Below are 72089 nucleotides of genomic sequence, written 5' to 3' on the forward strand. Positions count from 1 at the left end.
AATCATGAAAAAGCCCTGACCTAGACAGAACTAAGGACTAAATGCAAAACCCAGAAAACAAGAAAACGAATGCTCTGGCAAGATCTCTCTGCACCTAGCATCAGCTCTCCTCCCAAGTGAATACAGTGTAACAAGACACCAGCATGCAAGCACTGTAGTTAATGTCCTAAGCCCAGTCACACAAAACACTCCCGCCAGATAACTGCGCCTGGCTCCTCTTACAGAAGAGTATTCTTAAATTAGGTTGGTGTGAATGTGTTTGTATATTTATTATTAAAATACTTACTGTTCTGCCTTTTGAAGTCGATGGACAAATGATTTAGGAGTGGAAATAGACGAGAAACAAAATTAATGCAAATAATGTGTTGATTTTTTTTTTAGCTTGATTAGCCAAGCCAATGGAAAATTCTAGAAAACGTATACAATTATTTTAACTGTCACAGGCTGGCAATTGTAATTGACATGATTTGTACGAGATGCAGTGTAATAACTGAATATATTAAAAAAAAATCTCCTGCCTTGATTACCAGGAGAACATTACTAGTGGCACGATATTATTAACAGCACAATTATTGTGGCATCCTTAGGATACGCTCTTAGCACTTCAATGCATTAGTGAACCTTTGCTAACGAAGAAAAAATTAAAGTACAGCAAATTTCAAAGCACCAGTTGTACCCAATATCATTAAAAATTTATAAAACTTCCTCTGAACATGACAAGTGTTTGGTTTAAATGAAGATCAGCCACAAGGAGAAAGCAGAAATCCTGATACTCTTTGTCTCCGTCCTTACCCTCCCTCTCTCCCTCTCTTTCTCCCAGATCTCCCTTAGCCGGCACCACCTCAATCCAGCTGAAATATGTAACCATTACAGAGTGACAGCTTGACACACAATGACCCGTCAGAACATTCATCTCGCAATGTTTTATTTTAGTGAGGAGCCAAACTGCAGAAAAAATAAGCAAGTTGTTTCAAGGCTTGGAAGGAGATCAAACATTTCTGGCATGCCCACTTACCAGACCTTTGATTTACAATGGACTTGTCAGAGCCCGATTAGACAGTGTGTGCTTAAAAACCTACAGAGGCTCCTCAATTGCCCCCAGCACACCACCATTTTCCCCATGGAGAGCACCCCTTTGTTCCCAGGTCCCACAAATACAGGCAAGAGCACGGAAGCGTGCACCCTCGCAGGAGAGCCGGGAGTGTGTAAAATTGAACACCAGTACAGCAGCTGCAGTTACGTCTCTTTGGCCAAGGAAGTGGGGGTGGGGGTAGAGGAGAGAGGGGGCCCTAGCAAGATGGGCTCTACCACCAGTTTCTCTCTTTACCTCTCCCTTCCAAATCAAAAGTTAACGTTTTTCCCAGGAAAAAACATGCCCCATGATTGCTACCACTGGTGGGGTGAGCTTTATAACTTTATTCAAATGGAAACAGATTTATAAAAAAAAATATGAATCAGACCAAAAGTGCAGGTGTTTAAAATATGTTCACGGTATTACGATTTTTGCTAGTAATTACAACTAGGAAATCGCTGGAAATATATTGTTTCAATTTGTATGGAGAACAATTGCCGAGCGTGCGTCCTCGGCATGATCTGTGCCTGGCATCAGAATGTGTAATTCCTTAACCCTATATGGAGGCTCAGGGCTCGCTGGGGCGAATTATGAATCCATGTGCTTGGAAGGATGGAGTAGTAAATCCAGTTTCCTATGTATCCGTTACAATGCAATCCGGCATGTGTAATTTATGGAATATTAAGTTAATACAGTATTAGGAAATTAGCTTAATGCACTAAAGCTGTAATTTTAAAGTGAAAAACAATGCGACCAGACGTAAACAATATGGACATTAGCATTTCGTGAAAACTGAGACCAGTTCGCTCAAAATGTGTCTGGAGAGTCACAGATTTACCTCTCCTGCGGGGCCCAAGGCTCGGCAGGCTCTAAGACCTCAGGACCACATCTCCAGAGGCCAGGCTGCTCTCTCTCTCTAGCCAAAGTCGGCTAGGCCCGCTACGGGCATCAACCAGGGAAGCTGTCCCTCAGGAAAGCTGCCAGGAATTGTTCAGAGCTGGTCAGCACAGAGCGGTGGTGACTGCACAGGCTGAGGAGGAAGGGCCTCCTGCCCCTGCACACACACACACACACACACACACACACACACACACACACGGGGGCTGGCAGAGATACTCCCGAGCAGAGCTCAGGGAGACAGCTGGGGCACCAGATGCAACTCAGGATACTTGAAGTTCCCAGCCTGGAATGAATGGGACTCGGAGGTCAAGCAAATCTTGTTGATCCCAGACAAAAACAAAACTAGCCAAGTTGCCCTGGGATCCTCAGAGAGAAACCCTAACCAAAGGTGAGCAGAGACTTCTGATGTGACAGTGCACCAAAATGGTGGGTTCTGTGCGCTTCAGTTACACAAGCCCAATGTGACTGCCTGCAGACCAGCCCGAGACTTGTGAACGACCAAGTAGAGGGCTGTCAGTCAACGCCTGATGCTGGCAGAGGGCGTGCATGCGTGCTTGTGTGCGTGCCCTTGAGTTAGATGCAGGTTCCCTCTTTCCCTGACCTTGTCCACCGGCGCTTCCTAGCACGGAAGATTCTTTGGGACCAAGGAACAGTGAGTACAAACAAGACCTGTTGGTGCTGACCCCCAGTCCTAAGGCAAGGGCGAGAAAATACGCTGCTGTGTGTGGAGGAGCCGCAGGATACTGCCCGCTGCTCTTTGTTTCACCTGCAGTAGCCAGACTATCACAGAGCAAGTGAATGCAAATGCTTGTGACCCAAATGCAGCCCTTGGCTGCCCGTGTGCACCTCTGCCCTAAGGACGCTCCTACCTCTTGGTGACCACCGACACAGCAGCAAACCCATTTCCTCAGACCCTGAAGAATTGAGCCTTGAACCTGGGTGACTTTGGGCACAGAAGGGCATTTTCCCCTGCTTCCCAAGTCTGAAACTCCACACGGACACTGGGGAGATGAGAAGTAACCAGATAAGTGGGATCCTGGCTTCTCTGTTAGGACTGACCTTGTTCACGGGTCTGTGGTCTAAGCTCTGAGAGTCTGACCTTTATGTGCCCGGCAGATGTCCCTGCAAATAATAGACCCAGAACCCCACACTGCCGTGAGCATCATAGTGAGTGCCCAGCCCTTTGGAATGCTTAACAGCATGAAGTCAGCATTTGCTTTTGTACTGGATCTTCTTTTAAAGATTCCCTGAATGTGGCTCAACGTGGTGATGGAGATGATACCATTTATCTAAGGTGCCACAGTGTCTTCCCATTCCCCCACTAAAACCAAAGCACCCTATTTAAAATAAATCAAAAGTGTTTGTTGAAGTTAGAGACAAGATAATTCTGGGGACCGGGGGGGGGGGTGAGTCTATCCTTAAGACTTGCAGCAAGGCCCAGGCCCAGGTACCTTTTCCACCTGGCCGGCTGCCTGCCCTAGGCTTGCTGCCTTCTGTCCTGAGATGCGAGGTGTTTATTAAGGGAGCCAATACTAATGTTTTAATTCCATCAAGTATGTTTCAATTTCTATTCTGCATTTTGCGTTAGGAACCCAGACTCGGTCAATACTTTGAAGCCCTGATGCTGGCACAGGGGCTTCACGGGCCTCAACAAAAGGTTATGCTTCAGAACATGAGGATAAACGGGGACTCGCGCACTGCTCTCTCCGGGGCCAAAGACCGAACATGCTGCTGAGTCACAAAACATTTGTCTAGAGAGGCAGCTGTGAATTGGGGTCTTTATTGCATGTTTCTGCTGAAAAAAAAAAGCTTCCTTTAGCCTTCCAGAAATATTAATCTCCAGAAATAACACAATCCTCTCCTGAAGAACTAGGTGTGATAGGCAAGCCAATGACGATGGTGGCCGAGAAACTGCTACAGACACGGGTAACTTGTCCCCTCCTCAGCATCGGTCATTTTTCTCAGCCCTCAGTAGATAGAGACAATATGGTTGGCAGCCTCGTTGATGCTGAAAATTAAGTCCGGATGTGGTAAGAAGAAAATGGGCACGGGTCTGATCAAAATGAAATGGCTGCGTTTGCTCACCTCCTTGACTAACGAATGTCTATTAGCCTCATTAGCTATGTGTATGGTGCACGCATGTGTGAAAGTGTGTGTGCATGTGAGTGTGTGTGCGTGTGTGTATGCAAATGTGTGTGTGCATGTGTGTGCGTGTGTGCAAATATGTGTGTGTATGCAAATGTGTGTGCATGTGTGTGCGTGTGTGCATGTGTGCGCGTGTGTGTGCATGTGTGTGCATGTATGCAAGTGTGTGCATGTGTGTGTGTGTGCAAATGTGTGTGCATGTGTGTGTGTGCATGTGTGTGCGTGTGTGCAAGTGTGTGTGAGTATGTGTGTGTGTGTGACTCAGGTGTCTGCCCTTACCTCCTTTGGAGACAGAATCTCTTTGGTTCCTAGCTGTGTACATCAGGTTAGCTGCCTGTGAGTTTCTGATAACTCTTTTCTCTCCACCTCCTATCTTGCCACAAGAGCTGAATTACCGGCATGAACTCCAGAGCTAGCTCGCTCACCTTCACAGGCGTCTGGGGATCTGAACTCTAGCCCTTTACAAGCAACTGCTTTCTAATACAGCAACTCCCCAGCCCTGGCCTTATTCATAAATATGAAAATAAATCAACGTATGTTTATCCAGAACAAAAGGGAGTCGCTTCAAACCCTAACACAAAGGTCTGAATTTATTTTGTTCCTAAATTCAAAGTCACATAAAACACACACACACATACACACACACACACACACACACACACACAAAAGAGTACACATAACACATAACACCAATAGAAATGGCTGTGAAGCACATGGAACTCCCGGGTTTATAGGGCCTTGTGCACAGCAAGCACTCTACTGCTGAGGAGGCTGTCCTTGAACCCTTGGCCTCGACCTCCCAAATACAGGAAATACCACTTAAGCACCACTTTGACCTGCTAAAAATGGTTTTTAATGAACACCCTGCTTCGCTGTTTATCCCTCATTGCTTTGAAGGAGTTGACGGTTCAGCTCTGGAGTTCAATGTCTGCCATTCTATGTCCATAACTGGAGTGGATCGGCTCACCTAGGCTGGGAACAGTATGCAAGATCTGGGGTTCAGGAGATAGGCTAACACCTCACCCCTGAACACTCAAGGTTTTCCTGCTTGGTAGGTAAATGGTCCTATTCTCACTTAGCAAATTATGTATAAACAAATGACCTTCTGGGCTGGTTCCCTCTGAGTGCCTTCTCCGTTTCACCGTGGTTTTCCATCAGGATGAACCTTCTCCCGTGCCTTATGCACCAGCAAACATACTGATACAATTTAAAGGTCATGTTCTTTTCAAACTGACAGAGCCCTCCAAAGTTTTGACGAGAGCCCCTCTAAGCCTCGCACCCTACAGGCGGAAAGGAATTAAGAAAACCATCACTTTGAGAAAGCTCGATCATGTGAACTGATTAGAAAGAAAAAAATGCATCCGTGGAGAGGGGGCATTGTGAGCTGGCGAGCAGATCATCCCGAAAGGAGATGTCACCCAGAGACTCAGAGAGCCCCCACCTCGGAGGGTGGGAGGACCATGGGAGAGTCAATGAAGATATAATTACCTTCCCCAAGAAGCATCTTCCCCCAGATCCCCAATGTACGCCCCTTAATTAGCCTCACCTTTTGATTCGAAGATAGTCCAACTTCACCCAAGCCCCAGGACAGAGTGAGCAGTTGGTTCCTGCGGCTCACAGGAACACTTCTTGATAACCGAAGAATCACCCGGAGTATAGATTCTGCATAAATATGCATTCTGTGTAGACAGTGATATATTTATTTTCAGGTGCATTTGTATTATCCGGGGGATAAGCAGTTCATCAGGGTCTTTTTCACCCCAGTCTCTGAAATAAAAAAAAAGAAAGAAATGAACAATTGAGATGATGCCACACTGTTGATGGTGTGAATCTCTGCTGCAATGCTCCAGAAATCCAACTACAGCCAGGCATTCCCATGGCGACATATTATTATTATTATTATTATTATTATTATTATTATTATTATTATTATTTTGATATTATATTTGATGCTTTGGCTTCGGTTATTTTGTTCCCCAACTCTAATCTACAAAATGTCAACTGAAAATGTGATGCTGGTTGATACTCTCACGAGGCTCCAGATGTCCTGTACCCATGGTGACGTCATCTGTTACACAGAAGTAGACTCACAAATGCAGGGGGTGGCTTGCACCACAGTCAATCCAAGGCACGTTCCCTTGCTCTTTCCTTCCTTCTTCGCCCTCCACACGCAGCTCACGTCATACACCTTTGGGAACAAAACTGTCCTAATTCCAAGCACTTAGGTGTCAAAAGTAGATGCATGTAGCACCCTTCCCCCAAGGGGGATGCTACTCTATCCATTTGTTTGGTTGTAGGACCAATATCGCTTTCATCATCTAAGCTTACCAAATCTTTCCAGGAATAATCTGTCTTATGGTTCCCTTTGCCACATATTCGACTGACTAAAGCACAGAACTCCACAGCCATGGCTGTCCCTGTCACTGGAGGCTGGGGCTGAGACCCTGAAATACAGACATGACACAGATTTTCCCGTCATCGTTCTTCTTTACACTTGGCCTCCCTCTGTGTTGTGGCGCTGTTATTCCAAACTGAAGCGTCCCTCATGCCATGGACACCAGCTGCCCCAGCCTTGGACCATTTCCTCCTGCTGCCTCCACGTCCTCTTTCACATCCTGCTCCCCCAAGGTCCCAGAGTAAAGGCACACAGTGTTTCACACGGACCCTTCCTCCCAGTCTTCATCCTATGGCGGTCATGCCATAGGACTGTATGTCCTGCGATGATGTGCCCGGTATATGGCTTGAAGAGAGGGCTTCCTAAAGCTAGTGGTCATTAAATTAAAATTTTGAATTAAGGCATGTATCACTGTGCAATCAACATAAGAAACTGTCCCAGAGACCATAATAACAGACTGCTGGTATTCTACTGAAATCTCAACCATCAGAATGTCCCCTAGCCCACTAATGTATCATGGCAGTAGAAGGGAGGGGAGTCGCTTACATATGAACCCAAAAACCTATCAGTATCTCTTGAATATCTATTGTTGGCAAGCACCTGAGAGGCTGCCCTCCAAAGGAGAAGTTAGTTACCTGCGTGGTCATCCTGGACACACTTCAGGGCAACGGATGTCCGTAAAGAGCACAGAGGCTCTGCAAAGAGGATGAGGCATTTTCCTCGGGTTTTAATTGGTGTCTTTCCTAAATGGCAGACACACTAGTCACTTATTTTGAGGGGCATGGTGACACATGACAGGACCAACACACCTCTGACTCAGCTCTGTTTTCCGTTCAGGACCTGAAACTTCACCTCAGAGGAGGACTCAAGGGCATCCTAGGCAGGCTTTCTGTGAAGCCACTCAACCAGTCTCCCTCAGGTTCTGCAGGAACCATCTGCATAGCTGTTCATGAATGCTCAAGAGGAAAGGAATCCAAGACCTTGAAAGAGTCGTGGCTCTTACTCTTGCTTCAAGCAATAAGACATTTAGGATGTTTTAGAAATGTCTTCAGCTCATTCTTCCAAGGTTCTTCTCCTTCCTCCTCTGGGGCATCCACCCTTCCACTCTGTCTGTGGACACCAGACCAGAGCTGAGATCTTTGAGTGAAGAAGGCTAGTGAAAGCCTCTTGTCTCCACACCCACAAAGGGCTTTCTGTCACCTGGGGATTGGACATAGGGTTCACTTCATCCCAAAGAGACTTTAGAAGGCAAGAACAAGCGAGGAAAGTTCAGGCTATTTTTTTAAGGTTCCATTTATGTGTGTCTATATATGGGTATATGTGTGTGAATGTAGGCGATTTCAGAGACCCAAAGAAGGCATCGTGTCCCCGGAGCTGGATCTTGAGGCAGTTGTAATGGGAACCAAATTCAGGTCCTCTTCAAGACGAGTACACACTCTTCACGTGTACACACTCATCACTGCACCCCAGGGCAGAGGAGTTTTGTACGAGAAGCCTTTCACTACGCTCGCATTTCTTGTCAGCAACTGTCTTTTCAAACACATTTCGTGGAACTCTCATTTAGCCGTTTTTGTGACAGGCAAACCCACTGGGTTGCAGCTCAGCTCAAACCAAGCATTTGAAGGAGAATGATGACGACCTTGGTCATCTTAGCGCGGTCAGTTTGTCTGACCCACACGAATGGCCCCCGCTCTTTGAATGCCCGGCATGTAGAAAGTTAACTTGAGACAAGAGGAAGGAGCACAAAGGTATAGATTGCTTAAAAGTGACTTCTGTAGCTGAGTGGTGTGGTACACGCCTGTGCTCCCGGCACATGGGGGCCTGAAGCAAGATGATCGCTGAGAGTTCAAGGACAGCCTAGGCTATGTAGAGAATCCAGGGATAGCCTGTACTACCCAGACCCCCACCTCAGGAGAAAGAACAACAGATGGGGGCTTTCCGTGAATGGGATCACCCTGCGTGTGTGTCTATGCCCCCAAAGACTCTAAACTCTAAATCCTACAGCTGGCACATTCCCCTTGGCTGAGAAAAGGGCTGTGGGCTATTCAATGCACCTGCCACCCGAATGTCACCCCAAAGTCCAAGCTCGCTCCCTGGGGTCTACATCTGTAGGTCGTTGCCATGGGTCATCAGAAAGGCTTCTTCCTGGTGAATTTCTGTGTCTTCAAGATTACAACATCGTCAACCATTTGATATTTTCCTCTCCCATGCAGAGGCAATAAAAGCAGTTGGCCTGGGTTGTGTATCCTGCCTGCTCCACTAACAAGACACATTCCTTTTTGTTCACGGCAAGTTTCTGTGTTATGTCACAATTTCTGACAAGAGCACTAGCACAAAAACAGTGTCTTGGCACCAAGAAAATGACCATCACTTAAAAAGATGAAACTCCCAAGGACACGGAAAGGGTAAGATTTCGCGGAAGATATGCATTAGAAAGCCAGCCCCTCCCAGGCCGCAGACGCCGTCTCCACAAATCATGTCGTGATCATTCTGCATTCATCAAACTTCAAGGCAGGCCATGCCAAACTTCCCCGACTCAAACCAACCACTCGGGTCAGAGTTGACACTTAGTGTTCCTCTACATCTCACGAGCTGAGGCATGGTTCCCATCTCAGGAAAGAGGGATTTGTGTTTCGTTTTCCACTTTGGAAAATGATTTGAATCCCTGTGTCCCTTGCGGATCACTAAGGAGACAAAATTTTCTCCAGGACCTCTGTTCTCATGGTTTGCACCGTGAGGGCCTTAATTGAAAGCTGTTTAAAAGTTCTTCGGAGATAACACGGTAGATAAAGCACTTGTCAATAAATGTAAGGATCTGAGTTTGGATCCCCTGAACCCAAGTTAAAGCTTACCGGGTATGGTAGAGTGACTCTGCTGGATTCCTACAGCAGGTGCCTGCTCCCAACAGTCAGCAGAATGTGGGAATTTATGGAGCAAGATACTGCCAAATCCGAGACTTCCAGGTTTATAGAGCCATTGAGGAAGACACCCAATGCCAACCCCTGCCCCCTATGCAAGCACCCACAGCATGTGTACAACACACACGTACACATGCCATAAAAGAAAAGAGTAATAGAACTTTTAAAGAAATGTTTGAGCCAGACATAGTGGTCCTTACCTGAAATCCCAGCACTTGGAAGGCTGAGACAAATGAGTCACAAGTTCAAATCCAGCCTGGGCTAAACCTCATGAGACTCTGTCTCAAATAAATATGTTTAAGGAGACAGAAAAATTTAGTTACCCTACCCTGATCTGCTCAGGAAACGACATAGACATGAAATTAAATCATCAAGCCACACCTGTAATATGTGCAATGAAAGCAATAACGTACGGGGAAACAGCTGCTTAAAGAAGCTAATACCTCTGGAGCAAAGTGCAGTGCCAGCTTTGCCATAGGTAAAGGTAACGGCTTAGAATTTCAGAACTTTAGCAACATCCTTCCCAAAACACAGCGCAGAAGAGCATCTATAAGCAAGGGACGGTGACACATGCCTGCCATGCCAGCACTCCACGCTAGGAAATAAGGCTAGGAAATACAGGATAGTACATCTCTAAATAAATAATAAGACTGAAATTTATAGAGAGACATGCATCGTTTAGGACACTTAAGTGTTTTATTTTATAGAATCTATACAAATATGTGAATATGAACAAATTATATATTGCATCTATTTTCCTAAGTATCTTGCAAGGTGACACATGACAAGGCCACACTAACTGAACACTGTGGCTTAGTTATGCATTTGGACTCTTCGTTAAGAGAATGTCAGTTTGCGCTCCCTGGGGAAGGCCCTCCTCGCACTAGAGTTCCTTAGTTACCTGTAGCCCTTTGACTAGAGTTGAGGTCTCTTAGACTTTTCCCATTCCACACTAGCATGTCTGCTAGCTGTCCTCGTTCAAGTCATATAGATCGGTGACACTTCATGTGTGCAGCTTCTGACATTCCTAGGGGACACAATCTCACATCAAACCCCTGTTCTTATGGCTCTTAAAACCTTTCTGCCCCCTCTTCCACAATGATCCCTGAGCCCTTGTCAGCCCTGAAGACACACACAAGCAACGTTATTCAGACTGAACAAGCTGTTTTATGTATTTAGGTGTGTGTGTGTGTGTGTGTGTGTGTGTGTGTGTGAACAATTATAGAAAAAGAAGCCATGAATTTGAAAGATAGCAAGGGAGGACATGGAAGTGTATAGAGGGAGGAAAGGGAAGGGGAAATAACAATTATAATCTCAAAAAATAAAAAAGTATCTTAAAATCAGTGAATCTTGCTCCTCTTCGTTTGTCTAAAGTCTGTGACGATTCTCTCCTTATCACCATGAGAAAACAAGGAAAGCAAAGGCCGTAACTACAAAAAGTACAAACAAAATCCTGTCTCCGGTGCTTCGGCTGGAAGTCTTGAATTTGGGGGGTTGGATGAGCATGAATGGGCCCCCGAGTTTGCCTAAGACATCCTGGATTCTCTGCCGTATGTCAGTCGCTCTGACAGAGCCCAGCTGCCATGCCTTACACAGGAACAGCACTTTGTAAGTCAAGGTCTTGTCTCCAGAGCTGACATCTGAGATAAAGTTCCATGTTAGGTCCAGCTTGAAGTGAGGCTGCACCAGTAGGGTATGCTGTCTTTCATGACTCTGTTGTAGACAGTGCCCCCAAACCCTGAGATCCACACTGGAGATTGTTCTGCTCTGTCTGAGACTGATCCAAGTCAGAGGAAGTTCAAGGCTCCTCTTGAGAGAGTCGTGAAGGGCAGGTGGCATCCCAGGTAGGTAAACCATGCCACCTACAAAGCCCACGCAGTCACCTAGTTCATCCTGTACAATCCACTAACATCCACCTAACTGAACAGGTGGCCACTCAAGCACGCAAGAGCCGCAACTACATTCCCAGCCTCTCCTACCCAAAGTCAGGTGGGAGCAGGACACATGAAGCAGGCCCAGAACCCCACACTCAGAGGCCCTGAACCCTAAGCCAGGTATGTCCCTGTCCTCCTGCTCACAAGCCAGGACTTCTGCTAGTCTAAACACACACCTGAACTATGCCTGAGGGGCTCCAGAGATCCCTGCCTCCGTTCCTCACGGTTTCTGAAGGACTCTCGTATGAGCACCTGACTTCCAGCCCCACACGTACACCAGGCCTCTCATAAAGGGGATGCAAACTAACGAGGTTTCTATAGATAAGGGAATCCAGATGGAGCATTCCAACTGCCGCCACCACCACCCCTGCCTCCCCACTGATATCAGTCTCTGTGTACGCATTTCGTTTGTATCTCACAAGACAGAGAGGAGAGAGATCTGCCCGAACAGTTCTTCCCAGGGAACCTAGGGGGAAGAGAAGAGACACACTTGGAAAAAGAGCGTTCTTCAGGTATGATGAAGGGCAAGGAGACCAGAGACGGGTGTATGTATGTCTGTGTCTTTCAACTAGGCAGTTCAATCTCAGGTTATTTTATTTGACAAATAAAACTAAATTGCATATTTATGGGCTAATGATGTGAGATATTGCTCTTTTATTCGGATCCACCGCTGCTTAAAGACCAACTGTAAATATTCCCGGGACTTTTGCAAGTTGTTCTGACAGAAGTAGTGAGTTGAGAGTGTGGCCTCACAATTCCATTGACACCGGTGCTGCCTCGCTCAAGGTCAAGGGCAAAGTCAACGATGTGCCTGGGAGCCTCATCTGAAGGGCCACAGAGTTGAGATGTTGTTACTGTCTGCAGTCGTTCAGGGCAGGACTCTGTGTTGGGCCTGAGTCTCCTTAGCTGGCTGGAGCATACAATACCTGATATTGACAAGAAGCTATTTTGTTGCCAGGAACAAAGATGCAGAATGACCTGCCCATGGCTGGATCTGAGATGACTGTCCACACCTCCAGCCCTTAGCTGGTGAACATTCATCACACCAAAGGACCATGCTCTTGATGCTGGATGAAGTTGTGTTCTTTAAAATAACCATTCTTGTCACCAAAGATGGAGGAGGGGGAGTCTGGGTCACTTTGTCTTTCAAAAGAGAAGAGCTCTGGGAGAGAGGGAGACAGACAGACAGACAGACAGACAGACAGAGATGAAGCAGACAGAGACAGAGATAGAGTAGACAGACAAACAGAGACAGAGAGAGAGGAAGGAGGAGGAGAAGCAAGAGGAGGGAGGGAGGAAGGAGAGAGGGAGAGGAAGGCGGGAGGGAGGGAAGGAGGAAGGGAGGAGGGAGGAAAGGAATGAAGATCATTGGTCCATGCATCCTATCCAGAGGACATTGACACAATGGGCAGATGAGAAGACTGACCCTGGACCAGACATAAGAGTACTGGACCGATGCAGCATTCTGGGGCATCAAGAGTTGCTGTGCTTGTGCTCGTATTTCTTAACACAGGTGAGGGGTCAGAATAGGCATTATGTCTTGAATTTAGAACACCCTCACCAGCCTCACATTGTCAAGGCTCAGTCTCCAGAATCTGCTGCCATGGGGGCAGGGCGGGTCTATGGAGATTTAGGAATGGGAGCTTGGTTTCCAGAAGCAGGTCATTAAAGAGTAGGTCATAGTTAGGGTTTCTACTGCAGTAATAAAGCACCAAAGACCAAAGGCAACTTGGGGAGAAAAGAATTTATTTCAGTTTACCATTCCACATCACGGCCCATTCTTGAGGGAAGTCAGAGCAGAAACTTAGGCAAGAACCCGGAGGCAGGCATTAAAGCAGAGACCTTCGAGTCATTCAACTCTCTGACTTGTTTCCTGTGGCTTACTCAGTCTAGTCTCTTACAACACACAGACCACCTGCCCAGGGCTGGCGCTATCCAGGCCCATAGCAATATCAAGAAAACATCCGGCAGACTTTCCCACTGGCCAGGATGGTGGGTACATTTCCTCAGCTGGAGATCCCTCTTTGCAGAAGACTCTATCTAACCTCTACAAAAGGGCACAGTGCAGCAGTTGGCTCCAGCTGTGATTTCAACTTTGTGGCCACCACCATGGAGGGAACACTAGCAGGTGCTTTTATGACCATAAACTCCGCTATGCCCTCTCTGCGGTGATAGACTGAACTTCTGAACCCACGACCCAAAACAAAGCCTTCCCCCTACCTGCGTCAGGTGTTTTTTCACGGGGGCAAGAAGAGGGTGTGGTCAGATAATTCTGGTAAAATAAATACCGCATAATGAATCCACACTCTACCATTCTGTAGTCTGAAGCTGAGTGTGCCCACAGCAAGATAGGATTGAGGGTGGCGCACCAGTAAAGACCCAATACCTCATTTCCGTTGGGTCATCTGGTAAATAGTACTCCAGAGCAGTAGCTCCCAGCTTAGGGATGAGCCAGACCTGCAGTACTCAAATTTAAACAGAACTTCTATGATGCTGAAGTCAATCCCAGACCAAGAGTCCACCCAAGGAGTCAGGAGTGTGTTGATGGAGACCAAGATTTATGTAGCATGAACATGTAAGAAACTGAATTCACTGTAACTTGGCTTTGGGATCAACCCATTTTCGTTGCCCATGCAGTTGAAGACACATACAACCACGGTTCTTGTGTTGAGAGGGCTCTGATCATACAACGTTGCTGGGATGGTCACCAAAGCTGCTGTGTTGAGAAGATGGAGTGGTATGGTTTTTGCTTCTAACCTTTCTCCTGTGCTCATTATGTTGAACAATCCCTTACCTGGCTGCTCAGCCAAAGTTAGCAACTATTGGTTAGCAACTAACTTCCCACAGAGCCCCTAACCCAGGGCCATTTTTCAGCACTAGAAGGGTTCTGTAGGAATGTGGCTCTGCCCTCTACCTCTCTAGGGGCTTGTGAAAAATCTCAGAAATGAGGGTCTCAGGTCACCTGAAAACAACCAGAATAAAGATGATGGTCTCTGCAGATCACTAGTCCTTTCCTACTTGAGTACTGGAAGCTGCAACCGGGACCTCCAGATTCACCCAGGGGCCTCACCAGGAAGTCAATGAAGAGAAAGAAAGAAAGTTTGTTCTCTTTCCATCCCAAATAGCAAAATATTTTGCTCTAGTATCAAGGATGGAGTCTTGAGCCCAAGTCCAGAGACTTGAGACTATGCACTAGCTTTCCTTATGGGGCTATGGGGGGGGTTGAATGGGAAGTGTCCCCCATAATGTTAGGCATTTGAACACTCAGTCCCCAGTTGGTGGTGCTGCCTTGCCAGAGGCATTATGTTACCAGAAGACAGCTGGCTCTCTCTGCTTCATGCTTGTGTTTGAAGCTAGAAGCCCTCAGCTCCAGGTTCCTGCAGCCATGCCTGCTGATACTGTTGCCATGATTCCCTGCCATGATGGACTCCAGTCTCCCTCCAGAACTGTGAGTCTAAGTCAATCCTTTCTTCTAGAAGGTGCCTACGTCATGGTGTTTGGTGACAGCAACAGGAAAATACTAACCCAGGGGATCTGCCCATCTCAGCCAGGACTGGGGTATGACCTCATCACCATTCTCAACCTCGCTATGTGCGGGAATTCCTCATGGAGGATTACCCTCAGCATAGATCCTCATCAGACCGGGCAAGCTCCCCACTTCCCACATACAGACTTTCAGGAAGACTGGATGATCCAGGACCTTCGAAGAAGACGAGACAGAGTCAGAGGAGGGTCTAATAAAAGAAGCCACCTCCCCATGTAGGACACAGGTGGCCAATGAATGTCTCAAGTGTTGCAGGAGTGGGAAGCACCACTCTCCTGTGGAGAAGCTCACCAGAGCCCCTGTTGGGTCTCAAGTCTGTAAACTACCCTTCAGGTGCTCTCAGAAATGTTTAGCTTAAGATCTTTGCACTTGAACTCAGTCACCCCAGCCTTGGGCGGTAATGGCAAAAGATGTCCACTCTCGGGGACCTACATGTAATCTGCAAATGCCGAGCCAGTGGCTGTCTGCGTTTTTGCGTCACCAGGATGAATCAGGGTCTCTGTCCATCTATCTGTCACCAGCAGCCTTTCTCCTTGACACCCACTGCATTGCTCTGTAAACGCCTTGTCCAACAAAATTCAGTGAGCCTTCCTGTCAGATGCCTGTGGAACATGACTCCTGTGATGCGTCTCCTGTTCCAGCTGGTGATTATGGACTTCAGGGCCATCCATTGTACCCACCTCTGTCATCTGCCCATCACCTCACTTGCCTATCCCATGACCCTCCTCCCCTCTTCTGTCCCCATCGCTACCTGGGTGGGATTCTTTGCCTGTTCTTTCCTTCATCCAGAATGGTGGGTGTCAGTGTCTTACAAAATCTGAGTCATTAGAACATGGTTTTGTAGACCGTGGAGCATCAACTTGAGGTCACATAATGACACAGAACATTCCAGGACACCGGGATTCTTGAATTATTGAAAGAAATTCACAATAGGCAAAGAAAGCCATGGAGGAAAGAAAAATAAAAATGAAGTATCTGTGTTCTGTTTGAATTGATAATGATGTCAGCTTCAGTTATGGATTCATTACACAAACCTGGACATATTAATGACTCTTTAATTGAATTTGGAAACAAGAAGGAAGGCACTGGACAGTCTTATAAATAGTGGGAGCACGCAATGCCACAGCAACAGTCCCCAGCATTCAGGAGAGAGGTGACACAGTTTTCCCAAAGCTGGTTCCCTCTGGCCTTCCACCAGGCCCTCACATGCCCATTGCCAGGCAACTGTCATCATTTCTGAGCTCATGGGTCATAAGGAAAAAGTTTAAACCAAGAGGCATTCCCAGAGATTGGCCACTGGGCCTTGGAGATGCAACTTTTTGACTCATAGTCCGAATAACAAACACAGGAGGCATTGCCAAGGATCCATTCCCAAAGCAGAGGCCTCTCCTGTGAGCCTCCAGGGCCCTCAGGAGCTCTGCCAGGAGATGCAGGTCAGTGGCCAGACTCCCTGTTAGCTTTCAAGACAGAAAAGTGAGCTCCTGAGAGCCAGGAGCCCTGACCACATCCTTTGGGAACCCACCACGACCAGCCAGGGCACGAGACAGGAAATCTGGAACAATGTGCTGTAGCTCAGGCAAATGCACGAACTCCTCCCACCTAGGGGTTTCTTCCTCTGCCCCTGTGTGGTTCGATTTCCTCTCCTTCTGTTACGCAGTTTCATATCATTTCCAAGAAAAATCCTTGTTAATCATCTGAAGAGCCTTTAAATTCACTCCTGGCCTATACAACCGCAAATGCAGATATATGTATCACTCATGCATTTACACGTTCAGATACAACACACAGATCTCTGAGGAGAACATAGGGAGGTAAGACATTTTGTGAATAAAGTATAGGACATTCAGACAAATTTAGATATCAGGTTAAAAATGGTTTTAAAGGCGGGCTCTGAATAATTCGGGTTTGTTGTTGTTGTTTTTATCTGAAACCAAAATTCAGATTTCTTGAGTATTTTCTCTGGTGCCCCTGAGGGAGGGTGACTTTATTCTTATGTAACAAACTGACAACAGCATCCATAGATGTGTCGATAAGGCAACCGGTTTTTATTTTGTTTTGGTATGAGCATCTCCTTGTTTGTTTCTTAGATGGTCTCAATATTAGCTCAGGCTGTCCTGAAACTTACTGTGTCGCATAGACTGACCCAAACTCTCCATCCTCCTGCCTCAGCCCCCCAACAGCTGGTATTACAAAAGTGTGCCCCACCATGCTCGTCTGAGATTCCTTTTAATGGATACATAATATTCCAGGTCGGGAGTGTTCTTCCATTGGTCCATGATGACCTAAACATTTGAATAAGTGTCACTAACAGCATCACTTAAAAAATTCTCATCCTCAACAAAAGAAAAGAGAACACAGTAAGATTGACTTCCTCCTGCCTTTTTAAACTAGCTGTCATGGCATGAGCAGAAGTCCAGAGCAGGAGAACTCATCACTCAGAAAAGCAACCCCAGGAGACCAGGCTGTAGCCGGTGTCCCAAATAAAAAGTGAGAATAAAGAAAAGAATTGTGAACCCCCCCCCCATTCTAATGGCAACAGAACAGCACGGGAAGGACCCAAATGCCTTTAAGTTCGGAATACTTGCATACCTGAACATCCACATGGAGTCATGTGTCAAACCCCACACTGGTGAAATTATTTTTGCACACACGCACCCTGGCCCCCTTCTTTTTATCAGTTATATTTCTGACTTTATCCACGTCGAAAACACAAAAGTAAAAGCTCCGTAGCCCCTGACATTACAGAACGGCATCAGACTCGTTTTACCAACCATTTAACTCCCTCTAAGGACCACGCTCAGAGACACGGGCTCGTTGATGGGCGCTGTACAAAGGTCAGTGATTTGGAGGCTCTTTCCCACAATTTACCAGGATTTTGGCATTTGTAAGCATCCAGAGGACAGCTCTCCAGCAAGCTAACCTTGACAGTGAATGGGATAAATAAACCTTCAATTTACCCCCTCCAGCTCTCGGCAAGCCAAGCTGGTCCCCGCGGAGCCTTCACCTGTCCATATCGTTCAAGTGCCTGCAACTCGCAACTGACGAGCGTCCACAGCTCCGAGGCCCAGTGACAAACACCATCTAACAGATAAGGCTTCTGGAAAGTCAAAGCCAATACCACTTCCATTGAAAATTTAATGCCGGCCCCATCTCTGCCCATCATTCTTCTGACTGTTGCGCGCGTCCCAAGAGGCCCTTGAAGCTAAAGCATCGCTCTATAACAGGTAATGACGTGGCATTTAATGATACTGTCCAAAGTGATCCCGGCTTTGGGAAGTAATGTACACTCATGTACCAGATAAGCACTGCCAAACGTACTGAGCCGTTGTATCTTTCACAGCCCCTGTCACCAGACACAATGTGACACATCCCCGGCCATCCCTACCTGCTCCTCCTCCGACCCCTGCCATCAGACAGAAGGCTTTGAGTTTGCCGAGCAGAGCCCTGTCTCTGTAAGGGAACTGAAGCAAAGGTAGATGGTAGCAAATCTGTAATTAAGTATTCACAGCGTCTTTAATACTTCACTGCCCCTGATTCCCTACTAAAATCTATGAATTATACCTCATTGAAAAATGTCCTTAATCGACTCTGACATGTTTTATTGGAGGCAGAAAAAATGTTTCAGGATGATAGATAAGGTTAAAAATGTTAGCACTCCGATCATTTACTGTAGTGCCTTGGAAGAAAAAAAAAACTCCAAAGCCAAAACCCATTTACATCATTCATCTGACGCGATGGGGGAAAAGACGGTTTATCTGACATCCCCTTTCAGGCATCTGGACAGAACGCACATTTTCAATTTTCTAACAAAGTTATGCTGTTTATGTAGATAAAGGGGAAACGACCGTAGTGTTTCTGCAACATACTACAAGACCTAAAAGGTGGCTTTACTTCCGGTGTGGCCCAGAGTTTTCAAAAACCGTCCCAGAGCTCTGATGGACAGCCACCTAAGGCAGAGGTTTCAGATTCAATAATTTCCTCCCCTTGGGGTCAGTCCCCCAGAAAAGTCACCATGGGAAATAGGCCAATGAATGATATAGTCACAGGCTTCTGGAAGCTGGTGCTGTGGCTGTAGCTCCGATGCCAGAGATGGAAATTCAAGTGTCCGATGAGTGACAACCATGAGCTCTATTAACCCTCCACTTCCTCTGAACCTACATTTGCATGTTAACTTGGGCACACCCACCACAGCCTCCATCAATGGTCAGGAGACCCAACAACACAGCCTCGAAGCTGAAGCCTAACCTGGGTGGTTGGGAACAAATCTTGGGTTCCATGCTAGAGGACTGAAGGATCCTGACCAAGTAACTTATTCTCACCATGTCTCACTGTCTCGTATATGAAAGGGGATGAGAAGGGTTGATGTAGTCACGGAATTAGCATTTCTGTTTCAGGTCACACTGTGCGCGTAGACAGAGTCTTCATTCAACCCTTCCTTGTCTGAGCAGATGAAAGCTCACAGGCCTCCGCTCTGAGGCATGTCTCCAACTCTCACTGGTGATGTTTTTCTTATTTGAGAATCTCTCTTAGGCTAGTTAGAGACGAGATCACTTTCCAAACAGATACTGGACCTTTGTGATAGATGTCCATTATAAATCTGTCTGACACTCACCTGATCAGTGTGCATCTGGGGGTGGACATCTCTGAAGATTTTCCCTTCAAGGAAGTCAGGGTCAGAGGATGCCAGGGACTCGTGGGGAAATAAGTGGAGCAACAGCATTAAATAGTAACTATTAGGCAGGTCAGCTTCTCCAGCACCCAAGTACATTGGCTTGGGTGGCCAGTAAGTCCCCTTCATCCCTGAGCAGAACAAGTCAGGGTCACAGGACAAGGAGGAACTCGGAGCCATGTTGGCTCTGCTATGATCAGAGCATCTGACTTTAGAGGGTTTACTCTCTGGCCACTGCCCCAACTTTGGAGGGGAGCATCCTGGATACATGATATAAATGGCATCTCTCAGAGGCTGTGGAGATAGGCTGTCATGGTAGTTACAAGCCTGCATATTCTACAGGCTGGATAGCACTTACTGGGTGTTTGTAGCTATGAGTATATTCAAGTTGGAGGACAATTGCATTACATAATGAGATTTTTTTCCACCAATGGCTCCAAGTACCTGCAAAAGGCTACTTACAGGGCAAAGGATTTATTTACTTTGCCATAGATGTTTTGATGTTTCAACCAATGGTCAGTTGACTACATATCCTTGGATGGAGAGCATCATGGGGGAGGGAGTGTGAGCTGGAGAAGGCCCTGTACTTCATGATCAGCAGGAAGTCAGCTGCCCATGAGGAAGAGACTGAGGACTAGGTATAACTTTCAAGTTCCTTTAGTGATGTCCCACCATCTGAGGTTTCCAGAACATACCCAAATCCGGGCACTGGCTGAGGACAAAGTGTTCGGTACCCAACTGTGGAGATGCTTCCTATTCAACTATAGCATGCATATATCAGACTCCTGAAGAAGCCCCCAGTGACAAGCATGGGAACCATCTGGTGGCCTCCACTCTTACAGACTATACACAAACCCTAATGGCAAACTACATGATAAGTACATGAAAAAAGGACTTTTACACTTGTAGTAACATAGTGGCATTCAGAAAAGTTCTGGATTTTGAGACATTTCCAATTTGGACTTTTAAGACAATAGATATTCAGCCTGTGAAATCCAACATTTAAAATTTAGGATAGACTACATGAAAACATGTGGGTTTTCTTTGAAAATGGAAAAGGAAAAAGTCATAACCTTCCTAGGATGATTTTTGTCTGAGCAAGAACATTCTACACACGCTCTGGTGGTCAGTGAGCCTTGGGGTCCTGCAATGTAAAATAAACCACCATAGACACTGAGAAGTCAAATGTGATGTATCCTTTCAGGGTGTATGTGCGTGTACATGAATGTTCGTGTGTGGATGGGTGCACATGTGTGTGGGAATGTGTGTGTGTACACGCATTGTGTATGTGTTTTGTGTGTGTGTGTACATGCATTGTGTATGTGTTTTGTGTGTGTGTGTGCAGGCGCACGCGTATGCATACGTGTAGACCAAGGGACAATCTTGGGTGTTGTCTCTAAGGCACTATCAACCTTAATTTGAGATAGCATCTCTTGCGGAACCTGGAGCTCACAATTGGGCTAGGCTGGCAGGCCAATGAGACACTAAGGGTCTTCCTGTCTCTCTCTGCCTCCCCAGCTCTGAGACTGTATTTCTCTACGTAGGTTCTGGCATTGTTTATGACTTACGCCTTCACTATAGCGAGAGGAAGGGGATTTATTAAAATGGCTCACAGACTCATCCAGCTGATCCAACAATGGCTGGCTATGAATGCAAAGTCCAAGAACCCAGTAGCTGCTCAGGCCACGAGCTGGGTGTCTCAGCTCGTCTTCAGTAGGTGCTGGAATCCCAAGGTAGGCTCTAGGGCCAGTGAAGGAATGGGCATGCTACCAAGGCGAGAGCAAACAGGCAAAGAGCAAGTGTCCTTCTTTCATGTTTCACACAGACTTCCAGCAGAAGGTGTGGCCCAGATGAAAGGTGTGTCCTCCCACCTCAAGATCCTGATTAAGAGCACGTCTTGCGTCTTCTCCCAGTTTGAAAAAGCCTAGATGAAAGGCACAGACTGTGTCTTCCTAACTTTCTAAGACCCAGGTTACTTCAAATTAAGTCAACAATCCCTCACAGGTGTACCCTCCAGTTTTGGGTTTCTGTTCCAGATGTAGTCAAGATACAATCAAGAACAGTCACTACACCAGATATGGCTGGTTTTATGTAAACTTGGCACAAATTAGAATTATCTGAGAGGAGGTGACTTCAATTGAGAGACTGCCTCCATAAGATCAGGCGAGTTTTTTTTTTTTTTTTGTCTTTCTTCTTTCTTCTTCTTCTTCCTCTTTTTTTGTTATTGCTTTTGTTTCTGTTTTTCAAGATGGGGCTTCCCTTCTGCTTTGGAGCCTCAACTGGAACTCACTCTGCAGACCAGGCTAGCCATGAACTCAGAGATCCACCTATCTCCCGAGTGCTGCATCATCACTGCCCCTCCAGCAGGCATTTTTTTTAACTAGTTATTGATGTAGGAGGACCAAGCCCATGTCCTGGTCCTGGGTTCTATAAGGAAACAGGCTGAGTACACTATGAGGAGCAAGGTGGTAAACAGCACTCCTCCGTGGCCTCTGCAGCAGCTCCTGTCTCCAGGTTCCTGCCCTGTTTGAGTTCCTGCCCTTGCTGTTTTTGATGACAAACCATGGAATGGAGCCATGAGTGAAACAAACCCTTGCCTGCCTGAGTTGCTTTCAGTCATATTGTTTGATAGCAGCAATAGTGACTCTGACTTAGACAGCAGGTGGTTGGCAATTCTCAGAGTCTCACCGAGAAAACTTATTAAAAGTTCACCTCTCCTCAGAGGCTTTAATTCAGCAGGTTTTGGGGTACAGCCCAAGAACTGGCATTTGTCATAGTTTCCAAGTGACATTGAGTTGCAGCACTCAGATCCCAGATGAGTACCACCGTGACAGGCGGTGGGAGCTGTAGCTGGGGTTTTGTGAGGGACAGATCTGTAGGATGGTAGGTAGGTAGGTAGGTAGGTAGGTAGGTAGGTAGGTAGGTGACGATTGGTAAGTGGTAGATAGATCGGTGTGTAACCTCCTTCTCTCAGCACTGAGACATATCATCTGATTTGTTTAAGGAAGGAAAGGTTTTTTTTGGCTTATGGTTTCAGAGTTTTAATACAGCATAGATGCAAGGGCTGGGCAGGGCACAGCACAGTGGGGAAGCTCACATCACAGCAGATGAGAAACAGACATGGATGAGGCCTGGCTCTCAGCTAGAATTCCGTTTGCCCACTTTGGGGTTTTGTCTCCTCACACTCAGTCCGTTCTGGAAACAATGTCATGGATAAACTTGGGGGACTATCTCCCCTATCTCCTATGCATTTCTAGAACCAGTGGAGTAGACAAAGAAGAGTAATCATCACAGATGTGTGATGAGAGAGACAGACAGACAGGAGAAGGAAAGAAAAGTGAGACTTGAATTGTATGTAAATGGATGAACAGATAAATAAATAAGGAGAGAAAGGGTTAAGTGTGAATATGAAATATCCTCCATCAACTCAAGGGTTAAATGTATGTTCTCCAGTTGGTAGTGCAATTTTGAAAGGTTATAGAAACTTCGGGAGGAACTGGAGTGAGTATACCTGTGAAGGTTTGATGAGGTTCCTTGTCCTCCTCACCCACATCCTCTCAGCTGTGAAGTGAGGAACATGACCCATGACCCAGAATCAACACACCCAAGGATTGTGGGCTAAAATCTCTGAAACCTAGCTAAAATAGCATTTTCCCTTCTTTAAGTATTTTATCATAGCAACAAAATGTCTAACATGGATAGATACATAAATGGATGTTAGATAGATAAGTAGAAGATAAGTAGACAGACAGATTGATAGATACATAGGGTGATTGATTCAGACAATTAGCTCTTGTAATTATTGAGGCTTGTTGAGGCCACAATACACTGTCATCAATATGGAGATCCAAGGATGTGAGTGGCAAGGTTCAGCCCAGGTCCAAAGACAGAGCCAGAGACCCACTAGGAATGCAATTTCCCACTTGAAGCCAAAGACCAGAAAACTCAAATGTAGGAATAATTTTCTCTTCCATGAGACAGCTCCCAAACAACCACACAGAGGCTTATTATTATTACAAATGCTCAACTGATAACTTAGGCTTATTTCTAACAACTCTTACAACTTAAACCAATCCATATTTCTTATCTACATTCTACCATGTGGCTCAGTATCTTTTTTTTAACATGGCATGGTTATCTTCTTTCTCCCTACATCTCCTGGTGACCCTACCCTTCTTCCACACCAGAGCTCTCTCCCTGTCCACAAGTCCAGCCTAACCTCTTCCTGCCTAGCTATTGGCCATTTAGCTCTTCATTAAACCAATGAGAGCAACCCATTTTCACAGTGTCCAAAGAGATTATTCTACGGTACTTGAAGTTTTATCTTCTGAGCACAGGCGGAGACAGGTGCTCCTGCTCTATGACAGAAAGTAAATCAGTCTTGTGTTGCTTCTGGGTCCCCAGCTTTGGGGTCCCCAGCTTTGGGGTCCCAGCTTTGGGTAGCTCTTCCTCCATTCAGTGCACCCACTTACACATACCCCTCTAGTAACACACCAGGAACTAATTCTAACCATCTCTTTTTTGTTAGCTTTTTTATTGTCATATCCCAAATACCTGAGAGAATAATTTAAGGAAGGGATGCTCTACTGGGTCTCATGGTTTAGAACATTAACCATGCATGATCTTGGCTCCATGCTCCTGGGCCAAACATCACAATAGGAGGAGCCTGGGGTGGGAGAGCACTGGTACTCACTTCCTGCCAGCCAGAAAGCAGTGACAGGAGAATACAAGGAGAGACGTAGGCCCCAATAGCATGCCCCAGTGACGTATTTCCTCCAGTTACCCCCACTACCCATTCTTCACCTCCCAATAACAACACCATACTAGGAATCTCTAGGGGATTAACCCGTTGATTGGGTGAGAGTCCTCATGATTGAATCCTCTCTAGAATTCAAAGGTATACCCAGAGGTCGGCTTCGATAACTCCAAGGAATTTCTCAATACAATCAAGTTTACAATTAAGATTAACCTCCACACTGTCTAGTTATGCCTTAAGCCACTCAATCTGGTACCTAAAATAACCACACAAATAGGCTCATCCAACATATTTCAAATTGTTCTGAATGGTTGCCTGAAACCTCCCAATAAAGAAGAAACTACCAACAAAGGCTGTGGTCTCTAGTCAGGGACACTTTGTCCAGTTTCAGATGGACCATGTCACTGGGTAGCACAGGCCAGTGGTTCCAAAGAGCTGATCGAGAGTCACCAAGCCCCATCATGATTCCTAGCATCCCTGCTGACTGTGCGAGACCCTGGCCACCACTGTGAGTTACTTAAGGACTCTAGAGCCTGATGTCCTTACCTCAGAACATATATAATAGACATTTTTTCACAAGGTAAAGTCAAGCTATGTATTAATGATCCTCGGGATTCAAACTCAGGTTCCTGGCTCTGCTCTGAAGTGCACATTCTTAGACCAGCCCTTACCAGAGTGGTGGCCATTTCACACCTGAGCCTTCAGCTTCTGTCAAAGTGCTGACTCTTGCACTAGCCAGTCTGAGCTGGATGTTGTATCTCACCCAGAGGCCCATATGATGTGCCAAAGGCCTGTCCCCTGCACTGGGAAGAGTTCCTATCACCAGGAAGTGAGAGAAATGTCAAAAGTGGGGCTGAGTGAATCGTTTTCATTCACTGGGAAACGCGCCCTTGTGGACGACTATGGACCTCGATCTTTCCGATGTCTCTTTCTCTCTTTCCAGCCATATTAGGGAATAGTTTTCTCTATCACATACACCCCTGCTTGAGGACTGTAAACAATAGAGCTGACCCATCATGAACCAGAAGCCCCCGAAAGCACTGATCAAGATACATGTTTGATCTTTATACATTAGAATTGGCTTCCCTGGGATCAACTTCCCACAGCCATAGGACTGAAGGAATTCATGGAGGTTTTGTCATATGTGATCTTACACTCATCAGAGTCCTCTGAATTATCCATAGCAAAGTGCGCACTGGAGCACTGCGGCGTTTTCCATGGCTCTCTGTGCACCATGCTGTCTGTGGGACATGCACTCCTGACGCATTCCTATGGACTCCTGATATCACAGTGGCTAGAAACCTGCAGGCTACACTTTTCTGTAGCCTCTTGGAACACACCCATGATGGACATCTGCCCACTCTTTAGAAGGCAGAGCCCACCTTATTGGTTCTGTTCTCACGGTGACAGCATAGTTCTGCAGGGGAAAGCTAGAGGCAGCTGCAACCCATCCTTGGGGTCACCTAGCAAAGCCCCGTGGTTCTGAGACCCAGTGAGTGCTCAGAGTTACAGTTCCTCATTGTGTCCTCACATACTTGAAAGATGGCTCTCCTGAAGTGCGTGGAAATGCCTCTCACCAGAACTCCATCCTCGGGACTTGATAAATCATAAAGTCTCTACCCCAAAACAGCAGCATTCTGGGATCAGGATTTGACCATCGGAATCCTGAAAGGATGCTGTATTCAGTCAGTGATACCCAACAAAAGCAAAGAGTAACATGGCAGAATATGTGAGAAGCTTCTAGAATGTCGATTTGGAGATTTGGAATGATGGGAATCAGTTGCCTCTTTCTAGTGTGTCCACGCTGGCATCATCAGAACAAGGCTGGTTGGGGGCACTGTCTTCATCACCAAGAGGTCTTGATCTGCTTCAGGGGAGGCAATGCTGCACTTGCTGGTGCTCTCAGTAAAAGGTGCAAACTCAGAAGAAACTAGAGAGATTCCTAGCTCTGCTACTGCAAAGTTACAGCCCCAGCTGGGGTAAGTGCTGAAAGATCCAGGACTCTGTGAAGGAGCTAAAAAAAAAGCCATCTACATATCTGTGGCATCTGGAAGAAGCTCTGACAGGCACAAAGACTCAACAGACAGAGGCAGAGACTAAGACTTCCAAACCTCTGGATTGCAAAGGGCACCCTCCCATCCACATTCAAACCCACATGCAGCAGGCGGCACCTTCTTCACCCATAACATCTTCCCAGCCATTGGCAGGGGCCCATCCACGTGGACAGTACATGGAGGCCATCCTCAGAAAGTCAGGCTGAAAGTTAAAAGAAAAAAAAAAGTAAAACTAAGCAGATATACCAATAACCTGCATGCTTAGAACACAGATTCTAAAGATTGTGTCCAGGTTACATTATTAAAATCAAGGGTTCCAGGGAAACAGCCCTCTATGAAACTGGTGCAATGGATGTATTAGCTGGGACTTTCCAGAGGAAGAGGCCAGCAGGATATGGATATAGCCGGGCACACCTCATTCCAATGCAGTTTGCTTTCCTGCAATGTGCAAACATTCTGTTATTTAAAAGCAGAAAGTGGCAACCCTGTCCTGTGTGGAGCAAGGCTATTGGTTCCATTTTTCCAATAGTCCAGATGATCATTAGCATTTTTTAGGAATGAAGTATTTTTAATTAAGGCACAAATGCTGTCATTTTAGGTGTAATACTCTTACATACCGAGACGGCAGTCTAGCAGTTCTGTGTGCCTTAGGAAGAGACAGTTCTGTCCCTTGCTTGGTTCTGATATTTGCTTTATTGGAGTTGTCCAGAAGCTATCACGCAATATCTGTGCTATACCTATGTAGGAGAAGGTGCTTATTTAAATTGAGTCATGTGATCCTGACAGCTGAGAAGTGCCACATGGGAGTGTCTGTAAGTTGGAGGCCCTGGATCTCAGAAGAATGGCTCAGCCCAAGTCTACAGACCTCAGAACCAGGGAGAACAATGAAACACGATTAATAAAAACTCAGAGACAGATAGTGGGGTTCAACCCAAAGACAAGGAAAGCAAAGCAGCCAGCCACTGACTCTTACCTCGAGCTCCTCAGTCTGAAATGGCGACCCCGCCTCCAGGAATCTCAGAATGCGACTGGGACTGAGCGCTGTCTCTCCTGTTTCATATTCCTCTCCAGTGCTGGGATTAAGGGTATGTGCCACTATCGCCTGGTTTCTATGGCAAGCTAGCATGGCTATGGGATTAAAGCTGTGTGTCATTGCTACCTGGTCTGGAAGGCTGGCCAGTGTGGCTGTTTTACTTTCCTGATCTTCAGGCAAGCTTTATTTATTAAAATACAAATGAGAAGCCAGGCGGTAGTGGCACACGCCTTTAATCCCAGCACTCAGAAGGCAGAGGCAGGCAGATCTCTGTGAGTATGAGGCCAGCCTGGTCTACAAGAGCTAGTTCCAGGACAGGCACCAAAGCTACAGAGAAAACCCTGTCTCGACAAACCAAAATATAAATGAGATGTCACTACAGAGCAATGACACAGTTTTCAGTCTAAAAGCAAAGCCTGCGAGACTGGAAGCCACCAGTGCCTGGCCACGTATGGACACATTTGGGTGAGCATCTTTTCAAATCTCTCAGGTATACACGTATGAGCAGAGTTTGCTGGGTCATGTGAGAAACGCCATTCCTCCAGCCTAGGAAGAATGGTGTAAGATAGTGCAGGACTGTGGAAAGTGGAGTTCTGGTGTCCAGAGCAGCAGCAGGGGAGGCTTTCCTAGCCCCAGAAAGAGGGAGACCAGTTCCCCTTTGCAGATCTTTCTGCCTGGGCCTCCTGTTTTGATGGTAGTTGCCTGCTAGGTTTAGACTCTTGTAGAAAGCCCCTCCCTTTGGATATTCACCAATTCTGATGCCTGAAATGAACAGTCACAATATACCATTGTAAGTGTCTCATTTCAACAACAACAGAAGTTAATAAGAAATGGTAAAGGAGCAACTGTAGCAAGGAAAAACAAGAGTTATCAGTGCAAATAAACACCAAGTGGGACCAGATGCTGGCTTTGTATTTCACAGGCAGCAGCTTCAAGGTGGTTTGGTTATTCTAAATATAATCAAAGAGTGAATTAAAGTGAATGTAAAGAATTTAAAAGAATTAAAGGTGAAAGACCCCCCCGCCCAGCTTATTAAACGACTTAGCACCGGTAACACCATTTTACAAGGCTTGTACTGAATATTCAGAGTTTGAACAAAGGGCAGTTTAAAAGCTGCCAAAACGAGCTAGAGACACCTGTGGCTGGGCCGGGGGAGGAACGGGAATACCGAGAATATGGCTAGGCACCGTCTGTCCCAGGCGGGGAGGAACGGTGAAGTCTGCCCTAGATAAGAGCCAAGGCAGCCCATATCTGAATTCTCGGGAACTAGAGACCTTGTCCCGACCTGAACTCGGCCACATTCAAACTGACCAATGAAAACCCTGTAACTATGCTTCTCGCTTCTGTACCGTGCTTTTTGCTCCCCAAAACATATATAAACCCATTACCCCGACCTATAGGTGCACAAGTCCTCTGAGAGACTTTGTCGCCCCAGGTACCTGTGTATCTGAATAAACCTCTTGCTGTTTGCATCCGTACAAGTGGTCTCGCTGTTCCTTGGGAAGGGTCTCCCCAGAGGAAAGACACTCTTGGAGGGTCTTTCAAAGGGAAATCCATGCTTCACAACATATTCAAAATTAACTCAAAGTGGATAAACCACCTTATAAACATAAGAGCTAACAACCATAAAACACTAGAAAAAAATTGTAGTGCTTAGTCTCAATAATCTGGGATTTGGCAATGGACACTTAGGTAGAATACCAACAGCATGAGCAACAGAAAGAAAGAAACAGATGAATTAAATAGCCCTCAACAATTAGAAATGTACATATACCAAAGGAGAATATCTCTCTCTCTCTCTCTCTCTCTCTCTCTCTCTCTCTCTCTCTCTCACACACACACACACACACACACACACACACACATACACACACACACACACACACACACACGACAGCCTGCAAAACGGAAGAAAGTATTTGAAGATCCTACATCTAGCCTAGCATATAAAGAACTTACACGGTTAAAACAAACATCCATTTCAAAAACGTCAAAGCATTTGAATAGTTCTTTCTCTAAAGAAGATGTGTAAACGGCCAACAAGTACATAAATGAAGCCAAGAGAGCGACCTCAAAGTGGCAAGTCTGCTGAAACCTCCAAGCCCAATGACATACTTCCTCTAACAAGCCCACACCTCCTGCCCTTCCCCCCAGATAGCACCACCAACTGGGTACCAAGTATTCAAATGCCAGAGACTGTGGGGAACATGTCCATCAAACACCACGGGGGGGGGGGGGGGGCATTGGTTTTGCTACTGATTAGTAATTAGGAAGGAACAGTGGCTGTCCCAAACCTATGGCTTTAGCATGTGCACTTTCCTGTAGGTCTCATACTTCACAACATTAGAGAAGGATGTGTTGCAACACAGAGGGTAACCAGCTTTCACTAATCTGACAGTCAACTGTTTGATTGACTGGTGAGAGCTAGTGACACAGCTCAGAGGTGAACCATGCTTGTTGCTCATGCCAACAACCAGAGTTCAGTTCCCAGCACCCATGTGGGGCAGCTCACAACCACCCTAGCAGGCCCCACATCCTCTTCTCATCTCTTTGGGCACTCATACTCGTGTGCTTACACATGCAGACACACTCACACACACACACAAATAAACCCAAAATAAATTTGAAAGAGAAAGAAATCAAAGAATTCAGCAACTCGAACTGTATAGATACTTGTATGGATTCAGCCTCAGAAGTCAAAGGAAGTTTAATTATACACTAGAAATTTTCAGCAATAAGGGATTTCCACACAATAGGAAACTATTAACACTCGGAGTCACAGTAATGTCTGTGGTGGGGAATCATAGCCATGACATAAATGAACAACCCAGCTAGAAACAGAATACTGGGGAAAAGCAAGCCCTCGCTCGGTATGTTAAAGGAAAGCAGCGTGTTACTAAATTAAATACAAATCATTTCCCACTTTTGTGTGTGATGCTGAGCAGGAAAGTCAGGACCTTATGCACACCAACCAGGAACTTTCTGACCTAGCTACTTCATCCCCAGCCCTGGTGATCCATTTCAAAAGGAAATGAATTCATGGATTGTGTATGTGTGTATATATGTATATATGTAGAGGTGTGTATGTATGTATATGTGGAAGGGCATATATGGATATATGGATGGCGTGTATATATGTGGAAGTGTATTTGTGGATATATGTATATGTGGATGATATGTGTATATGTGGATGATACGTATATATGTTTATGTGAATATGTATATATATGGATGTGTATTATGTATATGTGAATGTGTATATATGTGGATGATGTATATGCATGTATATGTGGATGGATGTATATGTGTGTATATGTGTATATATATCTATAATGTATGTATGTGTGTATAATATAGATATGTATGCACACACACAATAGTAGGAAGATATACTCAAAAGGTTGGTTTACTCTCTCTACCTAGATTCCAGGTGATTTTTCCTTTACAGATTTTTGTGAATATTTTGAACTTTTACAGTGTTCGCCGTGTATTAGTTAGTGGGGGAGAAGAACATGAAGGAGTCAAGAGTCGTGTGATATAGTCACAGTGGCTCCCACCTATAATCTCAGCTACCGGAAGCCTGAGTCATGACTTCCAGGCCAAGCTGGGCAACAGAATTAAACACTGCCTGAAAGTTAATTAATTAATTAATTAATTGATATTCAACTAGCTCTTATCATGGGGAGGAATGTCTGTTTTGCTTTGAAGTGTCAAATTTGGTTTTCCTGTTAGGTTCCCGGCCTTAAGGAGACACCATTCTGGTGACACGGAAGACTGACCAAACTTTTAAGTCCCTTTTTTGTTAATGTCCCATAGGATGGAGTTTGTAAGGCAAGAGACCGTGTCAACATACAGGGTATTGGTCCATTAAGAGAAACAAGATGTTGTCACCAGACACAGCTCTTCCAGGATAACCGGGGGACTAACATTTGTCAAAACTGCCAATGGCCAGACCCTGTGGGAAAGGTCTTGTCTCAGAAAGCTGGTCCCTCCAGCCTTTTGGATGAGCAAACCCAGACACTGGCAACCATGGCAGAGTACTGTCAGAGGACAGTCCCCATATCACGGGGACACAAGCAGAAGAAAGTGCTCACCTGCAGGAAGGAAGGCCCAAAGGCAGGTAGCGTCTGTTGCTGCTGTCAGTTGCATTTTATTATTATTTTTTAATTATTTATATATGGGGGATGGGCACTGTGCGAGTGAGCATAGGTGCCCAGGTTGGCCAAAAGTGTCGGGTTCTTGGTGTTTGCTGTCACAGGTAGTCTTGATCCTCTTGATAGAAGTGCAAGGAACTGAATTCCGGCACTCAGCAAGAGAAGAACATGCTTTTCCTCACCGGGCCTTCTCTCCAGCCTCCAAACCCACACAGTTTTAAAACAAGTTTTATATCTATTTGTTTTATTTTATGTGTATTATCGTCTTGCCTGTAGGTGCTCCTTGTCTGTGTCTGGTGCCAGCAGAGGTCAGAAGGCGGCACTGGGGGTCCCCTGAAACTGGTCCTCTGCAAGAGCAACAAGTGCTCTTAGCCACTGAGCCATTTTGCAACCCTTCTCAACGCACACTTTTTTAAAGTGGAAAATATTTGGGGGGAACATCTTGGTTTTTTTCCAGACTAAGTGTTAGACTCATTATGAAACTCATTTAGTGAGAACACATGCCACTAATGGAAACGAGGTTGGGGACCCAGAGGACAGCTGGGATTTCTGAAGAAGGATGCTCGGGATAGTGACCCAGCTGTAAACAAGGCCTCTGACCATCACTGCATCAGCGAATCCCTTCCCTTTCAAAGCACATGGCTTGGTGGGAGCCCCAGACCTGCCTTGCCTGCAGCCAGCCTCACCCAGCGAAGACACAGCCGGGGTCTGACCGTCATCCTTTAATTCATCTGCAGTGAAGGGCGCTTGCGGCCCTGACAGCATTCTCTTGTGTGCAAAAGGAAGTGAATAATAATTAAGGGGCCCTTTGGACAATATCCTTCTATCTGAGGAATCATACACTCAAATAATCTAATTTGTAAAACCTCTTCACTACCTTACTGCCCGGCTTCCATTTTCTTTTGCATATATTTTCAGCACTCAACTAATGATGGATAGAGGGAATTAAGCCATGGTTGGCTGCATCTTATAAAGGTACTTGGAGGCATTTAAGATCGCTAGCATCTTTTTTTCTCTCTCTCTCTTTCTAGCACCTTCTAATGTAATGTGTTCTCGGAACACATGTGTGAGACACACATTGATATTAAAAGCTGTATTCTATACAGCCTCATAAAAGCATGCCACAGCATAAGCAAGTGCCGACATAAAGCAGAGGTGATAATCATTTAAGAGGCAAGAATAAAGGAATGTGTGGGGTGGGTGTCGCTAAAGTACCTTCTCTAGCTCCCGTTGTCCACGAGGGTGACGCTGAAGAGCCACCAGGAGAGGCAGAGCCGCCCTACTGGGGAGGAGGAGCACACCTGTGTCACACACATCCTCAGCTGTTTCCAAAGAACAATAAACAGATGCGTGCAGGATTGAACTCCAGTAGCATCGCTTGTCGGAAACTAGAAGCAAAAATCCCCATCACCAACATGTTCCAACGTATTTCTTAGTCCACTAATTCTGTGACCTGAGCTTGGTAAGCAGAATCTAGATTGGCGGAGCATTTGGCATAAAACTGAGCCAGGTTTAGGGGCAATAGCTTGGCTGGAAAAATGTTTGTAATCCAAGAGTGAGAAGCGAGATTCAGGTCCACAGAATCCGTGTCAAATCTGGGTGGGTCGGGCATCTGTTATCCCAGCAGCATTTGAGGCAAAGACAAGGGATCCCCAGAGCAAGCTGGTTAGCTAGACTAGCTGAATCAGAAAGTCCTGGAGTCAAAAGAAAGACCCTGCCTAGATATATAAAGTGAAAGACACTGAGGAAGACATTGACCCTCAGCCTCTGGCTTTCATACACACATATGCATGGATAACCCCATACATGTGCACCCACAAATATGCATATTACATAGACACATGTGCATGCCAAAAAAGAAAAGTGAGCCAGTAGTGCTAAAAAGTGAGCCAGCTGTTGAATGAAGAGTTGTAATGACGTGTTTGGACTCTTCCATAGGCTGTCTGAGAACAAAGGTTGGCTCTCTGGTGCTCTTGCTGTGTGATCTTAAGCAACATGACACAGCCTCTCTGAACACCACTTTCCTCATTGTGATACGGAGATCTAATAACATCCTCCCCCTTCTAGGATTTATAAGAAGCTAGTTTATGCAAATTAGAACAATATCTCTTTGAAAGTAAATAGGGGCTTAGGACTATGCCTAGGTGGTAGATATCCTGCCTAGAATTCACCAGTGAAGACAAGGGCATAGCTCAGTGGTAGAACACACCTGCCTAGATAGTGAGGGCCTATGGATGTGGTTCAGTAGTAGAGCCCTTGCCTAGAATCCCCAGTGAGGGGCTGGGGCTCAGTGGTGGAGCCCCTACATAGAATCCCCCAATGAGGGGCTGAGTGTATGGCTCAGTGGTAGAGCCCCTGCCTAGAATCCCCCAGAGAGGGGATGGGGTGTGGCTCAGTGGTAGATCCCCTACATAGAATTCCCCTACATAGAATCCTCCAGTGAGGGGCTGGGGTGTGACTCAGTGGTAGAGCCCCTACATAGAATCCTGCAGTGAAGGTCAGGGAGAGTAAGGAAGGGGAGGAATTTAGGCTGGTCGGGGAGAGAAAGAGACACCAGGGAGATGCCAGGGGCCAACCACATAGACACAGAAGCAGCAGAAAAGTAGGACATATAGAATGAAAGGTTTAAAAAAAAGAAAAAGAAAAATGTAGATGAACAAAAACAGGCTAAATCATTATAAGAGCTAGTGGGACAAGCCTAGGCTAAGCCAAGCATTCACATTTAATAAGACTTTGTGTTGATGTGTTAGAGTCTTCTGTTTTGTGTTGATTTCATTTTCAAGAAACTGCCTTGGCCCTTTAATAGGACAGAAAATTAGGTAGGCGGAGTAGACAGACAGAATGCTGGGAGAAAGAAGCCAAGTCAGGCAGTCACCAAGATTCTCTCACCCGACACAGACGCAGGTTAAGATCCTTCCTGGTAAGCCACACCTCGTGGGACTACACAGATTATTAAAAATTGGTTAATGAGATGTGAGAGTTAGCCAATAAGAGGCTGGAACCAATGGGCCAGGCAGTGTTCAAAAGAATACAGTTTCTGTGTAATTATTTTGGGTAAAGCTAGCCGTGCGGAGCTGGGTAGGAACACAGCCCACTGCAGCTCCTACTACATTGTGTCTTTATTTGGCAATGGTTAGCTGCCTAAAAGATAATTCCAGCTACAAACGGCATGCAACATGGGGTCCAAATTCTACATAGGGCCTGAGAAAGCTGGAAAAAAAAGAATATGGCTCCATTAAGAGGCACCTCTGTGCAGCAGAGCACTTAAACAACTGGCAACTAAGTAGACATAGCAAGCTAAGTGAAAACACAGGCCACAGAGTAGCACCAACTTTCTAGGACTGGGGCAGTTAAATGCATATCTCCATTAAATAGTTAAATGCAGCTCCTAGTTGGACATGAAGCTCAGCCAAGCCTGCAGGCTAAAGGCTTGATTCTCATGGCCTAAGGAGGGGGTAAAGCCAACCACCAGAGCCATGTGGAGGGGGGCCGAGCTGCTGCTTAACAGTTTAAGGTTTGGATCATGTGGTCAGAAAACACTACAGGTGCACAGTAAAATGAGTCCAGACTGAAAAAAAAAAACTTTAAGCAGGTTACAGTGTGCTAGGTGCTTAAGAAAGAAGGAAAATTAGTATAGACATAGGAAAAAATGGATAGTTTTTAAAAATTAAGCAAAGTCTTTAAAGGAAGAGTAATATCATATAAAAAGAATAAGCCATGGAAAGGTGGGAGATCCCCAGGTCATCTGGGTCCCGTATGGTGCCCTGTTGACTTTGACCTGTTTGAATGCTGAGGACTGAGCAACTGCTGAGAGCCGTGAGAACTGTCCCAGGAAGCGATGGATTCAGCCAGCCTAGACATTTTAGGGAGATCTTAACTTTAAAATGGAATTCAGAAAATGTTTTGTATTGGGGGAGATGTTATGCTTTTGTTTCCCCCCAAAAAAGAAAATGACTATCAATTCCTTAAAAATTAATAGGGACCAGATTTGACTGAGGGGGACCTCCTGAAAGTCTTGACTACAGATATAAAGAAATAAACTCAGAAAAACTGCAAGACAGGTGACATATATGCTGATCTCTTGATGTGGGAACAGCTCTGAGACTGGATGAGACACGATGAGTCTTGTGTGCCGATCCTTGTGACTCACGATTACATGCCATGCCTTTGTATGGCATGGATAGGGGTTTTATCATTCAGTCCAAACAAACTTAAAAGGTTCACAGATATCTTTCACCTACTCAAACATAAAAAAAAAAAGTCATCTTTGGCTGGCTTGGGTACAAAACACAGTCAATACTGTGTTAATGCAGATATGTATGTTACCTTTGAAAGTTTTGTGTTTTCAGAATAGGGGAACCAGACACCGGTGAACATGGGTGAGCTGGGTAATCCCGGGTGCCTCTGTTGCAGTTTCCTCAGAATTATGTGTTCAGAACAACTTCAAGGCTGCTAGCTGAGATGGTCCAACTTCACAGACTATTCTAGCCAGGACTTCAGATAAACTTTGTACTTTGCCTTTACATAGAGACTGGACAACAAATGTTATGCCTAGTTTTCTTTAACATTATCTCAATTTTCTCAGGGTCCCCTGGGGATACCGTCACCGCCAGATAATAGGGAACAGTCTAGAGAATATAACGCCCATATTCCCAAGAGGTGGGGTAGGTGGCTTTGGGTCATTTGTAGGTTGTGTATGTTTGCCATCATTTAATGGGGATATAGAAATGTAGGATAAAAAGACAACCATTCATCTCAAATATTTTACATTGTTATGGATTTTTGTATATTGATACAAATTTAAGGTTATTTTTGTTATACTGTGTGCTTGTTTCTATTCTTGCTTAAGGTGTTGTATCTATATAGCTCATTTAAAAATGTAATATAAAGTTCTATTCTTGAAAACTATTATGATAAACTGTTTAGGATAATTAAGAGATGCAGTTTAGCAGTTAATCATTTACAACAATCAAACTTGTAGTCATGTTAGGTATGCCTTTAAGGTTAGACATATATAGTCATTTATAACAATCAAACTTGTAGTCATGTTAGGTATGCCTTTAAGGTTAGACATATATAGTCATTTATAACAATCAAACTTGTAGTCATGTTAGGTATGCCTTTAAGATTAGACATATATTTTAGATAGATGGGTGATCTTCAAATGCTTGAGAGACCTACAGAATATGGCATTTAAGATGTTTAATAACCTAAGACTTTTTATGACAGTGAGACATGTCTGCTCCTGGCAATACTAATCTACTTCAAAGCAGGATGAGGAGCATCAAAGTACCTCAATGTGGAGTTTGCTTTCATTCTGGCAAGGCTAGAAATTTAGGCAAGAAGCTTCCCTGCCTCAACTTCTGACTGTATATTGTACAAATTGAACAAGTATGACACAAAGGAAAAAAGACTGGCTTGCCAAGACAAGGTGGGACAGGCCTTCAAAATTCCTGTTTCACAGGAAAGTCTATCAGACATTCTAGACCTGTAGGCCAAATATGGACGCCCCAACATTGCAGAGGAACCTTGGATGACAGTCAAGGCAGCCAGATGTCTTTGTCATTTCTATAGTTTTGGAATTCACTTGCTCTCTACTTCCTGTTTACTCAGATAATATTAAATAATTATCAGACCTCTGATGGAGTTGAAGATGAGAGAGTCATAGTTTTCTGTGTTACCAAATTCAGAAAAGAAACTTACATGAGATGTAAAGTTTTTAAGGTTGAGAAATATAAAAGCTTAAATTGTTTATCTAAGAAAATGTTTTGAGGTCTAAAAAGATAATTTTAGGTTGCTAATAATACAATTTAGGATAGAAAGTAAATTAGATACACAACTTTGGACCCACCAAGATAAGACAGACAATGGAGTGTTTTCTCAGAATTTGCCATATGCAAATGGAGTGGATATTTTAAATGTAATACTTACTTGATAATTGTTCTTATCATACTTAGTCTTACTACGTTAAAGCTAAAGCCTTTCTCTTTAGACAGAAAGGGAGAAATTTAGAATATTTGTTTAACTATGTAGTAATGTGTTCCATTTCTTTAGCTATGTAAAGATGTGTTGCTGTTTTATCTTGCCTCCCCAAGGCATCTGATTGGTCTAATAAAACGCTGAATGACCCATAGTGAGGGAGAAGGTATAAGCAGAACTTCTGGGCACGGAAAGTAAACTGAAGGGGGAATTTGAGCTTGGGGGGAAGAAAAAGAAAGAGACACCAAGGAGGGACCCCAGGGGCCAGCCAGCCAGATACAGAGGAAGCAGGAAAGTAGTACAAACAGAATTGAAGAAAGGTAAAAAGCCTTGAGGCAAAACATAGATGAATAGTAACAGGTTAAATTAAGTTAAAAGAGCTAGTGGGACAAACCTAAGCTAAGGTAAGCATTCATAATTAATAACAAGGCTCCATGTCTTTATTTGGGAGCTGGATGTGGCCCAAATAAAATTCCAACTACACGTGGTTTTAATAGAAATTGTGACTGGTACTGATTTTTTTTTTCTAAAGCTTACATTTCACAATACGGCTCTAAAAGTGAGCCCCACACTTTTAGTCAAACCCCCATAATCATACCCAGCACAAAATTCTAAATGGAGATCTCAGACACTTGGTGTTGAGTTCAGTGATGAGGTCTTGTCCACCATCCTCGGAGCTCACACCTGCTCCAGGATGCTCTCTCCACAGCCACACACTTCACTTCTCTAAGAAGTCAATAATGACCAGGTCCATGAGGGATGGATTGGCCACAGTCCACGACAGAACAGTTGGCCATGGCACAGCCAAAAGAAATCACTGGCCATTTGCACCTGCTAACACTTCTCATTCTGAGGAAGGGGCTCATTATGCAGCCCATGTTCTCTTTAAATTGGAGCTCCTCTTGTTTCAGCCTCCTAGTTGTCGGGGTTTATTAGCATATTGCTATCACATCTGACCCAAATTGACACTTTCTTTAAAAATAAAAACAAAATACTTTATTGTAAAGAAGTTGGAAATAAAAAGACAAGATGCAATGAGATTAGCCAGACCCAAAGTTTATACATCTCAATGGCCTTCTACGCAGTTAGAATAACTCTAAAGCTGTGGAGCTTCATATTAGACCTTACACTTTTCACAACTACTTGTAACTCCCCTCCGATGGAACTGCAGACACAGTTCAGCAGTTAAGAGCACTGGTTATTCTTCTAGAGAACCTAGACTCTGTTCCCTGCAACCACATACTCACAACTGTTTGTAATTCCAGTTCCAGGGGAACCGACACCTTCTTCTGATCTTTTTGAGCACCAGGTATGCATATAGTGCAAACACATACATTTAGGCAAAATACTCATGCACATAAAATAAAATATAAGTCTTTAAAAATGTTAGAAAGCTATTTCCTTTTTTATTTTTAAAAATATGAAGTGGGTGTGCATGTGTGTGCATGTGTGTGTGTGCATGTGTGTGTGTGTGCATGTGTGTGCATGTGTGTGTGTGTGCATGTGTGTGTGTGTGCATGTGTGTGTGTGTGCATGTGTGTGTGTGTGCATGTGTGTGTGTGTGCGTGAGTACACTTAAGTGACTGGAGGTTTGAAGGAGGTGTTGGATTCCCTGGAGCTGAAGTTACAGGCATTTAGGAACTGTCTGACATGGGTGCTGAGAACCAAACTCAGAGTCTCTGCTGAAGTCATATGTGTTCTTAACACATGAGTTCTCCCTCCAGCTCCAGTAGGCAGTTTGTTAATGGCAGAACCCAAGGGATCAGTCTAAAAGGCTTTGGACAACAACAGCTTCATTTTCGTAAGTCTGTAGAGACGATGACTGTTTGAGCAGAGAGAGGCAGATCCCACTGACTGGTTTTCATGTGTTGCTCTTGTCGTGACACCGTGTGTGATACACTTCGCTCTCATTAATTTGTACCAAACGGCATCCATTTCCTTTAAAATATAACACTGTCATGGACAAATCAGTGTAGAGAAGCATCCTTCTGATTGAGCATTCCGGGTCATTCTCTGTGCCTCCCTCCAGTTCACCCAAACTGGAGTAGAAGACACTCCTGGGATGAGCTCATATCACGTACGCCCCTCTGCCCTCCAAGAAGCTAAGACAATTGTATAACATTGGCATTTTAAATCATGAGAACAGCAGATCCTGACAGGAAGAAATGCTCTCTCTCTCTCTCTCTCTCTCTCTCTCTCTCTCTCTCTCTCTCCCCTCTATTTCCAGTGTTTCCCCAGATGAAGCCAGAAAGACTCTGAGGAGGCCTCCTTTACTTTACAAAGAAACACATCTTCCAAAAAAAAAGAATCGTGCCGCTGATTAAGACATTTCCCAAGCATTCACTACCATCGTTGCAGGCATCATTGGTCCCCTGGGTCTTGGGACCCCTCCACCTTCCTGAGTGGAGTAGCTGACTAGGTAAATGGGTTATATCAGGCCAGGAAATCAATGTGTGTACTGTTCTCAGCCACAGATGAGCATGTCGAAGGCATTTTATTATAGCTCTAGGAGCCGTATTGATCCAGCTGTAACTACTCGGAGGTGGCCCGCAATCCAATGAGGACACATCCCTCTGTCCATCCAGCTGCTGCTTCCACCCGGCTGTGCGTTTTGCAGATTGGATTAATTTGATGTTTGCTTAATCAAAACTGACTACCCAGGAACTTAAGTGCTATTAATTACTACAAGAATCCAGAACTAATCCTCTGACACTCAGAGCTGCTGAGGACCAGTGGGACAGAGAGGGAGGGGCCGTTCTTCCAGAGAGCCCTTCTTTACAGATGTTCAGCCTGTTTCTGTCTCTGACTCCATCACCACCCACTTTCCCCTTCTGAAAAGAAAGCGATCCTTGCTGCTTTTGATTTGCAGCTCAGGAAGGCAGGGCTTGGGCTCACATTAGAATTTTCTGGCTGGATAAACAGAACCAAAGGCCCCAGCATCCCAGCAGTCAGCTCGGCTCTTCCTCACATCCCCACCGGTTGAACTACACTGTTTATAATCTAGTTAATGGCATGGGTGGCTCTTTTCCAGGGCACTATGATTTCTCAAAAACAGAGCCTCCATATTAGCTTTCTGGGACACACCGGCACCCAGCCTAGGGCTGTTGGTCTTCGCTGAATTGAATCTGAAGAGGAGACAACGGACCTTGCAAAAATAAATCTGTATGTTTGAAAGTTCTCTGCCATACTGGCTCTTCTCCAGAGACAGAATCTCCCAGGCTTCAGTTCAGTTGGCTTTTGCTGATGGTCAGGTCCATCCCTTTCTTTGTCCTTGGACAGACAACAGACAAAAATTCTGAGTGTATCTGCCTCAAATTTTGTTTGTTACTTTGCAAAAGGATCACTCAAGACCTAAAATAAAATAAGTCAGGCAGATCAGTCAAAGGGCTAGTATCGGTCAGGAGGAAGAATACTAATGCCTGCAAGCTGCTGGGTTCCAGCAATGCCACCGGCTCTCGGTCAGTTTGCCAGGTGCCTGCATGCAGTTCAGCTCAGGGCATGCACTGTGTCTCCCAACTCTTTCCTGGTTGCAGTGAGTGGCCTCAGTGCCCAGCGTATCTGTGGTAGATACCTGCCTTCCACTCTCCAAAAGGAATCTTCTGCTGGGTAGCTGGGCCCCACGACAACCCCTCCCCAAAGCAGATTCAGTCCGCAGTGGTCTCAGTTCCCATTCCCCAGCCCCAGAAGCCACTGGGGACCTGAAGCTGCTGTTGCAGGGATTCCCAATTCCAATGCATAAAGGGACAAGAGGATGGTCAGAGTAACTAGGGTGTATGTCAAGATGGAGCTGTGAGGCCCACAGCAGATTGGGGACTTGGATCTCCCCTGCAAGGGTCTCTGTTACTCAGCTCTTCTTTTTATTTGCCTGACGAAATCAGACCCGAGATGAAAGATCTTACCTCTGTATGACGTCACCCAAATGGGAGACACTTGCAGCCAACTCAATGGTTAGAACATACACACAGCATTCAGCTGAAGATCTAGGGCTCAACCAGTGATACTGTACCGATAGTAATTTGGGTTTGATTCTGTGCTATAGACACATACAGTGTCATTCAGGGAAAATGACCAGGAACTCTTGGGGCTATGTGTGTAACTAGTTTGAGTCTCAAATTATTTCAAACGCATATATGTTCACACATGGGTAAGTGTACAATGCACGTGCTCACGCATGTGCGCATGCGTGCACACCACACACACACACACACACACAGTGCAGACCAAGCTACATCCCCTGAAAAATCCATAGCTTTCCTCTTCCACTGGCACACACTGACACACTCATCCAAACTTGTTGGTTAAAACTATGTCTCAGATACCAACTGAGGCAAAGACCTCAAGACCTCGCCCAAGATTCTCCACACCTGTTGACTTATCTCAGAAACAGTGCCCTAGAGATGAAACTCTTGCCTTCTCCAGATCTCTGCAATCAAATCACCATAGCCCCTCACAACATTTACTAATTCAAATGCTTCATGCACCCATAATTCTTTCCTGATGAATGGGGCTCCGGTTTTACAATCCAGCCTGGGTGTGGTAAATTACTCTGGCCAGATTAACTGTATAAAGAACATGTCTCAAAACAATGATTTCGCTTCCAGCTAAGGAGGAATGAGTGCCCTCTCTTTCATTTCGAAATTGCATTTTCCATCATAAATATTGAAAATTATGTTTCTGATCACCACTGTCACCTTGTGACTAGTGGCCAACGAGTCCCACAGACACATGAGTTTTTACAGAAGGAAAACAGGGGCCATTAGAACACCCAAACCACTTTGAGTTTTAAAGGGTCTGTTCTCCCAGCCTACAGGTTATTTAAAGAGGCAGGATCCTTTGGACCCTGCAAAGGTGGAGGGTAGGGAGCAGTCATGTGTACACAGGGCTCATTAAACATAAGGAATGATTGCTGTGGGCGCATTACACACTCTTTATGTATGAGCTGCTCAGAATGTTTACAAGTAGGCATGGTGCAGCCACAACCCCGAAGATGCAGCTGTGGAAATAGAATGTTCCTGAAGAAGTGTGGTTGACTACATGCAAAACAAAATGTTTCAAATCACGGGTAGACTGACCATCTCCTTCCCCTCGGATAATAACAAAAGTCAAAATGCTAAGGACAAAACAGTAGGGTGCTCCAATGCTGGGCTCAGGCTCAGCAGGAAGGAAAGCCAGTCCAAAGAAGAGAAGGAGAAGCATGGGGAGGCTTTGTCACGTAGGAGCCTGAGATAGCACTCTTGAGTGCACACGTCAAGGAACCAGACAGCTACATCTCACATCCCTGTTCACCGCAGCACCACCCACAGTGGTGGACAAGTGTGCGGGGTAGATTTTGTTGACTTGCCACAAGACAGGAGCATCTGGGAAGAGGAAACCTCAAAGGAGAAAATACTTCCATCATATTAGCCTGTACGCAAGCTTGTGGGGGGCATTGCCACAATCAATGATTGCTTGGGAGGGGTCGGGTCACTGTAGACAGTGCCACCCCTGCCTAGTTGGTTCTGGGTTGTGTGGGGAAAAAAAGCAAGTTGAGCAATCCTCAGAGAACAAGCCATTAGGCAGTGTTTCTCCGTGATTATGGAGGTTCCTGCCTTGAGTTCCTGCCCAAGTTTCCCTAAATGATGCACTATGACCTATAAACCAAATAAACTTTTTCCTAGACCATGTTGGCTCTGGTCAGTATTTTTTTTGGGGGGGGGGGGGGGTCCTTGGACTTCCCACAGGGCAGGGAACCCTGATTGCTGTTTGGGCTGACGAGGGAGGGGGACTTGACCGGGGGAGGGGGAGGGAAATGGGAGGCGGTGGCGGGGAGGAGGCAGAAATCTTTAATAAATAATTAATAAAAAAATTCACAGTTGCAGAAATCAAACTAAGACAGCAAACTATAGAGTCAGCATAGGTGCCCATTGACAGATGAACAGATAAAGAAAACAGCTATAGAAACACAGGAGACTTTATTCAGTCACAAAGAAGAATAAAACTATAACATTTGAATGGAACTGGAGATCCAGTTAAGACAAGCTCAGAAACACAAAAGTAGAATGTTTTTATAACGCATGGAGTAAATGCTCTGTGTGTGTGTGTGTATTCTGTGTAACTTTGTGTGTTTGTACGTGTGTATCTGTGCATCTGCATGTGCCTATGTGGATCTATGTGTGTCTACCTGTGTGTGAGAATGCACAAGTGTGTACGCTATGTTACATTACATCACAGCGGATAGCTATTTGTGAGGAGGAGGGGCCTGGTGGAAGAGAAGACAGACTAAGTAATAGGTATTATTATTATTATTTTTTATTTTTGGTTATTCAAGACAGGGTTTCTCTGTAGCTTTGGTACCTGTCCTGGAACTAGCTCTTGTAGACCAGGCTGACCTCGAACTCACAGAGATCCGCCTGCCTCTGCCTCCCGAGTGCTGGGATTAAAGGCGTGCGCCACCACCGCCCGGCAGTAATAGGTATTATAAAAAAAAAAAGACATGATAGACTTGAATAAAATACCGTTATGAAACTCATCACTTTGCACAATTTAAGGTGCTAATAAAAAGCACTTAAAAGAGGAAATATGTGATTAGAAGACAGAGTCGGCCTGAAAGACTTAGTTTCAGTCATTTTGAAATTGGAATGAAAACCAAGAGTTTGCTCACGAAGGGGAAGAGAGCACCTACCTCAAGCAACAAATTGCCTCCTTCAAAACATGCCTTAGAGCCTCGGTATCCCTCTGTTGCTCACATTCTAGTGCACATTGCAAAGGAGCTGCCCTGCAAGTATGCACCAGGGAGCTTACATCCCAGAGCAGTCTTCTACCAGCCGCAGATGGGAGTCGGAGTTGGTGGGTAAGTACCAAAGCAATACGTTCCTTGGGTGGAATGATTCACACTGGGATACCCTGCCCCCAGATTCCCCAGCTGCCCAAGAAAGAAATGTCCATCAATTCTCTTCTTTTCTCTTCCAAGGCTAGATGAAACTAGGTCCTAACAACTGCCTGGATTAGTCAGGCTCCAGGCTCTCCAGTGAAATAGAACCAATATAAAATACACTCTCAATACATGTCTGTGGAATGTTCAGCCATGAATGGGACCTCTATATCACAAAGAGAGAGAGAGAGAGAGAGAGAGAGAGAGAGAGACAGAGACAGAGACAGAGAGACAGAGAGAGAGGGAGACAGAGAGACAGAGACAGAGAGAGAGGGAGACAAAGAGAGGGAGACAGAGAGAGGGAGACAGACAGAGAGATAGAGACAGATAGAGAGACAGACAGAGAGATACAGAGAGAGGGAGACAGAGAGACAGAGACAGAGAGAGACAGAGAGAGGGAGACAGACAGAGAGACAGAGACAGAGAGAGGGAGACAGACAGAGAGACAGAGACAGAGAGAGAGGGAGACAGAGAGAGAGACACAGAGAAAGGGAGATAGAGAGAGGGGGAGACAGATAGAGAGACAGAGAGAGAGACAGAGAGAGGGAGACAGAGAGAGACAGAGAGTGAGTGAGAGAGCACTCAGGGACTATTGTGGATGAGAAGGCAGAAAGATTGTAAAAGCCTGAGGTCTGGGAAGATGGGGCAAAACCGTTTCTTTTGCATATGACAGAACTGCCACACTCCTGAGCTCACAGAACACATATTGCCCGCAAAAGACCCACGCAAGATCAAGTCAGTCAACATTCTAGCATGGGGGGTGCGATTCGAAAGCCCCTACTCCTATCTGGGGAGCTATTGAGAACTGGTACCATATCAGGAGCCATCACTCCAAGAAAAGAACTTTCCACTGTGCTCTAACAATCTCCTTTTGGGGTGGCCTGACCTAAAGACACTGTGATTTTGGAAAATAAATGCAAAGATGCAGATTGTCAGTCTTTTCTCAAAACTCCAATATCCCCCAAAAGATATCCCCCCCCCCCAGTTTGGGATCCACTGTACTGCGCAGGCGCTGGAGTTTAAGACCTGTAACAGCCAGCTTAGGTAGTGTTAACACAGATTTCGCAAAGCCATCCACTATAATTTTAGAAAGACCACAACCTTCCTAAAAGCATGGATATGATGACCATCTTGCCACAGAAGTACCTTCCCGTTCCTTCTGACACCCTCCCCCCGTCTTAAAGCCAGCCACACCCTGCATAGACAGACTTTTCTCCAAACCCCATCCTGATGCCAAAAGCATCCGTGACTCCATTCTGAAATGGCATCTTTATCCAAGGCCCGAGGTGAGGTTCATGAACACAAAATACGTTTTTGACAACCTTAAAAATACGTGATCATATTCCATGTAGCAAGACAGGACCGGGTGATTCATTGGCGTCACAAAGACTACAAATTGGAGCATCATTGTCTTCGCGTAGAAATTGCCAGAAGGTCTGAATTCGGTTGTCCTGAGAACCCTAGGCAGCGATTTGATCTGTCATGAGATCTGAATCACTTGAGGTTGAAGATGATCCTCTTTGTGTTTCATTAGCAGATATCAGGTTAATAAAAAGTTTAAAAGTTGATTGCTACCCCCCCTCCTACACACACACAGAGATTTATTAGACCTCCTCCATGGGGCCGCACTGGGAATGGCAGCCGACACTCTTATTTCTTCAGAGCTCTCTCTGTCATCTCCCTCTGTGGTCCCCAAAGTCTACCAATTAAAGACCTCTGAGATGACATTCCACGGCTGAAGTTATGCACACATAAATCACTGCAATAAGAGAAGATTGTTATGTTAACCTCCGCCTCACAACCCTTCTCTTTTGGTGAGAAATATGCAAAACATTCATTTGTCTGGCACCAAAGAAGCAATTTCCCAGCAGATGCCTGGGAGGCCCACGGGATGTTACCCCTTCCTGTGGTTACGTAGGCGGTGCCTGGAGCACCGGCAGCCATTACTCAACTCCAAAGGCAGAGCAATGAGGCCATAAACCAGGCAGCACTACGTCAGCGACAGGATGCTCTGAAATAAATGGGGAGCCGCTTCGATCTAGAGGAACATTTTTCCATGTTTAACCAAGCAAAACTGAAGACACTACTGAGCACACGGCTTCAAAGGTCAATGCATAAGGAGACCAGCTCTGGAGATGGGGGACGAGGGCTTTGTTCAGCCATGGGAGCAAGCCCCAAAGCAGCTGAGTTTCACGGTCAGGATGTGTGACCAGTGTGGTGCGGTATGATATGAAGGAGGAGGACCTACAGTAAGTTGTCGGGGTGGGGTGGCTAGAGGGGTGAGGGCCTTGGAGCTCAACTGCAACAGCCGTGGCCGGGGAATCAAGGTAGTCACTTCCTGTGTGGCCCTTCACCTCCTCACACACCATTCATGTGCTGGGTTCAGAATACTTAGAGGGTTGGTTCTCAACCTATAGGTCACAACCCTTCTGGGAGTCAAATGACCCTTGCTCAGGAGTCAGATCAGAATTTACAGTGCGATTCATAGCAGTAGTAAAGTTACAGTTACAAAGTAGCAATGAATATAGTTTTATGGCTGGGAGTCAGCACAACATGGGGAACTGTATTAAAGGGGCACAGCATTAGGAAGGTTGAGAACCATTCTCCTCAAAGAGATTCAACCATAACCAGAAAAAGAAATAACCAGAAAGATAATTCTTCAACAACAGAATACATATTCACGATGTGCTGTTTACTTATATTTACAAGGTCACGTTAGAAAACCCTATTTGTTAAAAGTGGCAAAAAAAAAAAAAAAGAGTCTGGTAGTGAACCGAGCTATTCTTCTTCTCTATTCCACCATCTTAGATTAGCTAACCCAAGGCTGGAGAGCCCCCTGCTAATGAGTAGGAGTGACCTGCCATTTCATATGTGGCGAGTTTTCTTTGGATGTCACCATTCTCAGTTAAAATAGCCTGTCTGTATCAGGTACTTTTGTGTTACTGTGAACAAATGCCTGGCAGAGACAATAGAAAGGATAAAATCATCTTGGCCCACAGTTTCAGACAGACTTCAGGCCAACATTTCAGGGAAGGCCTGGCAGAAGAGTGTGTCAGAGCCTCCTCACAGTAAGGTAGACCAGAGAGCTGAAAGAAAGTGTAGCTGAGAAACTGTGATGGGTATGGCCTTCAGAGGTCTGGCCTAGGGGCCTACTTCCACTAGCTATATTCCAGCTTCTAAAGGCTCTGCAGCCTTAAGACCAGCAATGGCCAACCAAAGATTGGCTGTTCAAACATATAAACCGGGGGGGGGAGGGGGGATATTTCAGACTCAAACCATAAAAGAACCTTAAAGGCCTAATGTTCAAACCAAGTACTTATGTCTTTGTAGAGCAAGTCATCCACTAAAAACACAAACAACAAAACCCGAGGTGCTGGGTGTTTCCTTCAACTAATGTTCATATAAAAGAATGAAATAGTTCTAGAAAGAAAAGTATATGCTCTCTCTCTCTCTCTCTCTCTCTCTCTCTCTCCTCTCTCTCTCCCTCTCTCCCTCTACCCCCCCTCGTGTGTGTGTGTGTGTGTGTGTGTGTGTGTGTGTGTGTGTGTGTAAGAGGTCGGTGGGTAGGGAGAGAATATACATTCTCTTATTGATGATTTCACAGTCAGAATGAAATCTCAACCTCATTCATCCCAGAAAAGTCTTGCTATTGGGTTAGCAGTATATGCTGAAGAAGTTACTAAAAATGCCCAGTTACGCCTGAGTCTGCCAAACTCTCTACAAGTGGTCATTCTTCAAACCTCCTATTTCTTTCTTTGACTCCCCTTCAGAATATGAAAATGAAACACACCGATATCAATAGCCTCAGCTCACCCATCACCTTGGTTTGCCTAGGATTTGAGTGTTTTGAGGGCATGCAAGTTCTCAAGCCAAAAGTCAACAATCTCCTCTATATTCTAGGCTGGCCTTAAATTCAAAATCCTCCAGCCTCCATCGCCAGCATAGCTGGGATTATAAGCCTTCACTAGCAAGCCTGGCTCAGAGGTGTCCCTTCAGTGACCATTTAGACTGTAGGTGGAGCGAGGGAGTTAGATGCAGGTGACAACCTTGCAGCGCATGTTCATAGGCAGTGAAGAAAAGGTCTTGCTAGATGTCCGAGCAGAAACAAGACCACATATCTACCACCTCATACAGAGCAAAAGGTCAGGTCTCAGGAGCTACTGCACAGGACAGGAGGGGGTGACGACTTGAAAATTGATTTTAAAAAAAGTGGGAGGGCAAAGTGAGTAGACTCTTCTGTGCACATTGCCAAGAGTCCCAATCCAGAAATGTGCCGCGTTCTCACCAGTTAGCGCCACCCTCATGAGAAATGCCACCTGATCAGAGCATTGTCACCCTGCCCCAGTATTTGCTGCCAGAGCTCCAACTCGGTGTGTTCCTTTTAATTTTGTCTGTTTGTCTAAGTGCACGTGTGTGTGTGTGTGTGAGTGTGTGATCAGATTCCCTGGAGCTAGAGTTACAGGTGCCTGTGAGTTGCCTGACTTGGGTGCTAAGAATGTGTGTTCTCCACAAGTTTGGTGCATGGCCAATCTCTCCAGCCCGAGGTTCCTTTTAGGATTTAGTTAAAATATTGTATTAATTACTTTTCTGTTGTTGCAATCAATACTGTTTCCAAAAGCAACTTAAGGAAGAAAGGGGTTATTTTAGCTTATAGTTTGGAGTGATAGAGCCCTTCATGCTGGAAAAAGCATGGCATGGCTGTAGTAACAGGAAGCATCCCTACACACAAGCAGAGATAGATAGATAGATAGATAGATAGATAGATAGATAGATAGATAGATATCACAGGAAGTAGGTCAAGGCTATAAACCCTCAAAGCCCATCCCCAGTGGCATACTTCCTCCAGAAAGGCTCCACCTCCTAAAGTTTCCATAACCTCCCCAAACAGTGCTGCCAACTGGAGGCCAAATATTCAAATGCATAAGCCTATGGGGGACATTTCTCATTCAACCCACCATAAAAATATAGGACCAATTAATAGTATAGGGCCATCATATCTTAAAACACTATGGGCATGCAAAAAAGAAATTGAAGAAGTTTTGCCAGGCTCAGGAGCTCTGAGGACCACTGCGCTTGGGATCTTTTGAACACTCTGAATTGAGGAGAGTTTGTACACAGTTTCTACAGACGTCACGCACCCACCCTGGGCTTTCAGAGGCATCATAGTAGTCTTCCACTGGGGCATTAAATGTGTGAACTGTGCTAGAAGATTCTTAGTGAAGTCACTATAATTTGTATGCTTTAGTGTGATACTAGGTGGATGCAATTTTTTAAACTCATCTCTGGTCCAAATCAGACTTCTCAAATCTGGTAGGGTTGGGCAGCAGTGTGAAGCTATAACGATCAGGTAGATGGAGGGAGACAAATGACTAACATTGAGCTTTTCTACGTACTGGGTTTGTGGCTAAGCACGTCAGTGTCATTTGGGGGGGGGGGGTCAGTTTTTGTTATAACCTGGCTCACCATCTCCTCTCAACACTCTAGCTAGAGTCCTGGTGCTGCATTTCCCTAATTTTATTTGATCTTGTTTTGAGAGATGGGCTCAGGACCTATCCCTGGCTAGCGTGAAACTCTCCATGTTCTGACTCAACCTACCCAGTGCTAGAATCCCAAGCGAGTGCTACCACAACAGCCAGCTCTGCCTTGGACTCATGGGTTCATGGAGGCCCTAGAGAGGTGTGGTTCAAGCTCACAGCGGAGCCTAGTTTGTCTGAAGTCCCTCCCAGAGAATTTATCCTCAGCTTCAGTGTTTGCTGGAGACCCACTTTCTCAGGGCTTTCTTATAGTCCCTGCTCATCTTTAAACTGAATGACGTTCAAAATGGACAAGATGGTGTCATATGTACAATTCCATGCAGGTGCCCACAGGACAAGCAGTCTGTGTGGTCTGACTATCCGCTCTTGGGCTGAGAATCTGGAACACATTGAACATGAGTTCACATAGACTTTAGGACAGAGGCACGCAATCCCTTGGTAACCACTTATCTCATGAAGGCAACCTCACAGACCTGCCGAGATTGAACCTATGAACACTGTATCTTCTTTTCCTGTCTTTCCACCCAGGCAGCCATGGATGGCCACCCAAACATGGAGGCTATGGGGCTTTCACTAGGAAACCCCTGCTCAGTGTCACCTTCTCGCCGTGGCTGGGTAAGTCACCAACTGCCTCCTCGCGCTCAGTTTATTTAACAGTGTGGGCTCTGCCTGTTCAATCTCAAAGCAATCTCAGCTATGTATATACTATGTTCTGAAAAGCTCTGTGGACACTATTTATTAGTCTCTTTGATCTAATTCATCACACACATCAATCTCAAACAAGGACCAAGTGTCCTTCCCTAGAGGTGGGGGCGGGGAGCCCATGAAGGAAGGCCTTCAAAGCATGCCCAAGCCCCCTTACCCCCCCTCCATTTCCCATGATTTGGTCCCTCAGGTGCCATGGGTTCAAAAATACAATTAAAAGAAAGAAAGAAAGAAAAACAACTGGGTTTCACCGTTGTCAAAATGCCACGTCACCCCTGAAGGAGAGGCATGCTTTTGTCAATTTCCCCATCCATGCCAAAGTTTATGAGAGACCCTTCACTTTATAAATCAGCTCACAGCTTAGCACATCCTGGCAGCCCCTTCAAGGAACCGATCGACATGACAGGGAATAAGACGATAACCATCATAGCTTGACTGGATACAGGTGTTTGCGTTTACAGACGAACCGCAAACGCCTGGATCTTTGACAGGCGTTGATACTATCAGCGAATCGCAGCTATTATTGGCTCCGGTCGCCAAGGGCTGGGGGGCCTTTCCCTTAGCAACATCTCAGAGGCTGATAACATTTGGCTGAACTTTTCAGATCGTAACCTCCCTTCTGACTTTCTGCAGTCAAACCCGCCTAAACTGATCAGAAGAGGAGACACGCAGTGGGAAGACAAGTAAAATATTATTGACTGCGCTGTTTCATGTCTATTAGGAAGAAAGAGCAGAGAAGGGAGGGAGAACGTACAGCTTGACAGGCTTCAAGATAATCAGGGGAGGAATCGGGGCTGTGCAGTAACCCTCGGTGAGGCTGGGAAGCACTGCCTTACAAGAGGTCATTGTTCTCTGCTGGGAACAAACAGGATGCCTGGTGAACAGGGGCGCAGTTGCATTCCTCCACGGAGCCTGTTCCTGTGGCGAAACAGGGGGTGGGAAACACAACGCAGGCTCAGTGTGACAAGAGAAAGCAATGGGGCCTTCTTGTTTCCATCTTGGTCCTCATTCCACCTGAAGAGTCTGGTCTCCGAATGCAGCCGCCATGTGTGCCTGGCAACAGATGTGTACAATGCCCCTTTGTGCAGGGCAGAGGTGGGACCTGATCAAACAGATGAAGTACTTGAGTTCTTGAGTCTAGCTCTTTCTTCCCTCCTTCCTCTTCCTCTTCCTCCCCTCCTTCCTCTTCTTCCCTTTCTTTGATTTTGAAATATATTTTTGCTATATAGTCCTGACTGGCCTTGAACGCTCTGTCTAACCCAGGCAAGCCTCCAACTCAAAATCCTCCTGCCTCCACCTTACCCAGCTAAGCAATGTATACTTTCAACTTTCATTTCATTTCCCGGCTCCTTGTCTGGCTGTCCCAGAAATGAGACCGCACATCCTGTGGATAAAGGTGGGATTCACAGGTGCAGGGATACACGCACAAGTCGTCGGGGGAGGATGTTGGGGGATCTAATAGCTGAAAAGACTATGCTAATCCCAAATGACTCTGAGATCAGCTCCCTGGTCTTCCCGGGCCATGCACATGGAACCTTGGATAGAAGGCGTGCTTACTTCCTGATGCTCTCCGTCCCACTGGGAAAGACAAATCATCACATTCTATCAAGGGACAAGATCAAGTTTGTCTCAGACACTGACTCAGAAAACCCAAACAGCAAGGCCAGGCCCAGCACTGCCCATTTGCTCCTCCCCAGCCCCCCGCTCGCTCTGAAAGACCATTAATAAACAAATGCGGTTGGAGGGGGGCTCGGAATAGCTCCATAGCATTTCCTACCACCTATCCTGCTCTGGGTGTACTGTACCACAGAGCCTTCCATCTCTGGGAACAGAGCTACTTTCCTCCACTGTATCCCCGCCTGTATCTCAACAGCCGTTATCTCAGCGGACATCTACCCATGGTTACTCAAGAAAGACTGCCCTTTGGCTACGGGAAACACTCAATCAGAGCATCCCCTGCAGGAAGACCCAAGAGCTGTCCTTTTCTTAAACAACAAACAGACCTCTCAAGTCTACCACACTCACCTGAGTCACCCAGCACCTTCTTATGAAGCCAGACTTCCCAGATGCCCGCAGTCACATGACTCCACATCTCCATCCCATTTATCACCCATGACCACTCCTGTCCTCTTAGCATGGACCGCCTCTTTGCCTCCTGTTTGAGTCCTTTCTTCTTGACCACTTTATCTCAGCTCTGTCTGCTTCGTCCTCATTTTCCACCAGCGTCTGACAATGGAGGTTTCCTGGTTCCTGGTAGCAACCTGCCTGCTTTCCCTCCAAATGTTCTCCCTCCCTTCCATCACAATTTTAACTGCCACCCCCACCCCAAAAGGAGCCAAACTCTCTCCACAGAGTACAGGCTGAGGTTCAAACCAGCTGGTCATCTCCAGTTGCTTTCAGCCAAAGGTATCCTGATAAGATCCAGTGTGTGTGTGTGTGTGTGTGTGTGTGTGTGTGTGTGTACATGTGTACATGTGTACGCACTTGCCTACACATGGCGTATGGAGGCCAGAGGTCAGGATCAGGTACCGTCCTCCTACCACTTTCTATCCCACGTTTTAGGGGCAGGGTCTCTCATCGCTCCTATAGCTTGCTCTTTTCCTAGGCTGCCTGCCCAGCAAGTTCCTGGGATCCATTTAGCTTCACCCCCTCTTTGCCCAGCTCCAGAGTTATAGGCACAGGCCACAATGCCTGGCTCTGACATGGGCGATGAAGACCAAGCTCAGGTCCTTCTGAATGCATGGCAGGGACTTTACCCAGTGAGCCATCGCCTCAGCCAGGTATGTGTGATTTTTCAGGGGAGCTTGATGGGGAGGATTTATTTATTTTTATTTTATGTGCCTGAGTGTTTTGCCTGCGTGTACATATACGCACCACCTATGTACCTAGTGCCTGTGGAGTCCAGCAAAAGGTGCTGGACCCTTGGAACTGGAGTTGCATGTGACTATGAGCTGCCATGTAGGAGTTGGAAACTAAACCTGGTTCCTCTGAAAGAGCTATACAACTCTTATCCACTGAGACATCTCTCTGGGCCCAGAGGCAGGCAAGGTTTGGATCTGGGTTAAATGTGATTATAGTCCCCATGGGTGCTGCAGGGCACATCACTGTGTTTCTTGTAGTAAATCAGTGGTAATTCTCCCCGCCTCGACAGCTCTGGATGAAAGGAGTCCATCTCTGCTCTGATAATCCAGGTTCTGCCAAGGGTTTGAACCGAATCAGGCATGTCTCTCATGTCGTGTAAGTGTACTTACTAAGCTCCTTTCTCCCGGCCTCCTCTCTAAGCCTGAGCCTTGATTGAGGGAGGAGTCAAACGTGGCTGAATGTGAGCTCCTAGGGTCCCTGTCTTTCCAGTCTACTCATGAGCACCCATGAGTCACAGATGGTCTGATCTTTGTTGAGGGGCTGTTTGCATGCAGACCATTTGGAATGGGGATACCCTTCAGTTGTGTGATGTCACAGCCTGCAAGAGTGAGGTTCGGCAGCCCCTGGGAAAGACCATCTCTCTCAACAATTGTGATGTCACTCAGAAGTGCTTTCCCAAGTTCACAGCACGCATGGCCTGTGGAGAGGGTGAACGGCCAGCATTTCCAATGACACTGTAATCGCAGAGAGGGAGTGAGAAGGCTAACTCATATGACACCTCCACAAATTGACAAGAGTCTCTCAGAGTCCCTGTCTGCACGACTTTCATCAAAATCTCACCCCATGCCCTGCAAGCTGTTTCAAGGTTATCCCTCAAAGCTACAAGTAAGACAGCGGACAAAGGATACAGCCAGCAGGAGGGAAGGTCTTAGCAACTCTTATCTTGACTGTCTTGTTGTGGCTTCTACACTGGTCCCCTATCTACTATCATTTTTTTTTCATCTTTGAGTCTCCTCCTTAGAGAAGATGTCCCAGTCACCCACTGTAGGGTCACTTTCTCAACGACTGCCTCATTGTGCTTTCTAAAGGAAATATCAACTACAATTGGAAAATTTATGATGATTGCAGCGGTTTTGTATAGCTACAAACAAAGCACCTGAGAGAACAATATACTGCGGGAAAGATTTATTTGGGCTTAGTTTATGAGAGGTTAGTACATAATCCGTTATCCCCAGGGGCTCAGGGAGAATGTTATGGTGGCTAAAACTTGTGGCAGAGAAGGCAGAAAACCAGGAAGTGACCAGATACCACTATTAGTGGCTTGTCTTCAGTGACCGACTTTCTCCAGCTAGGGCCCAACCCTTCAAGTTTCTAGAATCTCCCAAAAAGCACCATTGGCTGTGAACTAGGCCATCTGTATATAATCTCCTGGAGAACATTTTAGTTTCAAAGCATCACAATTGTATTCCGCACTTGTTTTTATCTGGTGAACAGTCAACAGAAAGTGTGTCCTAGCTATGGAAAAATGAAAACGGCTGGCTTTTATTAGATCCTCAGTGATAACGCATGATATCAAAGAAGTGATTATTGAGTTGACTCCTCTACCAGGGCTGGGATGTAAGGGGCCTTAGACAGCCTGAGTCCCATTTCTTGGTTCCAGTTTGTGTTAATCCTTCCGAAGACTCTTGACCAATGATACAAAGAGTCAAAGTCTCTTGGAAATACGTAGTGCCACTTAATTCAGAAAATCAAAGACAACATCACCCCTACAGTGGGTGGCTTCCAAGCCCTTTCAGATAAACCAGTCCCAAAGACTATGATGTTCCTGTTTCCTATAGAAAGTGATAAATGTCCCATGTTGACCTGACCAGACCTCACCACTTTACAAAGCTCGTATTGGTACCTTCTTGCAGCAATGTGCTTACCAACAATCAGGTTAAGACCTTCGACATCTTACCACTTCTACAGAGCAGAGACAGATGGTTGCCCCTCCCTTATTCCCTTTTCAACATATCTGATTCTCCCTTTGCTGCTGAAGACAGGGCGTGGAGGTGGGACCGATGTGGCCTATGACACACAACAAACCCTATCAATGTCTAGGGTCAGCTCTCCCATCTCTGAACGCTGTGCTGTAGCAACAGCCAAGCCTCTAGCTAGCTGGACAGAGCCCTTGGCAAGCCAGTCTTTGAGTACCTGCTCACCGTGTCTCTCCCTCTGGGCTGCAGTGTCCTTAGGAGACTGAGTCCTGCCGACATAAGGCCACCCATCTGGAGGGAGACTGATTGAGAGCTGTGAAGTAGCCAGCACAGAAGAGAGAAGCCACCAGGGGTAGAGGAAAACAAGGAGGCAAAGAGAGAGGAGATGCTCCTCGCTAGTTACTTTTGTTCTGTTTGGACAAAACACGCAGCAGAGCAACGTAAAGGAAGAAAGGCCACCCTGAGGCTGAAGAAATTCAGGTCTGCCTGGGAGAAACTTGAACTGCTCTGGTTTCGGACTGGTTTGGTGAGCCTTTTCCATGGAAGCTTTCTTGTTCTCTGTGGCAGACCATGATTATCGCCTAAGAAGTCAGAGGATGACCTTTCACAGCTCATGCCTGATGGGGACATAGAGCTCACTAATGTCCCCGTGTAGCACCACTCAGAAATCTAAGGACAGAGGGACAGCTACGAGACTACAAGAGTCCACTCCCATCTCTGAACCACATCCATGTTCAAGACTTGGCTCCAAAAAATCACAGGTGGTTGGAGGGTCCCCCTGCCTGTCCCCGTGGCACTGGGAGCCTTCCCATTTCTGCTTGTTTGGATGGAGTTTTCATAAACACAGATTCCTTCATCAGCAAATCTGAATTTACAAACAGTGATCTTCTCCAGAAAAGCAGCGACGAGAGCTTTTCGATAAAAGTTACATCTCCATTTAAGAAAGAATACATAATTCCATATCCCACTGTCCCTCGAACTTTATTCCCGTTTATGTAGATCTTAATACAGTTATATAGTCGTGGGGCTAACGTCCCCCCGGATGGTAATGAGGTCCTCTAGAACCCTTTAGCTGCAATAAAGTATGCAGAAGTTAAATGCACAGATGGAAAAAAATTTGTCTCAATTTTATACTTCTGCAAAATGGTAATTTTGTACTTAAAATGTACAAGATGGATGTTCAGAAATATAGGCTGATAGCCTAAATTATATTTGGTCATAATTTATGTAGTACAGTCCCAAAGAGATACAAAAAGGCAGAGCGTAATTTATCTGCAAGAACCAGCGATAGCTTTGCTAAGACTCCCATTTATCCCATCCCCCACGGTTCCAAGCCGCCTCTGTCCTCAGGGCTCACTCCATTTAAGTTCCCCATGCTGCTGTTTGATCACATATTGTAGTCTATAATTTGCCTATCGTCTGAAGCAAATTTAGGTCCCAGAAGTTATGATCTCTACATAGCAACCACTTTATTTGGTAAATGCAAAATATTTATAGCAATATAAAAACCAGATGAAAATAAAATTTCTATAATCATTGCAACATACATGCTTTATCATGGGAGCGCGTAAGACTATTATGTGGGACTAGCATGTGGCCTAATACAATTACCTTCGGACACACACTAGAATTTGCTGATGCTTAAAAACCAAAGAAACTTTTCCTCCGGCATCTCTTCCATCTTGCCACCAGAAGGCAACCTCTCCAGACGAGATGCCCAAAGAAAATCAGATGGAAGGCGATGTCCGGGTAAGTCATCTCAGTGCCCACTCGTGCCAAGGAACTTCTGCATAGAAACCAACATGGTAGTGAGGGTGATAGCCGTGGACCAGTTCTCCCCAGTCAGCTCAGTGCCCACTCATGTGAAGAAACTTCTGCATAGAAACCAACATGGTAGTGAGGGTGATAGCCGTGGACCAGTTCTCCCCTCCTGGAGCAGGATACCAGGGAGGCAGACAAAACCAAGGAACGTTGGCCACAGTCACGTCTTTAAGTCAAAGCCAGGGAATGCTTCCTTTAATCAACTGCCATGGCTCCTTTACTCAGTGTCCCTCCCCTCACTATTCTTCCCACGCCCCCAACTTCTCTTTGTGTTTAATGTTCCATGGAGATACCTGTGGTGTTGTGAGGCTCTGTTCATCAATAGCTCATTTAAAAAGCACCCCATGAGGCTGGAGAGATGGTTCAGCGGATAAAGTCCCTGCTGTACAAGTGTGAGGAAGAGTTCAGATCCTCAGCACCCGATAGAAAAGGGGCAAAGGTTACACACTTGTAACACTGTCAATAATAATAATAATAATAATAATAATAATAATAATAATAATACAGTGGGAAATCAAGGAAGATATACAACTTTGACTCTAGTCTCAACATGTCTAAACCCGTCCACGCATACCCACACACAAATATGCACACACATTGGCAAGTACACACACCATACATTCACCCTCCCTCCAAAAAAAAATCCATCTGGCTCAAAATTTTGTCCTCTATCAAAAATGATATGGTAGAGGCATTTTAACTTGTCAAGGACAGTCAGTGAGTGTGTGATGGTGGTGAAGACCCTTCATCAGCATCGCCATCTTTTCCACCTTTCGGGAGCATGTAGGATTGGGACTTCCCCAAAGTGCTGCTCTCTAGTGTCCTGGAGCACACTGACCACCCACAAACAGAGCTGCCCTCTGGCTGTGTGCTCTTTCATTGGAAGACATTAAAACATTTTGCTTATTCATGTCTATTAATAAATAAATACAAGTTTTCAAAAAATAAAAAAGAGAGAGAGGAGAGAGTGGATCAGTTACTTTTCTGGGTCTATGAGAAAACACTATGATCAAAACAACTTATAGAAGAAAACATTGATTTTGTTTTTAGGTTCTAGAAGGGAAAAAAAAAACCATTATGGTGGAGAAGCATAGCAGCAAGTAGAAGACATGGACATAGGAGCAGGAAGCTAAGAGTTCTCCTTCTTAAGGGAAAGGAGGAGCACAGTGAGGCTGTAAACACTCAAAGCCGGCCTCCTGAGAGGCACTTCTTTAAAAAATAAATAAGTAAAAGCTGCACCTCCCCACAACCTCTCCAAACAGCGCCACCCACTGGGGACCATGAATTCACATATCTGAGCCCATGGACAGCACTCTCTCCACCGAACCACTGAACAGAGGCAAGGACTGACCGTAGGAAAAGAGCCCCAGAATCAAAGGGGAACTTGAAAACTGGAAGAGATGACCTGTGGCCAGTTCCCAAGTGCTTGTGGGAAGTCTTCCCATCTAAAACTGCACTAATAACCCCTCTGCTCCCCGTAGATGACTTTCAGGGGCCAGCTCGTCTCTTCGACATGAGACACAATTCAAAAGAAACAGACCCAAAGAGGTCATCCGGTGGAGTCACAGGACAAGGTACAACTTACATACACAGGCCCAGGATCCTTCAAGCCCACAGCCTCCCTGCCGTCCTCTGCCACCAGCCTGGGCAGGACCGAGTTTCTTGAGGCACCTGTGCAGGAGTATCACTTCTGCTTCTCTGTCTTCAGCCCTCAAGGTTGCCTTCAGCTGAGTGAAGATGAAATACCACCTCAGACACATCTCTATAATAAAAACTTCAACAGGAGCCCCATATATTTTGTGGATACTAAAGATCTCATGGCTTTTTGAAGATGGGCGTTAGTATTAATCATGGTGGGTGCTCAGATTATTCCTCAGCATCCAGGTCCTCCCACCCAGGAGGCACCATTTCCGCGAGGAGCTAGGCCACCAGGCTCTCGGCCAGCATACTAGCTTTCTGTACATATTTGCTCTGCTTCCTCAAGACTCTTCGGTCTAAGGGAGCATCCCCACTTCACATCCTTCCACTCAAACACGCTGAAGCAAAGAACACTTGAGGGAACGTATATTTGAGCAGAATTCTGTTGAAATCCAAATATTATTCAGCAAGGTCTGTTTTAAACATTGTTTCTATTGTGCACTGTTCAGGAAGAATAGAGGGAGGGAAGGAAAAAGGGGGGAGAGCATAAGGATGAATTATGACCCAAAATCAATGTGTACAAAAATCAGGAAGGGAATGACAGAAGAAATATATGGGTCTTATCTAGCTCCCAATTTTGTAATTATTTAAGACCAAAGCCAGACCTGGGGTCTTAGGCCCATCATGCCAGCTACTCAGGAGGCCGAGGCAGGAAGACCACAAGTTCAAGAACTGTCTAAGCTACGGAGTGATTTCGAGGCCAGGGTGAGTTTACCAAGATCCCATTTCCAAATAAAAAGTCAAGTGTTGGTGAGATGACTGAGCAGACAAAAATATTTGCTGTGCAAAGCTGGGAATGTGAGACTGGTCCCTGGATCTCACCATGGAGGGACAGAGCCAGTGTAAGTTGCCTCAGGAGCCTCCACACTAGGCACTGGGAGCACACTCACTCTCTTTACTCAAAGACAACCCTTCAGACAGTCCAATTGTACGCTCGAGACTCAGCTAGCTTGTCCTCTGTTCTCTGCATGGGTTCAAGGGGCAACCATGTAACTGAATTAACACAAACATTCCTCTCTCACATACATAACACTAACAATCAATAATAACAATAATAAAAAGTGGAAGGAGAACTGTGGGTGTAACTTCATATTAGAGTGATTGCCTAGCATTGGGAAGACCCAAGGTTCACTCCCAAACACAGAAAAAACGTGTGTGTGTGTGTGTGTGTGTGTGTTCACTAACAGTCAGAGTGGGAAACCCTCGTGCACAAGACCCATTCATTTTGCAACTAGAGAAACTGAGGTTCTGAGCAGAGAAATTACACATCAGTAGAACACAGAGATCCTCTTCTGGGTCTCTACAGGTAACTTGTACACAATGGCTGTGTTCCCTTCAAAGACAATAACTATTGCCACCCGCTGGGACTCCAAAACCATAAAGAGCCAGCTGTGACTAGGTTCCTGGTGTCTGCCAGCCTGAGAGAGGAAGATAGGAACGTAAACCTGCAGAGAGCGAGATGGCTTGTATCACCTGGCAGTGACCATCCCTTGATGTGCAGGGATGGAAGGAGCAAAGAGGAACACACTGAGCTGGCTCAGCAGCCTCCAGACAAAGGCATAAAAGAAGCCTTACCTCTTTACCCACAGACGATCTTGCAAATGGCCCCATTGCCCAGATGAGGCTCAGTAAAAAGCAGAGTATCTTCCCAAGGACACATACAAGAAGGAGCAATCTCCATAGTGATTATGTTAAATGAAGTAACTACTAACTCATCCCCTGGGGAATCTGAGCTGACTTTTCAAGTTGAATTCAGCAAGATGAGGTGGTATTTGCATGGGGAGACCAATGTATGGGCAGAGCTAATAGGACCCCAATAAATATCTGATGACCTCCGCCCCCCATGATCCCAATCCAAGGAGAGGACACAAGTGGACGACAAAGTGCGAAGTACTGTAACACAGAGGCTTCACAATCCACCTCAGTTCTGCCAAGGGGCTGGCGGTATAGCCCCTCCCCCGGAAGTCATCACAACCCAACTGGCTTCCAGCTGCCCTGCAGTCAGGCACTCAGCTCCATCTAGATTTGCAATATTACAAAGTGCCGGGATGTGAAAGCCACCACATAAAATCAAATTCCCTTCTATTTTAAGTTGAATGGTACACGGGTTCGGCTTTAAAACCTAATTTCTTAAAAGTTTTTGAGAGGGGGCGGAAACGTTCCTTGGCAATTGGAATTGAGTCCCCATAAATTAAGGAGCTACCTCTCTCCACGGCAGTCCTTCAGAACAGGCCTGATTGTTCACCTCCATCGAGCGCCCCGCAGGCCACCCTGCCATCCTTCACTGGCCAGAGCAAGGCACCTTGGCTACTGGTGACATACAGATGTTAATTTCATTCACGTATCAGCCAAAGAGGCCTACTCCTAAGAGCGCTTAGCAAGCACAATGGGAATGAAGGTAGATTGAATGAAGCACCCTCGAGTTTAAGGGGAGGGGAAAAAAAAATCTCACAAGTTTCCATGTACTGCTAGACCCTTCCTTCCTCTTTCCAAGGTAGAAGCTGGAATTGTTGATCCCTAGACCTGGAAGGCTGCTTGATTGGTTCTCCCACAGTCACTAGGTAAGTGTAACCCCATCTCTACCCTGGCAACAGGGCCTACATAATAGGGGAAAACCACGCAACCCCACCCACTGGCCCACGCCTTCTCATTAAGTGACCCAGACTGGCCCTGAACTCATAATCCTTCTGCCTCAGGGTTCCAAGTACAAGGCTCACAGGCAAGAGCCAGCAGGCATGGCTTATTTTCAGTCTTGGGGCAGGAGGGGGTGACTGGGAGGTCAGAGGGACAATGAGGGGTGATCTGTGAGTTTTTGTGGGGGCTTGTTTGTGTGTTGTATCACATGTATGCAATGGCACTTGTGTGGAGATCAGAAAAAAGTTTGGGGTGTCAATTCTTTCCACCTTGTTTGAGACAGGGTCTCTTTACCACTGGGTAAGCCACACTAGCGTTCCCATGATCCTCCAGAGGCTCCCATCTCCACTTCCCATTCCCCTGCCACGGACACTGAGATTACAAACACTCATGTATCTGGCAAGTAATGTTAAGTCATTGAGTCATAGACTCCCCATCTCTGTCCCGTTCTCAGGCCACTCCCAGACCAACCCTGGGTCTGCCCTCAAGTCGGTCTGTCTTTAATTGCTATCAAAAGTGGCAGGGAGGTGGTGCATGCCTTTAATCCCAGCACTGAGGCAGTTGCAGGCAGATCTCTGTGAGTTCAAGGCCAACCTGGTCTACAAGAACTAGTTCCGGGACAGGCTCCAAAACTACAGAGAGGGGGCTGGAGAGATGGCTCAGAGGTTAAGAGCATTGCCTGCTCTTCCAAAGGTCCTGAGTTCAATTCCCAGCAACCACATGGTGGCTCACAACCATCTGTAATGGGGTCTGGTGCCCTCTTCTGGCCATCAGGCATACACACAGACAGAATATTGTATACATAATAAATAAATAAAAAAAAAACTACAGAGAAACCCTGTCTCAAAAAATAAACAAAAAAAAATAGTGGCAGGATAGACACACTTTACTAAGGGGGAAACTTTAGAGGCCACCTCCCACCAATCCCCCGCAGTTCCAACTGTCTCCTCCAGCAGAAGGTCTCATCCTTGCCCAAGGGGGAAGAGGAAAGCAGGGTCAGAAGAGCGACTTCTAGTCACAGTAAGCCAGTGATGGCATTTGCCGAGGGGTCCATTCACGTGAATGGATAAAGAAACTGAGGTACACGCGCCCAGTGGAGTGTTATTGAGCCACAAAGAAGAGCAAAGTGATGTCATTTGCCGAAAGCCTATAGGAATGGGCTTATCATGTCAAGCAAAGGAAGTCAGACTCAGAAAGACGAGTGTTGTCAACTTTTCTCACTTGTGAAATCCAGATCTTAAAAAGGGGGAGAGGTTTAAAGGCGTATTAAAGGAGAAGTGGAACTATTTGGGAAAAGGAGAAAGTCTGTGCAGGGGCAGTAACGGGGGGTGAAGATGACTGGGGTACTTCATATAAGCATGAAAAATGCCTTAATGAAACCCAGTATTCTATGCTGCACCCTTGCATGCCTTTGGGTCCTGAGACCCTGATCAGGAGCAGTGAGAGAATGGAGAAATGACTGACACACTGAGGAGATGGGATCAGGTGGTCTAGGGTCTCTGAAAGAGAAGCCGCAGCACCCCTCCCCCAAACTCCTAGGCTTTCTTATAGAGAGTTGAACAGCGGCAGGGTTATTGCATACTTCTGAGCAAGGAGGCGGGGTTATTACATGCAGACAAGCAGGCGAGCAAGGTTATTATATGCGGCTGAACAAGGAGGCAGGGCTAGCTAATCTTGGTGGGAAGACTCTACAGGGACCACAAACATCCAGAAGGAGACGGCTATGGTGACATTTTCCACACACACACTATCAACAGCTACACACAGACCCAAGGAAGCCTCTGCCGTCCCTCACAGCCTCACCGCAGGAAGACTTCGCCAATGCCAGGGCTCACACATTGGTCCTAGACATGGCTGTGCCCAAGTCAAACAAAACACATTCACTCGGGACTTCACTCTCTTCCCTACAATGTAATGCTACATACTAATTTTTAAAACTAAATTGGGCCACTTTTCATCCCAGCACTCTAGAGACTGAGGCAGGAGGATTCCAAGTCAACGCCAGTCTGAGCTGCACAGGGAGGCTGAGAGGCCGGGCTTGGCTACATAGAAAGAGCCAATGTTTAAGAACATGGTAAAGCATGCTCGAAAGAGAGAAGCCCTCCAATTCCTTTTGTTTCAGTCTGGCTTGCTGTCTGTTGCTCTGTCGGCCTCCTAGCTAAAGATCCCATCTTTACTGACCCCTACTACATCCCCAGACCCACAACACTGGGGGCTGCCTGGTAAAATGTACAAAGAATACTTCTGAATGACTGAAAAAACGAGAGAAAAATTCTGGTCTGTTAATCAGCAGGATTTGCCCAAGCAAGAGCACACTCTCCCAAGCCCAGAGATCAGGGGGTGCTGGTCCCCCAAGACTTTGGAAAACACCTCTCAGCTAATGTGACCACCAAGATGAAATTCATAGCAAGATAGTCCCCAGTATCTACATGGCTTGCCCCCCGAACATCGGTACCAGGTAAACAAGCCATCACCATGATGGTCACCAGTTTCTGGGGCTGGTCAGACTGAAGCCTTCATGGTGACAGCCCTGTCTTTAGAAAGAACAGAAATTGTCAACAGAAAAAGGGGGGTTGAGCCCGAGCACTGACTGCCTGTCTCAAAATGCCTAACATGTTTCATTTGGCTTATAATAATCACGTTCTGTCTGTTACCCCTCAAAGTGTTAAGTAGTGCCGATTCCTCTGGGGATGTAAAGATCTGGGGTTAACAACTTTCTCTGTAAAAAATTCATAAGGCGCAAACAAACAGCATTCCAGCCAGTGCCTGCTAGAAGCCAGGAAAGAGAGAACTACACAACAACAACAACACCCCCCACGCCAGATACTTGGCAATTAACTCCAGCTTTGTCAGCAATTTTTTGAAAAATTTGCTAAACACGGGAAGACTCGTCCTCGCCATACGAGAAACAAAGGCTTCCGTGGTGGCTCTCCCATGCATTACAATGTGTGTGTCTTACTTCTTAACCAAGCCGCTAATCACGCAAATTATTGCAACTAATTACATCTGAAGGTCTAATTAATTCTTTCAGTACCACATCATTTAGTACGCATTCACGACACAGCACCTGTTTTGAAAATCCTTGCAGTTAATTTGTTTATAAACAAACACAATTTGCATAAAATGTTTAATGAATGGTTTAACAGTTACTACAATACTCCGGGTTTTGTCTTAGTAGACTGGAGGTCATCAAAGGCCACGAGAAATTAATTTCAAACTATACAAATTAATTTAAATAGAATGTGTGAATTTCTCATTAATAAAGAAAACATTTCCAACATGTTAATTAATATCTTGGTAACAGGCTAATTACTCACAGCACAAGTACATCTCAAAAGCAAGCCTTAAAGATTTAGGGGGCAGAAGGAGCAAGATGATTTTAAAGGTGTGAGGGGAAAAAAAAATAACATGCAACTCATACAAAAAACATACAGTGTCCAATGGTAGAGGAGAATCCACCGCGCAGAACCCAGAGAAGAAGGAATCTCCTTACACAGTTTAGTTATCAAGAGTAGGAAAACCCAGAACCATCTCCTTCCCAGGTGCAGAGTCTCTCTCAAGATGGCTAGAGAGACACTTGCCTTTTGGTAGAGACACATAATTCATGTCAGTTAGTATAGTAAGGATCCTGCCTATGAATTTAGGCTATCTTCGCTGTACTGGTGCTCCTAGTCCTAAATATGGCTTCATCTGATGTATCTGCATTTGCTCAACCACCATCTTTCTTCCAGTGGAAACCACAGCAAGGCGCATAACTCGAGAAGCTAGGGAGGCGCCTAAGAGATTGCTCAGCAGCTAGCCAGCCCAGCCCTTGCACAAGCAGTCTCTGAAACGTACTCACGCCTGGCCTGAAAGTTTGTTTCTCATGGGCGAGCATTTTCTTATCTGATGAGCACCTGTTGTAAATTTACTTCCCCTCAGGAAGTCATCTGACAGCAGGCTCTGGGCATCGTAAAATGTGGTGAAATGCCCGCCCTTGCTTGGCATCGCCCCTCAGCGCAAAGGCTAGTGAAATGGCTAGCTACCCTGGGCTCGAAGGGATGCACCCTGCTGCTCTGGGCATCGGCCCCCCAGGAGTCACTCTAGACCCTTCCTTCTGAAAAGCATTTTGTCCGTTGATCTGAATGTGCTTGTTTTTGTGGGTTTATGTCTGCTAATGTGGGGAGAGATGGAGGGAGAGACTGGCCACATATCTTTGTATACACAGTTTTATGTGGGATAAAACAACAGAAAGACAAAGAGAAACAGAAACACAGGGTTCACACCCATTTCTGGGACACCCAATATATTTCCAAGAAAATGACAGAAAAGAATAGAGTCCCATTCTAAAAACTCCAGGGACAACACAAACTTGCTTGGCCTTTGATTAGACCCAGATTGGCAGCGAGAGACTGAGCATGGTCAAGGAGTCCACTGACCCTTCCACTCCTTGCTCTTACTATCCCTTTATGGTCCAAGAAGAGAGACACTGTCCCTGCTAGGCCACCTTCCACCAGCATCCTCGTCTCTGCGAGGGTAAAGGCCTTTTGCCCACCTGGGTGTCACAGCCCCCTCCCTCCACAGAAAGGCCTGGCAAGCCTTTCCTGTAACCTAGCAGAATGATGGATTTCAGAAAAGGCAGGCACTCCCCACTCTTTGTGAATTCCTTTTATTCCTTCCAAGTTTCCCACCAAACAGCACGGCTGTAAAAATTCAGTCCTTGAGAGACAAACATTTCATGAGAACAGGCTGTGGCAGGGGGAGGAAAATAAAAGCCATTTCACCTCAATCTAGTGGGACACAGATGTAAGCTGCTTTACCCCCAAAATGCGGGGGCTTGGGGGAAGAGCTGCTGGCACGGTGCTGGGGACCACAAGCCCATTTGCACATTGACTTCTTTTTTTTTTTTTTTTTTTTGAAAATAATACTAAGAAAGTCGTGCAAGGAATGACTCCAGATCTCAGCACTACAGCCAAGCAGAACTGGGGCTGGGAGATGAAGGTGCCCAGAAGAGGCATTGATGAGGGGGGAGGTGGAAAGGACAGGGTAGCTGGCAGAGAAAACACTTCCAGTCCAGAGTAAGCAAGAGGGGGCACTCAGTCCTGAAAGTCAGAGAGCCCTGAAGCGTGGAGAGAACTCCAGTCAGCTCGGAGACACACAGACAATACACACACACACACACACACAATCCAACTGCTTGCCAGAGCAGTTTCCCCCAGAGCAATACTACATCTAAGTCCAGGGCTCCCCAACTTCTCTCAAAAGTGATCCGAGGTGCCCCACCCAAAGCGTGCGAAACCATCCACAGATCTGGACCAGGCTTTTCCTCTCTCTATTAAAAATCACCAGCATCTCACAAATAAAGGCACTCACGGTGTGAAAAATTATCTTCGAAAATGGAGTTTAATTTGCATATAAGGAATGGGAGATTTATGGCGAGCAGCGCCGTCCAGTACCACATCTGCCTAGTATCAGCCGTAATTTAGATTGTTTGTGACTGATCTTAAATTCTAAAGCTGAGCGAAGATGAAGTGTTCTGCCGCTGTATTATTGTCAGGAGTCTAAGACTTACCAGAGATTTATTATTAATCTTATCACAAACACGTCTCAACTTTTTACTTTTAATATGTACCCAGCTCCTTGGAGGAATTTTCCTCTCTGCAATTATGGGCCTCAGTGCCCGAGCTCTAAAGCTGGGCTGATTTCCTTCCCAAAATAAGGCGACCTATCACTAGGCCACAGCAGCCCTTGCACATTTTTCCTCTGCTACTTAATAATCAATGTATTCATCATTAAAATCTGAGCCCTGAAGCGATGGTTTTTAGCATATTCTAATGACTAGCGACTTGCAAATTGCCGTGACCTTTCATGTATATTCTGTAAGCACCTTGTTCTAATGTGTACTGTATTTATAGTTTGCCAATACAAACTAGCCAAAGATTGGATAATTACTGTAATCTATTAGCTTGATTGCTTTTCCCCGCTCATTTATAGCAGGTGCCACGCAGGCCATTTTCAAAAGCTGGCCTATCTTTCATCTCCCGCATGCTCAGAAACTGAGGTCTACTCTGTCTTCTCTCTCTCTCTCTCTTTCTCTCTCTCTCATGCACGCATGCACGCACGCATGCGCATGCACACACACACACACATACACACACTCTCTCTCTGAGGGATGTCTGGACACCAACCCATCTCAGCTCAAGGAGGTCTTGAACGTAAAGCATCTTCCTTCCTGTTAGTGTCAAAAGGCTATTTGTGACTGATAAAAACCACCGCTCCGAGAATGTAAACTTTCACTGAAGACTGTCAAAGTGAGTCCCATTTTCTGCCCACACCTCTGACCTCCCAATACCTTTTATTTAATAAAATCTGCTTGGTTCTTCACTCAGAGAAAAAGACCCAGTCACTTCCCCTTGAACAACAAACTGCACACACACACATACACATGCAAACGTGTATATGCATCTACACACCTTTGTGTGGACACAAGTAAATGTTGAAAGCAAGGCATTAAGCATGAAACGTTTCCTTCCGCCCTTTTCTGTTATTCTCCAGCACGTGGCTGTGACCGGGACCTGATAAGACCCAAGCATAAAAGCATCGGCTCAGGCGGCCCCTGACCCTCGGCGACGGTCTATTTCAGGCAGTTATGGATAGATAACATTACAGACACTGGTAATTAAAACAACACTAATTTTGTCTCCGTGGCCACGCTCTGTGGTGAGGGACCATCCATCACGGCCTGTAGGCATCACACAGGAGAAGACATTTGTCTGTGGATATCGTGCCTGGCCAGTGGTTTTACAGATCCCCGCTCCCAAGCCACCCTGGGTACCTGGGTGAGGAGACACTTCTAAAGAGGGACTCTTTTCATTTCTACGTTGTTGCTCTGATTGATAAGGCATTTAATTTGCATGCTTAGTCAAAACCATACTGCAGTGTTTCCAATATATACAGTCATGGGATGGGAAAGAAAATGCTGAATTCTTCCCTTTTAGACAAACAAAATAGAAGAGAGAGAGAGAGAGAGAGAGACTCTGGTCCTGGCTGGGAAAAGAAAGGGGGAAAGCCATGCGTGGAAATTCTCGCTCTCACCGTAAGCAGACCGACTGAACAGAAAGCGCGGTGTTAAAACAGACATCATGAGCTTCTCCTTTAAGACCGCACATATGTTGGGCTGTGCAAGTGGCTGGCTCTTTTGCGTGCATCCATTTGTTCGATTTATGGGCATTTGATTTCACTCTACCTTTTATTGTCAGACCTACGGTTACCTTAAGAGTGATAGCGAGTCAGATGGCTTTGTGTTTGGTTAATGAAAAAAGAAAGCGCGGAGAGCTGGTCCACAGGCCCTTGCAGGAAATTAGGGGCGGCTGAGACACAAGCTACCTGGCTTAGCTCTGCTGCAGTAAAGTAAAGGAAATTGTAATGGTGCGTTTCAAGGGATCTTTAACCACGGACGCAAACAAGAAAAGGAGCAGACAGGAGCATTTAACTTCAAACTTTGCCGAGGAGAGCCAAACTACAGGCTTTCTCCTTGCTTCTGTGTGGCCATCTATTTCTCTGTGGAAACGCGCCCTCCCCCCTGAGACCCTCCAGGCACCCCCAGCTACTTTTTTTTTTTAATCAAGTGTCTAAAAGGTGGGAGCTGGTGACTTCTTTCCTCCTCTCACCGACGATCACCGCTCTTTCTCCCCTCTCTCAGCAGACACGCATGGAGTCTCAACTATTAGCTGGAGCAGCCCCTAATTGCTCTCTCAGGGAAAGCCCCGCGCGCACAGGTAGGTATGACACAGATGTAGTTTCGACTCTATGCAGGCAAGAGCGTTACATCAAAGCTATTTGCAAAGTGACATAACTAGTTATTAAAAAGTACATTTTTATTACAGTCCCTGGAATTTGCATTCTTCCAAAAGTCAGCTGTATGTTTTCTCCCTTTCTTTCTCTTTAAAGGCAGCAACGGACTGTTAGGCTAACAGAGCAGGCCTGACATTTGCAAAGAAATCACACCTAAATATTTTCCTAGCCGGGTTAATAATTCGGAGTGTATCCGTCAGTGCAAGTCGCCCCAGTCTTTTCTATAAGTTAATATTAGCTCATCCATTCTGCTGGATGCTCTGAGGAGGCGAACAGACCCAGACGCCGTGGTTTATCTGGTCCTGACTACGGTACCGCTCCTTATTCTACTGAAACAAATGGGAAAGGAAAACTTGCCGACTTTTGGCAGACTACAAAGGTTAACTCTATTCGTCTTGAAGGAGCGGATGCTAAGTGCTGTCTGTCCATATATTTTAAAGATTTAGAAGCACCTGTTAGCACTCTTAGGTGAAGGAAACCAGGAACATGGGCCTGGGATGTGCATGCCGAGGCCTATCTTGGTTCCTCCTATTTCTGCTACTGTTGAATCCTTGTATTAATCAGTTTGGGGAAACAAGGTTATTTTTCAATAAGATAAAAAAAAAAGAGTTCTTTATGGAAAGTGGCAGGATGTAGTCCTGTGAGCAATCTAAATACTGAGTTTTAATGACAGGAACCAAACCGCCACCCTCTCACAGACAGCCAGAAATACATGACCCTCCTGACGCCAGCACAGCCCCTTGCCCCACCCAGGATTTCCAAAGGCTGTCTGAAGCTAATGAAAAGTAAAGCCGGGGACTGGAAAGGAACCAGAAGCCCGTGTTTTGAAAGCGCCAGCTGCTAAATTGAGAGCCCCTTCCACCACCACCACCCTCCCCCCACCCCTGAATTGATCTGGACTGTACAGGCTGACAGGGGAAGGAAGAACCTAGAAAGTTCGAGGCCTGACAACCTCCAAAGCAATGAAAAGGGTTTCTCTGCCCTGGGGACCCATGGCACCCGCTCCCATCACATCTTTTCAACTTTCTGTAACTCATCTGCATGAATTCACTTTTTGCCTTAAGAGGTTGTTGTAATGCGTGTTAAAACACACAGAGCGATTTTATCTCCATAACATCGCGAAAGAAATATTATGTTAGTATAAAGCTGGGGGGGGGGGGGGGGAGGAAAAAGAAAGAGAAAGAAAAAGTCAGGGCTGCAGCGGGGCTGGCGGCAAAGCATTGCTCAAAAGCGCCACCCAAAGGCAGGAGAAGGTAAATGCAAGTCGAGAGCCACAGGATGGCTTGGCTTTCTTTTTCTTTCTTTCTCTCTCTCTCTCTCTCTCTCTCTCTCTCTCTCTCTCTCTCTCTCTCTCTCTTTTAATTTCAGAATGTAAAAAATGACAGCGCCACGCAACTTGACGGAGGCTTTTGATTGAAGTGACTGATTGCCCCAGCTGCACCTGCGGAAAATTGATGACAATGCTGTCTAAACCATTCATTAGCGTTTGGATCTGCGCAGATGAATGCCGGATTCATGTATTTGCTAGACATGTGTTGGGGATAATATGACGAAGCACTGTTTTCAAATGAGCATTTCTTTGACCTAATTTTATCGAAATCATGCAAAGGAATGAAAGCTCGTTCGTGCCCGAACTCGGTCAAAGCAGCCAAAGCAGCTGCAACTGGGTGCGCGCTCTCTCTCTCTCTCTCTCTCTCTCTCTCTCTCTCTCTCTCTCCCTCTCCATCCCTCCCTCCCTCCCTCTCTTCTCCCTTCCCTCCTTTTTGTCTTTTCAATACATTTAAGTGGAATATTTTCTTTGAAATACCTCTACTGGTCTTGAAACATTTGTTATGAAACGCTTTTATTTTTTTTATTTTTTTTTTTTAGTCATCCCAAGTGTTACTCTCCACCAAATAAAGGAAAAGTATTTGAGGTGCTTTTTTTTCCCAAGCCCCAAATTTGCAAAATTGTATACAAGTGGAAAGTAGATTTTTTAAGGGAAAAAAACTAATAATAACATCCTTGTCTTAGACATCTTGGGAGGAATCATTTCAGCACCAACTGGTCCTGCTTTCCTTTCTCAGAGAATTAGACTACCTGCAGGATTTGAAAGGGAATAAAATCCCTTTAAAATATTGACTGCTCTGGTCAAAACGGTGTGAATGCTATCTGTACACCTTTTATGTAAGAGCCCCGATTCACTCTTGATTTTAATGTATCAAAACACAATCAATATTGAATGAAGCTTTTGCTGCATGTCCAGAAATAAGGGGGCGGGGTGGAGAAAAGGGGCGGGGACAGAGAGGGAATGGGGTGTTTTACCTGGCTTGGCTAGCTACACGCGGGAGGAGGTTGTGTTTGAATCTGTCTTCTGAGCAGGCAGCCTGCTGGAGGTGTGAATTGTTAGGAAGGATTTACGATTTTTAAAAAAGAGAACCTGGTCCTTAAGAACCAAAAATTGCTGTACATTTACTTCTCCAACAAGGACTCTATGCCTAGAACTTGCGCCTCCTCCCCACCCCCAAAAAAATCCACACAAAATGAATATTTATTAACGTAAGAACCTGGCGCAGGTCTGTCC

Source organism: Microtus oregoni, unplaced genomic scaffold, assembly GCF_018167655.1.
Source record: "Microtus oregoni isolate MIOR12 unplaced genomic scaffold, Mior012 000102F_ref0000329, whole genome shotgun sequence".
Lineage (NCBI taxonomy): Eukaryota > Metazoa > Chordata > Mammalia > Rodentia > Cricetidae > Microtus > Microtus oregoni.